Here is a 68,742-nt window from a genome sequence, read left to right as displayed (position 1 = left end):
CATCACCAAGGTCTGCCTGTCCCCAGGAGTGGAACTGCTGGATTGTGTGGTCATTCCATCTTTAATCTTTTGAGGAACCACCATACTGTTTTCCATAGCCCATAGTGGACGCACCAATTTTCATTCCCACCAACAATGCGAAAGGCTCAAGGGGCAAAGAATCCACCTGCACTGCAGGAGACACAGGAGATTTGGGTTCAATCCCTGGATCGGGAAGATCCCCTGGAGAAGGAAATGGCAACCCACACCAGTGTTCTTGCCTGGAAAATCCCACGGACAGAGGAGCCTGGGGGCCACAGTCCACGGGGTCGCAGAGAGTCGGACACGCCCGAGTGACTACATACGCGAGTACACACAGCAGTGTGCCGAGGCTCTCTTTTCTCCACATCCTCGCCAACACTTAGGTCTCACCTTTCTAATAATCTGCGTTCTAACAGGTGTGAGGTCACAGCACTTGTGGTTTAGATTTGCATGGACGTAGCCTTTTCAGACTGACTTCCTTGAGTGACTGATAGCTTTTAAGGCTCCTCCGTGTCTTTCCCCGGCTTGATGGCTCTTGTCTTTGTGTGTGTGTGTTGATCGCTCAGTCGTGTCCGGCTCTTTGAGACCCCATGGACGATAGCCCGCCAGGCTCCTCTGTCTATGGGACTTCTCAGGCAAGAACGCTAGAGTGGGTTGCCATTTCCTTCTCCAGGGGATCTTTCCAACCCAAGGATCGAACCTGGGTCTCTGGCATTGCAGGCAGATTCTTTACCATCTGAGCCACTGTAATTTGGGCTCACGTGTCTTTTTAGCGCTGGACAATGTTCTGTCATCTGAATGCACTAGTTTATTCATGCACTGTATTCCTGAAGGGCATCTCAGTTGCTTCCAAGTTTTGGCAATTAGAAATAAAGTTGCTATAAAAGCCCGTGCAGAGGGCTCTGCATGGACACATTTTCAACTCCTTTGGGTAAAAAGGGTATAATTACTGGATTATATGGCTAAGAGTGCTTTCACAGGGGGCACTTCCCTGGAGGTCCAGCAGCTGAGACTCCGCGCTTCCAGTGCAGGGGGCCTGGGGTTCGTCCCTGGTCAGGGACCTAGACCCTGCAACCAAGCGTTCGCAGGCCACAACTAAAGATGTTGTCTGCCACAGCTAAGTAAAACAACCCATGCAGCCAAATAGATATTCCCTTTTTTTTTAAAGGGTGCATTTTTGTAAGAAACTGCCAAATAATTTTCCAGTTTCCTTTTAAGGTGATGAAAAAGTTCTAAACCTGAATGTGGTGATGGTTGAACAGCTCTGGGAATACCCGGAGACCCCTGAAGTGTGCACCTTGCGTGGGGGAATGGGATAGGACTTGACTTACGTCTCAAGAAAGTTTTTTTGGTTAAATCTTCTCAGCAGCCGATGGAGACCCGGGGCAGCAGTGGATGGAGCCCCTCTCCTCCGCCCGGGGCAAGGGCACCCACAGGGGCGGCCGGGCAGATGGCAGGGCCGCCGGGGGGCATCCTCCCCGTGCCTCTGCCCGCGGGGCCCCGGGGAGCCGGCCGGGCGGTAATCAGTGCCGGTGACAGGCTGAAAGGCCAGATTAAAAGCGCTGAAGGGACCTCGGTGGGTCGAGGTCAATAAATCTTGCCGGCCGCCGCAGCCTGCCTCCTGCTCCGTTCAGCAATCTGTCCGGCCGCCTTTCATGGGCCCAGTTGCTCCCCGCCACCTCGGGGGAAGCGCCACAAATCACTGTGACAGACCAATCAACAGGCCGGGAGATTTTTATACACGTTGCCTCTTGAAGGATGACCCTCCCTCAGCAGCACATCAGAATAAATCTCTTCAGAAACTTTCCCGAGCGCCTCCCCCTGCCCCTGCGTGACTGGTGGCCTCCCCGTCCCCCCACCGGCGGGCCCACCAGCTCCCCACCCCCCCAGCTGGGCCCGCATCCGCCCTGGGGCTCTGGCGGCTGCAGCCAGCCTGGACCCGGGGCGGGGCGGGGGGGGCTGATGGGTGACGGGGACCCCGTGATGGGAAGGCCCATCGTCCCTCCAGCCTGGCCTGCCAGGTCCTTGGACTGGCGGACCCTCAGTCCACACCGAGCTGGGCCAGGGCACCTCATTTCAGCAGGAGAAAGGAAGCTTTATAAAATAATTCATAGGAAACTTAAAACACTCAGACACCGAGAAATTGCAAATGGGGAAATATGATGGATTGTGGGTTGAAAGAAGGCGACTTCTACAGGCAAAATTGATCCCTTGGAAAATGTTTTTGTCTGCTATGAAAAATGGGCACGATCTTGCCAGGGCTCCAGGGCTATAATCCCGAAAATAATTTGCTTTTGATTTCCTCTTAGTCTCCACGGCTCCTCTCCCCACGCGGGAGCCCTGGATGGCCGGGTGTGGGGCAGGCTTGCCCCATCCAGGAGACCCGAGCTCCCTGTCCACTGGGGCTAAGTCTGCACTGTGTCTGGAGGGCTACTTAGCGAGGGTCTCTCCTCAGCGGACAGAGCCCATCTCAGCCGCCCCCCACAACCCGTGTGGGCCTCCAGCCCTCCCACTCAGTATCCCCCGAGCTGGGGACTTTCAAAAACGAAGTGCAAAATTGAATCACTGTCTCCTGGGAGAGCTGGCAGAGACCACAGTACCTTTCCCCTTCTGCCTGCCGCATGCCGATTCCATCAGCAGTTCATCTCAGCAAGGACCACTTCCCCAGAGGTTGGGGAGACTGAGGCCTGAGTGGAGGGTCGTCAGGAAGAGCCAGAAATAGAGCTATACCCGGGGGCTGGGCTTCATGGAAGGTGGGGATACACTCTTGGTCTCCAGCCCCGAGGGGCTGTCCCCGGACAGTCCCCCGCTGGCCTGAGCAAAGCCTCTGGGAGGGACAGAGCTGTGAGTCCGGGAGGACTTGGGTCAGGGCTGCCCCCTCCTGGAGCTTGTAGGACCACAGATCCCTGGTCCACCTGCATCGGGGTCTCTGGGGGCAAGGCGGCCCACGCTCCCCAAAGAAGCCCCTTGCCCAGCACGTCTTGCCAGCACCGTGACATCCCCTCGCTGGATGTCACCTCGGATCTGCGGACGTAGGATTCAGGCCAGAGTCGCGATGAAGGGCTGCAAGGAACAGAGTCCGGGGTGCTGCTGCAGATGCTCGACCCGGGGGGGCAGCCACCAGCTTCTCGGGGTCCCGAGGCTGATGCCCGTGGGAGGGGCCCTGGAGCCCAGGCCCCCAGAAGAGGTGCCAAGAGGTGGGTGATGGGGTCACAGGTGGTCCGACGGCCTCCCCCCTCCTTGAAGTCGCAGGGTCTCTCCAACGCCACCATCCCGAGCCTTTCTTCTAGCGGGGAAGCGTGTGTCAGAGCCGCAGGGAGGACAGTCCTGGAGGAAGGGAGAGCCGGGGGCCGGGGTGCTGGGCGGCGGCGCTGGGACCCTGTAAAGGCCAGGTCTCTTGCCTCACTGGCCCACTGTGCAGAGGGGACACGGGCAAACCCCGCTCCGGGTCAGTGGGCCCCCAGGAAAGGCTGTGTCTACAGACGTGAAACCCAGGGGTGGGGCACTCAATCCATTTCCTGCTTAGCTTTTGCAACCAGGAAGCCAAGCTGTGCCCCTGAGCCAAAGGCATGGAGTTGTCTCTGGAAGGAGGCGACTGGTGATAAACCTTCAGTGGTTCGCCCGCCAAGGTCAAGGGCCCGCAGATTCCTGACGACACGTTCCGGCGAGGCCTGGACCAGGCTTCTTTGATTGAGCGAGTGAACCCACCCGTGATTGACATTCCAAAGGCCACTCCCCCCACGCCCCACGCAGGGGTCCTGGCAGCGGTGGGGGCCTGATCCTGCCACAGGGCCGGACGGGGGATTCTAGCAGCCCCTTCCATTTCCCCGGGAAGGGGCAGCGGTCCCCACCAGGAGCAGCTCCAGGGACTAACCCCCACAAGCTGGCACTCCACGCCCCAAGCCCTGGGGTGTGTGCCCAGCACCTCCTCACACTGGGGGTTGCCTGGGGGGTACGGGCACCTTGCCCACCGTGATCCATTTCCATTGCCTCTAGATGAGGGGATGGGGCTAGTCTGCAGCCAGGTGAGGCCAGCCACATACATAGGCATGTTTTTCAAACCACTGAAGGTTACCGAGGCGATTTCTAGGCTGTCCATCACCTTGTGGATGCCCGCGTGCCTCTGTCCCTCCTCCCGCCTTCAGTGGTCCTCACCTGATGAGTGGAGGCAAGAAGCCTCTCAAAAAGACTAATTCTTGACTTGGCCGCGGTCACTGATCACAGTTGCTTTCAAAAGCCAGCTGTGAAGGTGAGGGGGGCGCTCGGAACGCAGGCTCCTCACTGGGAAGCTGGGAGCTGGGCACATCTCGATTCTCCCCCCAAAAATTGGTGCCTCGACAAGCCCACATCTGCCTACTTCCCGGGCTCTTTGGGGCCCAGGAGCACCGCCCGTGGGTCTCCAGATCCAGGAGGCTGGTGGATTTGCCTGGCCCTCACGTCCACGATGGGTGGACGTCCCATGTTGGGGGGTGGACACAGGGCCGCAGGACACCTGTGCCTGCTCCACCGTCAGATCCACGTCGTGGAGGTACAGCCCCCGCGGGAGCCTGGGTGAGCCCATCGCTCGCCCCTCCCCAGATCAGAGTGCCCCGCCACCCCTGTTAAGTGTGGTCAGTGTTCGGGGCACCTGTGTTTGCTAAAACTTCCTGGTGGTTCTGCCACCTGCGAGCTGGGCTGAGACCCGTCAGCCTCTGGTTACTCAACACGATGCCTCCCAGGGGTCAGGCACCGGCTGAGGGTCAGCCCGCATGGCTCGGGTAGGAGGGCCCCAGACACAAGGTCACAAGCTCCCCCCCCCACCGCCCCACGGTTACCAGGGGGCTACGGCAGTGGGGAGTAACGTGGGAAAAGATTCTGGGTGGAGACCTGTGTTGGCTCCAGGGTGCAGGCTGGCTGGGGGCTGCAGAGGGCTGAGTTGGAGCCCTGATCCCCATGCACCTGTGGCCAGGCCTGGGGCACACGCTCGCCTCTCTGAGGGTCCCTGCAGGAGGGCAGGGGAACGAGATAGCCGGAATCAGCCTTACTCTGTGTCCACAGATGGACCCCTCAGATGCCTTGTGGTGGCTTCCCCTGAATGGGGCATGGTGGCAGCAGGAACGGGGTGGGTGGGCGGGCAGGCGGTGGCTCCCAGGGCCCCTGTCCTCCAGGCCATCACCTGGGAGGAGGAGCTGCGGGCGGGGCAGGAGGCTGGCGGCCCTCGGCTGATTGTATTAGACAGAGCATCATTGATCCGGCTCCGGTTTATCCCTGGCGCCTCATTTCAATAAACAGCAGTTGGAAAGAATTAACAGGGGACGCGGCTCTCTCCCCTCCCCCGTCCTCCTTCGCCCGGGTCTTCCTTTGATTTGTCAGGAATGGACGATTTATGAGGATTCAAGCAGGAGTCTCATTTGTCCCTGGGACGCGGGATCAGGGTGCAGAGGGCAGGGCTGAGCGCCTGCTGTGTACCTGCCCTTACACGGGGCCAGGAGCAGGGCTGCAGGCACCCGGCGGGATGGCTGGGGCGGGATGGGGGCGGCGCGGGGAGATGCCACCAAATGGGGTTGGTCCGACCTCGGGAGTAAAAGCTCAGGGCCGACTCAGGGTTGCTGGCCAGCCCTGGTCAAGCCGTTGTCACATCCCCTGGGCCTTAATTCCTCATCTGCAAAGACAGGGGAGATGTCAGATGTGCGGTGTGTGTGTGTGTGTGTGCGTGCACACACGCACTGCTTGTGCCCTGTTACAATTGTCTCACACGGTCGGCTTTATTTCCTGTTCTTTACCCATTGTAACAGACATCTTCCCAAGTTATTCGACACATTTTTTGAAAAATATTTTTTTAATGGCTGCAAAATTCTCAATGGATTGGTTGTAGCATAAAACCCCTAATAGTTTCCTTGACATTTAGACATTTGGGAGGCTGCTATTTCACTGCTATTATAAATAATGTTCCTAAGATCGGCCACTCAGGCTGCAGGCCTCTTTCCCCGATGCCCGCGGGGCTGCCTCCCCTCCCCCCAGGTCCCTCTTTCCATCCCTCCCATCCCACCCCTGCTTCCAAACGATTCTCTTCACAGCCTTCCCTCTTCATCCTCTGTCTCCTCTAGAAGTCTGGGCTCACAGGGCCCAGACTGGGTGGTGCTTACTCAGCCCCCACCATCAACAACAGTGACTGATACACAGGGTTTTTTCCAATCAGTTCTGGGGACGCCCCTGGTGGGCCAGTGGGTAACACTTCACTCCCAATGCAGGGGGCCCGGGTTCAATCCCTGGTCGGGGAACAAGATCCTGCATGCCCCAACTAAGACCCAGTGCAGCCAAATAGATAAATGAATAAAAACATGTTAAAAAAATTAAATCAACTCTGGCAATCATTGCCTTTTAAACAGGATATAGTACATATACTATATGATTCACCCATTTAAATTGCAGAATTCCATGAGGTTTGTTGTATTACATTACTAATTTTTTAATTGTGGTAAAAATATATATATATACACACACACATCTGTGTATATATATAAAATTCACGGCTTCCCTGGTGGCTAAAGAATCTGCTTGCCAATGCAGGAGACACAGGTTCAATCCCAGAGGCAGGAAGATCCCACATGCCGCACGCGGAACGACCAAGCCCATGCGCCACAGCCATTGAGCCTGTGCTCTAGAGCCCAGGAGCCGCAGCTACCGAAACTCTCCCCCCTAGAGCCCACGCTCCTCAAGAAGAGAAGCCTCCGCAGTGAGAAGCCCGTGCACTGCAAGTAGAGAGTGGCCCCCGCTCACCACAACTAGAGAAACGTCTGTGCGGCAACAAAGACCCAGCACAGCCAAAACGAAGAGAAAAAAGATGCCCCCAAAAACTAAAATTCACCATTTTAGCTATCTTCAAGTGCATTAATTACAGTCAATATGTTGTGCAACCATCACCTCTATTTTGAAAACTTTTTTAATCCCCCCAAGCTAGAAGTCTGTCATTTTTATCCCCCCAACCTGGAAATCTATCCTTACTTTTATCCCCTCAACCTGGAAGCCTGTCCTCATTTTTATCCCCCCAACCTGGAAGCCTGTCCTCATTTTTATCCCCCCAACCTGGAAGTTTTGAACCGTGGTGTTGAAGAAGACTCTTGAGAGTCCCTTGGACAGTAAGGAGATCCAACCAGTCCCTCCTGAAGGAGATCAGTCCTGGGTGTTCGTTGGAAGGACTGATGCTGAAGCTGAAACTCCAATCCTTTGGCCACAAGATGTGAAGAACTGAGTCAATGGAAAAGACCCTGATGCTGGGAAAGATTGAAGGTGGGAGGAGAAGGGGACAACAGAGGATGAGATGGTTGGATGGCATCACCGACTCAATGGACATGAGTTTGAGTAAACTCCAGGAGTTGGTGATGGACAGGGAGGCCTGGTGTGCTGCACTTCATGAGGTCGCAAAGAATTGGACACGACTGAGCGAATGAACTGAACTGAACCTGGAAGTCTATCCTTATTTTAATCACCCCAATCTGGAAGTCTGTCCTCATTAAACACTCACTACCCATTCCCTGCCCCCAATCCCTCATAACTGTTTTCTACTTTCCATTGGTATAAAACTGACTATTCTTGGTATATCAGATAAATGGAATCCTACAATATAAGGCCTTTTATATCTGGCTTATTTCACTTAGTATGGTGTTTTCAAGGTTCACCAACTTTAACCCGTGTTAGAATGTTATGCCCTTTTGTGACCCAATAGCACAATCGTTGTCTATGAGTCGGGTGTTTAGACTATTTACATTTAATGTGATAATTGCTATCACTGCTATTTATTTTATCTTCCTCCACGTGGCTCTTTGTTCCCCTTTTCTTCTTTACCTGTCATTCTTTGGATGAACTGAGAATTTTTACTATTCCATTTTACCCCCTTTGTTGGCTTATTAGTTGTCACTCTTTATTTTGTGTTTTGGTGCTTCCTTTAAGAATTACACATCTTTAACTTATCACAGTCTACCTTCAGATGATGCTAAGCCCCTTCAAGTACATATAGGACCCTCACAACAGTAGACTTCCATTTCCCCTCCTGACCTGGGTGCCGTTGTTTCATGCTGTCACGTTACGTCATAAACCCCCATAATACATTGCCACAATATTTTTTTTTTTGCCTTAAGCAATCAGTTCCTTTCCAATTTTTTTTTAACTAGAAAGCATTTTATATTTGGACACGCAGTTGCCATTTCCAGAGCTCTTCATTCCTTTGCGTAGACCTCTCTTTCCGTCGGGAATAAGGTTTTCTGTCTGAAGGGTTTCCTTTCACATTTCTTGTAGAGTGGGTTTGCTGGTGATGAATTCTTTTAGCTTTCGTCTGCCTGAAAACTTCTCGTGTTCACTTTTGAGAGAGCCGCCAGCAGTCATAGAAACTCAACGCTGATGGACCTCCTTTTCCTTCCAGAGCCTGAAGGAGTCTGCTCAACTGTCTGCCACCTGCCTTGCTTCTGGAGGGTTGCTGTCTGTCCATCTTTCTTCCTGTGTCCATTATGTGCTTTCCCCATTCACTGCCCTTAAAGTGAAATCTTCATCATTGTGCTAAGTCACTTCAGTCACGTCTGACTCTTTGCGACCCCGTGGACTGTAGCCCGTCAGGTTCCTCTGTCCGTGGGAGTCTCCAGGCAAGAATACTGGAGTGGGTTGCCATGCCCTCCCCCAGGGGATCTTCCTGACCTTCCCACAGATAGAACCTGCGTCTTTTACGTCTCTTGCATTGGCAGGTGGGTTCTTTACCTCTAGCGCCACTTGGGAAGCTGGTCCTTCATCATTGGCTTTAAGAAATATAATGTACTTCAGTGTTGTTTTCTTCATATTTCTTGTGTTTGAGGTTTGCTGAGCTTCTTGGACTCCGTGGGTTTATGGGCTTCGTCAATTTTGGAAAAGTTTAGCCATTATTTCTTCATGTATTTTTCTGTCCCCACTTTTCCACGCTGCTCTCTCACAGGGCCCCATGACAGGCGCATCAGTCCCACTTCTCCTGGTTGTTTTCCTCTGTTCCATTTCGGGAAGTTTCTCTTACTATGTTGTCAAGTTAACTTGCCATCTTTCCTTCTTTGGTGCCTACTCTGCTATTAATCGCATCCAGGGTTTTTCATGTCTAGAAATTTGATGACGGGCTTTTCTTATATCATCCACGTTTGTCCATGAGGGGCCCAGTCTCCCCTCTCCCTTCTGCAGGGAGGGAGCAGGATAACGCCTGCTTTAATGGTTGTGTCTAGTGACTCATCTGTTCCATTTCTGAGTCCTTGCACTGAGTGCGTTTCCTCTTCCCCGTGGGTCACATTTCCCTTGCGTGTCTAGTAATTTTTGCGTGCATGCCAGACATCTTGTGTTGGATATTTCTGTGCCCCTGTAGATCCTCTTGAGCTTTACCCAGGGTGTGCTTACTAATGTAAACACGTTACATTACCTTATGGGAAGAGCTTGCTCCTTCGGAGGCTGGCCTTTGAGCTCGTTAGTCTGTTCGACCAGAACACTGCTAGTTTGGGGATAATTTTGTGGCGATCCTGAGGATCGCCCTTCCGAGTGCCGCGCTGGATGTCACGTGTGTTACGGGACCTCCTCCCTGTAGGTGGTGGAAGCGTAAACCGCTCCCAGGCTGAGTTCTGAGAATTGCTCTCCGTGGTCCTTTCCCGTGGCTCTTTCCCAGGGTTGAGTGCTTTCCTCATGCTCATGTGCCGGTCAGCTCCCCGGCGGCCCGAGGAGCCGCTCCGCAGCTCTCTGGAGCTCCCCGACTGCACACAGCCCTCACCTCGGTGGGACTTGGTCCTCGTGCCGTCACCTTGCTGGCTCCCCCTCTCTCGGGGATCACTATCCTCCAGTGCCTATATTCCTGTGTTGGACAACCATTGTTTTATACATTTTACATGTTTTGCTCTTGGTTTTTTTTTCCCCCCAGCATGAAGGACTTCTCAGTCCCTATTACTCCTTCATAGTTAGAAGCAAAAGTCCTCCAGTGGTTTAATGAATATTTCTAGGTGATTAAATGAATAAGTGAATGAGTAATGCTCTGAGCTTGCCTTTGAGCAGAGAACCTTCGTCCTACTTAGGCTGATTACTCTTGCCTCAGCTCCAGGAGGGCTGGGATGTCTGACCCAGGTAGGCAGGGATACTGACTATGAACTGACCCCCAGAAGTGCAACTGGAAGGTCAACCGGTATGGACAGTTGTAAAACCCTTGGCCCGTGTGGCTGACTGCCTTCCAAGTCCTCACGGAACAATCCCTATGTGCAACCTGGACTTCTGTGCTCTGGGGAGGAGGGGAGGTGAGGAGGGCTCTGGGTGCCGATGAGCCTTTGCTGGTTTCTGCCTTAAACCCAGGAAGCAGGGCTGGGTGCGCTCCCCAACATGCGCTCCTCTGCCCGGTGGGGACGGCCGGGGCATCCCGGTTCATGGGCTCGGCCTCCACTCGAGCGAGGCACCACGGATTCGGAGGCCAGGGTGCCCAGCCCCCACGGGTTGACGGCACGCACAGGGTCTCAGTCTGCTCTTCAGGCCCTGAAGTGACTGCTGGGCGCGTCCAGAAATCTGGGCTCAGCTCCTGAGAGAGAAGGCTGGGGACAGGCTGTTTGCAGGTGGAGTGAAGGTGCTTTATTTCCTGTTGACATAAAATGATGGCCTGAGTGCTACATTATAAAGGAATTATGGCTCAGGCTTTTCCAGGCCTACAGACTTCCGGGCTGAGCGCGGGGAGCCACGGGGAAATCCAGGAGTTCTGGCGTCATGAGAAGCACCCCAGCCTGCTGTCCGGGGACTCGGCCCTAGGCGGGCACCCCCTGGACTCTGCCCCTACAGGGGGGCCTGGAGCTCGGCTCAGTACATTGAAGGCAAGTCCTAGCCCACTGCCGCAGGGAGGGCAATAGTCAGGGGGGCAAGGCCAGGGTGCCCAGTGCAGGGAGGCCAGCTAGAAACAGGAGGCTGAGGCTGGGGGGAGGCGGTCTCCTCTGCATATTTCCCCTGGTCCCTGACGTGACCTCAGGGCCATGGCCCCTCATGAGGGGGAGACCCCAGTGTCCCCAGGTGCTGGGAGAAGGAGATGGCAGGGCTGTGGGGGCCAGCAGGGAGAGACAGGGGCGTCTTCCTGGAGCGGTGATGCTGGGGACGGAGGGGCCGGGTCCCCAGGGAAGGCTGGGTAGAGGGGGCGGGGCAAGGCTTGGGGTGCTGACGGGGCGAGGAGCCTCCGGGTTTGGGGCAGAGGGCCCTGTGCCCATTTCGGCCACCCCCCGGGCGGGCCCTGAGCCCCAGGTGGGGGGCAGGGCCATCCTGGATGATGGATCGCTGAGGCTGCCCTGCGGCAGCGGGCGTGGGGCTGCACTTGGCCTCAATCGCTCCCCGGGGGCCCCGATCGATGGCGGCCCATGAGCGGCCCGAGCAGCCTGTGATGAATGACTCAGGATTGATTTTCACTTAATTGACAATTTGGTGAACCTGTTTGCAAAACCCCAGGTTGGGCCCTGGTTGCAGCCTCCAGGTGATACACGGTGGGGTCGCGTGGCCCCGCCAAGGCGGCAGCCAGGGGGCAGCAGAGGCCAGCCACTGGGGGGCGGGGCTGGGGGGGGTGGACTCACAGCTAGGCCAGGGCTCAGACCCCCCCATGTGCCTTCCCCTTACCCGGGGAACCCTCTGCCTCGGGAATCCTGTGTCTGAAGCTGCGATGGGGTCTCCCGCTTGGGTCATGGGCCCCCGGAAGGGTGGGCTCAGGCCAGAGTGGTCATGAAAGCAGGTTGAAATCCCAGGATCAAGATCAGATTCCAGCCCTGCCCCTGTCAGCTGGACCCCCAGGGCACTGCCTCTGAGCTGCTCTGACCCTTGATTTCCTCTTCCACGAAGTACAGCCCACTCAAGCCTGCCCATCCCCCGCAGAGCCTCATCTCATCGCCTCCTCTCTGACCTGCCCACCCCCCCGCAGAGCCTCATCTCACCGCCTCCTCTCTGACCTGCCCTCCCGGCTCTCACCTCCCTCCGTCCTCTGTCCTCCACGTGGGCGGCCTCCTTCCTGTCCCGGGGACGCTCATCCCACCTGTGTTTTTTTTTACAGCATTTGTCACCACTTGACACATCTTCCGGCATGCGGCCTGTCCGCCCCACGAACGCAGGGACGTCCGTGGCCTGCGGGCCGACCGCCCTCCCTGCCCTGGGAGCAGTGGTGGCCTGTTGTTACCAGGACGACGTGGAAACAGGCCACAAGCTCGCCCCTGCCGCCCGCTCCAGAACTCATTAGTGGCTGAGACTGGGGCCTTGTAACAGGACCCCTGGGTAATCCCCTCTAGGGGCCACCCAGACAAAAGCCAAATTAAGTGGACAGAATTGCAGTTGGGGTGCTGGGAGGCCAGAATTTACCCCCAAGAGCAGACAAAGAAGGTCCCTTCTCAGGTGTGGGCTGCCTGGAGTCTGATTTCCATCCTGTGCAATTTAATGCCACCCTGGGAACCGGGGACAGTCCCCCTGCTCGGGGTTGGCACTGACAGTTCTTGGCAGAGCCACCCCTGACGGGACTTGGCATCTGCACATACCCCCGCCCAGCACCCCCACCCACCCCCTGCCAAGCATTCCTACCTGCCCCTGTCCAGCCCTTCCCCCCGCCCCCCGCTCATCACCCCCGCTTCCACTACCCAGCAGCCCCACCTGCTCCCATCTAGCACCCCTACCTCCCCCCGCTCAGCATCCCATGTCCCCAGCCGCCCCTCGGCGGGTGGCCAGACGTGAGGAGGGGTCCCTGGGGGGGGCACGACCCTGGGGGGTGCGCTCTGGGCTGTGGAAGGCCCCTGTGGAATCGCTCCCCAGGCGATGCCCTGGAGCCTGTCCGCCCCCCTCCCCCACCGCACAGGCTTGGCTGGTGGGGGCCTCTAGGCAGGCGCTGGCCACCCTGGGGCTCCCACGGGGCTGCGGGGCATGGAAGACGAGCAAGGGGTGGCACGTCTTTGACATCAGCTGGTCATGGCCTTGGACTTGGCCAACCCCCCGGAACCCCAGCCCCAGAAGCTGCTTGGAAACTTGAGTGACCTCCCCTCTGGGAGACTCAGTTTACTCAGCCGTCACCGGGGAGATGGCCCCCTGCGCTATCAGGAGGCTTGGCCGAGATGTCCGCACGCTCGGTGCTGGCCGCCTCTGGCCGCCTCTGGCCGCCTGGCCGCCTGGCCGGAAGCCGTGTCTGGTGGCGGTGGTCGTAGTGACGGGGTTGAGAAAACCCCAGGTGTGGGGGGGTTTCGGGAGCGGGAAGGGGACCCCCACACTGGCACCGCTGGTGGGGCTGCAGGGAGTCCGCCCACACCGACAAGGAGGCCTCGTCCTGGCCTTGCTCCAGTGCTGACCACGCGGCCCCTCGGGGCTTCAGCCTCTAGACTGGCTGAGGGGGTGGTGGGCCAGGCGGGGTCGGAAGTTCCGGGCCGGGCATGTGATGCCCCTCCCACGGTGGTGGGCGAGGGCAGGGCCTAAGCACAGCTTCGGACCCCCATCCAGATCCCACACCTGAGAGCCGGGTATGCAGCCAGGGGAAGGCCCTCTGGCTCCTGCAGATGGAGTCTGCCTGAGCCCCTCTGACGAGCCAGGAGACGGGGAGCACACCCCCTGGGTGTGCTCATCACTGTTGATGAGATCGTCCATGCCCCTCCCCGCAGATGCCTCAACCGCTCAAGCACAGCTGGATATTCACTGTGATCAAGAACTCTCCTGCCAGCTGGACCCAGGGGCATCCAGGGGGCGTTTGGAAACACTTATGACACTAAAGATATCCTTGACACTGAAATCTTTCCCTTGAGAGTGAAAGTGAAAATCGTTCAGTCGTGTCTGACTCTTTGCAACCCCATGGGCTAGACAGTCCATGGAATTCTCCAGGCCAGAATACGGGAGTGGGAAGGCTTTCCCTTCTCCAGGGCATCTTCCTTACCCAGGGATCGAACCCAGGTCTCCCGCACTGTGGGCGGATTCTTTACCAGCTGAGCCACCAGGGAAGCCCGGAATCCTTCCCTTGGGAGAGCAGAAATCACCAGCTCAGCCCTGAGAGAGCTGGTGCACGGGGAGCTGACCCAGGGCGCTGCTCTGGGTCCCGAGTCCACGTAGGTGGGCAGGCGGCCTTGTAGAGACCCCTGAGTTTGGCGTCCCCGCTCTCAGGGAGGACAGCCACATCACCTTCCAGAAGGCACACGGAGGCCAGGAGTCAGCCAGTGAGCGGCAGATCCAGGGTCTTCGCAGATGTGATCAGTCCAGGAGCTTGAGGTGGTCCTGGGTCCGGGTGGCCCCACATCCAGTGACTGCTGTCCTCATAGGAGAAAATCAGAGTGAGATTCGAGACAGACACAGAGAAGCCGTGTGAAGCGGGAGCAGACACCGCTGTGATGCGGCCACGAGCCAGGGACGCCTGGAGCCGCCAGCAGCAGGTAGAGGCAGGAGGGACCCTCCCCGGGAGCCTCCGAAGCGAGCACAGCCGTGCCCACACCTTCATTTAGGACTTCTGGCCCCTAGAACTGGGAGAGAGTCAATTCCTACTGTTTTCCGCCATCCAGGTTGTGACATTTGTTACAAGGGATCAGGGACACTGAGTCACAGCAGCTCCCCCGACCCGGGGCAGGGACATCAGGCTAAGAGTCTGTGCCCCACTTCCTCCAGCCCCCCACCCCACCCCACCCCCATTGCTGCAGGAATCAGGGAGGAAGCTTAGGACCCCAGGCCGGACCTGAAAAGTGAACTGACAAGGACGGCTGAACAGAGTAAAACCAACAACCTAGTTCGTGTAAGTCTCCCTGCTAAAGAAGTGAACACCCGGAGGGGCAGTGAGCCCCGGGGTGTGACCAGGTGCAAGGGGGGCAGGCAGTCCTGGAGGAACCAGGAGGGTCAGGAGTGTCAGGCAAGCAGAGTAAGCGGGGAGCTTAGCAAGGCCTGCCAGTTAGGATTTTGCCCAGTGGCCCGGTCTTTGGAGATGAGGAGGGAAGAGGTCAGAGCGACCTTCCTGCTTCCACATTTTTCTCCAGCTCCTTCAGCTTTAGCATTCATCAAGCCCAGGTGCTGTATTTTGGGGAAGTGTATCCCGAACCCCATCACAAGCTCTTGCTCCGTCCCTCATCCACTCACAGGCCTCGGACACTCCCACTGTGGTCCAAGGGGACCCAGCTCTCCAGCACAGGCCTGGACCACCCTCCAGTGGTTCCAAGTGGGGTCAGCCACGTGGAAGGGGACTCGGGAGCTGGTGGAGGGTGTGCCAGGCGGAAGACACGGCAGGTGCAAAGGTCCTGAGGCTGAAGACTCAGGAAGGAGCCGGGTCCCAGGGGTGGAATGGGGCGGAGTGGGGATGCAGGAGGTGGGCCGCTGTCCCCAGCACTGGCAGAGGACCGGAAGGAAGGCAGCCCCGGGACCAGCCCGTCTTTTCTCATCTCTGGGCTGCAGGGACCTAGTGGCTACCAGTGAGAGCTCCCTGAGGGCAGGGCGGGCCTGGGGGTCCCTGGGAGCCAGGGAACAGGCGTGAACAGACCCTTGTGGAAGCCAGGGGAGAGGCCCTTCCAGGGCACCACTCTGGGCAGCCCCTGGGCAGCCGGAAGACCCAGTCAAGAGGCCCCAGAGGCTATCTGGGCAGCTGGTCCAGACTTCCTGCCCACGTGAGTTCGCCCAGACTGTCTAGTGAGGCAGACGTGCCAGGGGCAGACTCACGGGGCCTGGGTTCCAGGGCCCTGAGGACGGGCCACCTTCCCAAGGGGAGCTCTGTGGGGCAGGGGGCTGAGGGCCCACGCAGGAGGCTTTGGACGCCAGGGCCTCCTGACCCTTGACCCTTGCCCGGGCCACTTCCTGCCTCCTTTTCCTCCCTGGGTTCAACAGAGACACTATTGTTCAGGCCGGTGGAGACCTGCCGGCCTCCCCCCGTCCCCACTCTCAGTGACCCGGGGATGGCACCCCACCCCCTCCCAACCCAAAACTAAATAAAATAAATAGATGGGACTTCCGAGGGGGTGCTGGAGGCGCGGGCTGTCCAAATGCAATCAGCCAAAAAGGCCTGAGCGCCTGGGAAACATCCATTCATCAGCATAATGGCTCTGCAGCGGAGACTGGAGGCCGGGTTAGGGCTTTGTCTCAGGTGCCAGCGCCTAAGCCCCTGCCCGGCAGGAATGTCGGCCTGGGCCCGGAGCACCTGAAGCGAACCCGACACCTCCGCCGGGTGACTCGGTGACTCCCATCCTCTCAGCTTTGCGGGATTCTGTTCTGGGGCCCAGCACTTTCTCTAGCACTTTCCCCGGGATCAGCTCTTCACTGAGGCCATAAATCTTTTTATTCCAAAATGCAGACCTCATTATTTTTGGTTTCTGACACAGATTTGCAGCATATTAGACCAGGGATCCCGGGGCTGGGGTCTAAATTCTGAGATGAGTTTGTGAATTGCATTCGTGGCAAGATTGCCGACCCCCCTCGGTGGCACCGCAGCCAACAAGGACCCTCCCTGGGTCAGAGGCCCAGTTCCACCCTCCTGGTCTGAGAGGACACGGGCCTCCCTCTGCCCAGGGCCATCGTCCTAGGTGCCACCTCCAATCTTGACCAGAGTAGCTGGCAGGGGTATCACTTTCCTCGATGGTTCTGGAAGCTGCCGTGCAGGGAGGTTGGCATTCACGATCCAGCCCTGTCTGTTCTGAAATAGTCGCAAGTCCTCACGTAATAGCAGGTCAGCTGGCTGAACGCTCCCTGCCTTCAGGGAGCCATGGGGGCCACGCCATTTCTCTCTAGTGGCCGTATCTTCATCCCTTAGATGAGAGATGAGGCTCAGAGAGCAGGCGGGAGGGGGGCCATGGGAGCCCCCAGTTTGATCCCAAGGTCTCTGTCCGTCCCACTGCCCCCAGTGGCCCCAATAGCAACAGGGGACACCCCGAGGGCCACATCTGGCACAGTCTTACGGCTGCCCGACAGCGAGGGGCCGGGAAGCGCTCCGAGGGACTTTACCAGCGCGGCCCCTGTCCACCTGCAGCCCTGCCTCTGAGAAGGGCAAGAAGGACAAGCCCGTTATTACTACAGAGGTTTCTAGAAATTTTCGACCAAAAGCCAACATGTCCATTGGGAGTGGAGGACCAGAAGGAATCGGCCATGAGCTGGGAGAAAGTCCTTGCGGGGTGGCGGGGGTGGGGTACCCAGCTCGGCCACAATCTGGGTGTCCTCCCCGCCTGGCGCCCCAGGCTCCCGCACCGTCTCCTGGCCCCGCTCCCGGCGCCCCTCCTCAGCCACTAACTCTGGACAAACACCGTGACCTAAACCACAGCCGGGAGCACCAACCTTTTCATCAAGAAAGATTTAATTTATTGGGAGTGCGGAGCCACAAATCACAGGCCTGGAGATTTATCGCCTCCAGGAGTGGAATTGACCATGGAGAGAAGGCAACATCCCCAAGCTACACTCGCTCCTCTAATAAAGTTGAAAATGTAAAATACACCCGTCCCACCCTGGGCGCCGGGCGCTGTGGGCAGCGGCCCATGAGTTTATGGCGGGAAGTAACATATGCCTTTCGTCACCCCATCCTTCCGGGGAGACTCAGAGAGGCAGTGGGGACCTCCCAGGCCACGGCGGGTGTCCACGATTTAGGTGACATCTACCCGGAGCTGAAACGGGCCGGGAAGGTGCAGGCCTGGGTGGGGGATGGGGCGGGGGCTCCCCGACCCCCTCTTCTGCTTGCTCCACCCTGCCCCTGGAAACACCTCCCCGGTGGAGAGCCCCTGACAGCCTTAGGAGAAAAGCTAATCCCTGCCCCTCCGGCCTTAATCCGCCCTCAGGAAATGCCCGTTTCCCAGGCCAGGCCTCCCGGAGATCTGAGATTCCGGTGCTCCCTGGCAGAAGACAAGGACTCTCAGACTGCCTGACTCCCACCTCTCCAGTTACAGCTGGGAAACTGAGGCCCAGAGGGGGTGGGGTTCCCTCTGCCACGGGCAGCCCCCCGCAGACCACTGCAGGTGCTTCCCTGGCCGGGATGGGACGAGTGTCCTCCAGAGACCCTCTGAGGCCCTGGCCCTGGCCCCCTGGCCCCCTGCAGACACGAGGGGCGGGCCCTGCCTGCTGGCCAGGCCGCTCGCGTGCTCTGGCCGTGGTCTCAGCCCTGGGGGTGAAGCTCTGCCCTTGATCGGAACCCACTTCTACCAAAGAGTGCGCGCCCCCAGTCACCGGCAGGGCTCATCCGCATGACAGTGCAGAGTGTCCCTCTGCCCCCCCCCAGCCCGGAACCCCGGTGACTTTGAGCTCCAGCATGGAACTGGAGGAGCGGCTCTGATGCAGGGGGCGGTGGGGAGGCTGGGGGGCAGGAACCAGGTGTGCGTGGGCCTGGGTGCTCACGTGCGCGGACCGGGGGGGTGCGCCATGGGCGTGTGTGTTCACGCACACGTCCTCAGGCACGTGGGTGGCCGCGACGTGGCCGTGTACACGTGTGTCAGCATGGGCACACAGCCGCACACGTAAGCGCATGTGTACACTCCTGGGGCGAGTGCGGACGCCTGCAGGGGCTCAGCAGGCACCCCCAGGCCTCAGATCCCGGAGTCCTGAGACCCCCGGGGTGGGGGGAGACTCGGTCCTCTCAGCGGGCCCCCCACCCGCTGCTCCTCCCCAGAGGGCCGCACCCTGGGCCGCCCTCCCGACAGCTCCGGGACCACCCACTTGTCCAGCCCCTGCCTCCCCAACGCCCAGCACTCTACTTGATGTCTTTCTCATAAGGAGTTTTAAATTATAAGCCTAAATGAGGTCCATAAATTTGACTTCATAAAATTCCACGCACATCATTTTCCAGCAGAAAAGGCTAAGAAATATTTTCCTGGAGACCCCCTGCGTCCCCCTCCCTGCGCAGTATAACATTTATTCTAATATTAAAATGGCAGGTGTTCTATAAATCGTGAGTCATTAGCACGCTTCATTGATTTTTTCCCCGCAGCTCCCAGCCCGGGGAGAAGCCACGTGTAGATCCCAGTCTATTCGATTGAAATTCATACCCTATTTGGGGGTCAAAGAGCGGGACCCCACGAGCTTGAACTTCTATCAGCCTAAAGCTGATCAATACTTGGAGATATATTGGGGGCCGATGGCTCACACAGATTAAGTGGCCATAAATGCGAGATGTGGGGGCGGCCAGCGGAGAGGAGGCGGAAGACCGGGCCTGCTGCCTGTCCAGTCAGGGAGGGGCTTTCCGGGGCCCTGGGGGCAGGGGTTCACCAGAGGTGCTGGAACTGAGTGGAGCAAATGTGGGGCTCAGCTGGGTGAGGGGCCCCTGGCCCACCCCGATCCCTCAGAGGCGGGAAAGGCAGAGGACACTCGAGGGGAACAGGGGGCACCCTTTTTTAAAATTAATTTATTCTTTATTGAAGGATAATTGCTTCACAGAATTTTTCTCTTTTCTGCCAAACCTCAACTTGAATCAGCCATAGGTACACATACATCCCCTCCCTTCCGAACCTCCCTCCTGTCTCCCTTCCCACCCCACACCTCTGGGTTGATACAGAGCCCCAGTTTGAGTTTCCTGAGCCAGATGGCAAATCCCCGTTAGCTCTCCATTTTCCGCACGGTGATGGAAGTTTCCCTGTTACTCTCTCCACACATCTCACCCTCTCCTCCCCTCTCCCCACGTCCATGAGTCAGTTCTCTATGTTTGTTTCTCCACTGCTGCCCTGTACATAAATTCTTCAGTACCATTTTTCTAGGTTCCGTATATATGTGTTAGAATACGGTATTTCTCTTTCTTACTCACTTCACTCTGTCTAATAGGTTCTAGGTGGCACCCTTGTCTTTAGCTGTAACAAGGGATTCAAGATCCAGCTGCAGATCCTTGTCCTGCTGTTTTGGGGTCTCCGAGGCTGTCCGACCGTCTGTGCAGCCACTTCCTCCCCGCACTCAAGCTCACACAGGCAGCTTCCCTGCCTGTTGCACCCATGGATGCCAACCATTTGGGCCTCTCTGGTCCTGCCTGGGGTTCCAGTTCATTCTGCCTGGATCCCTGGCCCCTCAAGGCAGGCCCAGGCCGTCCCTCCTCTCTGCGCCCCTTCAAGGCCCCTGGGTGACATCGAACACCCAACACCTCAAAGAACCCACTGTGTCCCACTCTGGGGAAAGCCATGCAAGGTCTGCAAAAGCCAGCCCTCACCCCGGTCCCACCCTCCACGAAGGGCACATGGGGTCAGCGCTTACGTGCAGGGCCCCGGAAGGGTCGGGCTGACCCCACCTCTCCTCCCCCCAGAAGTGGGTCCCCCGGCTCTGGCGATGCTGAAGAGGCACGTCCTTGCTGTGCCCTTGCGGTGGGGTCACCGCTGCGTAAGGATGGCGCGCCCTCCCCTTCCCACCCCCTCATATATCATGCCCACCCAACCCCGCGTGCAGCTCTGGCCTCCACCGCAGAAGGCACGCGATCTGCTTGGTTATTAGGGAGATAAATAATTTGAACTCTGGCCTTTTACCTTTTCCCCCAGCAGGCAGGCCGCCCCCACGCCCCTTGGGCGCCCAGCCTGGAGGAGCAATTTCATTAGGAGCCCTGGCAGCTGGCAGAGACCACCCTGCGAGGCCAGCAAGGAGAATTTCTTTATGGAGATGAGACGTAGGAATATGAAAATTTAAGCCGGAGCGGATGTAATTTAACTTTGCATTATTTATCAGGGACACAAATCCTTTCTAATATTGGCGGATTTGGGAGGGCTGGGCAGGGCTGCTGGGGCCTTTGGGGACAGAGGGGGCGGCCGGGGGCCTGCTTCCCACCCCCTCTGCCTGTAACAAGGGGACGGAGGAGTCGAGAGTAGCGGTGGCAGGAGGTGAGTTTGCAGATGTCCACCCAGGCCAGGCGGCCAAAGCAGGGGCAGGGAGGCGGGCACCTGGCGGGGGAAGGTCAGAGGCCCCGGAGGTTCCCCGGGGCCCAACCCCGCCCCCAGCTGACTCACTTCGCCCTGCCCCCGGGGAGAGCAAGGCGCTGAGGATGCACACACACACACACACACACACACAGAGAGACACACACACACAGACAGATACAGACACACACACAGACACACACACACACAGAGACACACACACACACAGACACACACACAGAGACACACAGACACAGACACACACAGACACAGACACACAGACAGATACAGACACACACACAGACACACAGAGACACACACACACACACAGACACACACAGACAGATACAGACACACACACAGACACAGACACACAGACACACACACAGACAGATACAGACACACACACACACAGACACACACACACACAGAGACACACACACACAGACAAAGACACAGACACACACACAGACACACACACACAGAGACACACACACACACAGAGACACACACAGACACACACAGACACACACACACAGATACACACACACAGACACAGACACACACACACACACACACACGTGCCCCTCCCAGCCCTGGCGGCCACAGGCCTGACGTGCCCGGGGCCTCGGGGCGGGATGCTCCGCTCCAGGCCTCTCCTAAGCTTCTGGTGGGGCTCCCAATCCCCTGCCCCCCATGGATCGTAGACGCCAGGACCATCTTCCCACTGGTGTCCCTATGTCCCTGGGTCCGAGGTTTCCTCATCTCCAAACGACACTAGTCAGGGCCCACCACGCCTGCTTCCTGTCAACACAGTTGCACCTACAAAGTCCCCGTTTCTAAATACGGTTCCCTTCCTAGGTGCTGAGGGTAAGAGGGGGCCCTCTGTTTTGGGGGCACATGACTCAGCCCACAGCCATTGTGGGGGGGGACGTCTGCCACCTCACACCCAGAGGATGCTCACAGGATGGAATAGCCGAGTGTGAAGCTGGGCAACAAAAATTTGATTTATTCTGTGCTCTTGAATTTTTTTTTTTTTTTTCATAGAAAAGATGATCTGGTGTAATTTGGTTTTTAAAATATTCAGTTAACCAAAACTCCAGCTGTTTGCTAAGTTGTAAATTCAGTTTACAAATATGATTCTATTACGGAGCTTAGCAAATTCTGAGAACAATGTTAAGGAACTTTTACAACTCTACGAAATTCCCTTAAACATTTAAATTCCACTTACAGTCTTAATATTTTATCTCCTTAAAAAAATTTTTTTTTATCTCCTTGTTCATAACTTTGGTTTTGGGACATAACAGAGAAAAATTCCCCAAAGCATAAACAATCGCATATCTAAAAACACACAGCAGGGACTTCCCAGGTGGTCCTGTGGTTTAAGACTTTGCTCCCAACGCAGGGGGCAAGGGTTCAATCCCTGTTCGGGGAACTAAGATCCCACATGCTGGGCATCATGTGGCCCAAAAAAATGAATAAATAAAAGGAAAAAAAATAAAAAACATGGTAAACTTAGAAACAGGGCGATTCATGTCTTTTTAGGTTTCCAACGCTGTTTACAAAGTCAGTAAGAGACTGATCTAAAAGTCTGAATCCGTCATTTAATTAACCATATCAGCTGGAATCACAAGCTGGTTGATGACTGATGGGCCAAGATTAAAACCAGAAAACAGCAAGTAGCAGATTCCTTGAAGCCCAATCGGGGAAGCAGTCCACATGGAATTCCGCCTTTTCCTGGCTTGGAGCTGCTCCCTTCCTGAAGACACAGGAGGTGAGGCCGTGGGCTCTGCGGTGGCCCTCCTCTCTCGGCCACTGCCCTGGGTCTCCGTCCCCCTGTTCCGGATGGCCCCGGGATGGTGAAGCTGGACCCAGGACAGCAGGGGTCCGGGTCCCTGGGGGCCCGGGTGCAGGAGCGAGGAGGCAGCCTTGTCCGGCCCCTTAGGCTGCCTGGGCTCCCGCACCCCCACGCTGCCCCCTGACCCCGACCTCGTGAGCATTAACCCCTCTCATCTCATCGCCAGCGACTGGGGGAAGCCAGGAGACAGTTCCATTGAAAAAAATCCCTCAGAGGGTTTGTTAAAGGACATGACAGGAGGTGGGCCGGCCGGGCCTCTTGGGGAGGGGCTCCCACTGGCCTAAACCCTCGTGGGGCACCTGCCCACCCACTGGCCGCCTCCAGCCTACGCACAAAGCGCCAGATGGACAAGACGCACGGCCAGATGTAGGGGTGGACGGCGCAGGCCGGCGGGATGGGTGAGGGGTTGCATGGGCTTCTTCTCAGGGCCAGCCCCCTGGAGTCAGCCCCCAGACACACAGGGGCCCCCAGCTCATCGGCCAGCAGGCAGGCCGTATGCCCACGTGTCTGGGCAGGAGGAGGGGCCGGGAGCCAGCAGGGGAGACCTCCAAAGGGTCAGGATGGCCCGGAGGTGGGGAAAGGTGGAAAGGTGGGGGCCACCTCTGAGTGATGGCGTCGCATGAACGGGTGACCCGAGGAGGAGCAGCAGCGGCTCGGTCCTCGCGATTCTCCTGCACCCCCACCCCTCCTGGTTTGGACCCACCTCCTGCCCGCTCCTAGCTGGTCCCCAGGGCACCCCTTCCATCTCTGTGTCCCCCGGAGACCGTGGCCGAAAGCTGCCCAAACCCAACGCCTAACCCCAGATGCGAACCTCCTCTGACCGGGGCGAGTCCTCCCAGTTGCTCCCAGAGAGAGAAGCTTTGCTTCCTCTCAGCGCCCACCCCCCCACCCCCACTAACCGAGATCCTCCCCAAGCTGACAGCCACGTTCACCCACCTCCAGGCCCGAGCCCCCACGCTGGCTCAACTCACAGTGTTCCATGCTCCTGCCGAGCCCCTGAGAACAGCAGTCCCAGGACGGAAGTTGGAGAAACTCTGCAGGACCAAGCCAGGGACCCCGGCGGGGGAGAGAGCTGGGAGCGGGTGGGAGCTCCCAGACGGCGCTCAGAGACAAGAAGATTGGATTAAAGCTGGGGATGGGAGTAGGCTTGGTATGGGAAGCTTCTAGAAAAGGACAGGGAGTCTGCCCAGGTTTGGTCCCTCAGTCAGGGAGGTGCCCCTACTTTCCCGGTGGGTCCTGGACTTGGAGACATACAGGGAGGGGCAGCTGCCAGCCTGGCGAGCAGCCCCCTCCTGCCCAGACGGGACCCTGTCGATTCTGCCGGGAGCTAACCCCCCCCCCCCCCGCCCGGAGACCAGTACAAACAACGGGAGGGGCTTTATTGGGCAGTCAGACCTCAGATAAGGCCACCAGCAGACACATCTCAGAAGGGACACTTTGTGAAGTAATTGGCCTCCAACTAATAAAATAAAATTAAAAAAAAAAAAAAAAAAGAAGGGACACTTCGTGGCCCAGGAAACGGCCAGACTGTGACACCACAGAGAAGCAGGTCGCGACACCCCCGACACGCGAGCCACAGCGAGCCAAGTCCCGACGGAGCTTGGCCAACACGGCATCTTCGTTAGAGGAATTCAGGGCACCGGGGAGGGGATGGCGAGGTTTGTTTTTCTACGTTTGTCAAATTTTGCAGGATGAGCACACATCACTTTCCTAAGCAGAGCATGAGCCATCAGCATTAGTTTGTAAGCCTGGGCAGCAGCCTCTGCCCTCTTGACCTAGGAGATGGGCCAGGAGGCCAGGGACCCCCAGGGAGGGCCCCAGCAGCTCTCACCACCCAGCCGTCTTTCAGATCCCTGGAGGGCCCCGGGCTCCGTGGTCCCCACGGGTGACATCATCTCTCCAGGCAGTCAGGTACCCCACGCCCCCATATTTCACCTCCCTGCCAGCCAGCCAGCCCTCCCCTGCCCCCCAACACCCCCCACCCCCCCACACTCCATTCTGAAGCCTGGTGTCACCTGAAGGTTGAGGGGAGAACTCCGCCCACCTCAGTTACGACCCGGCTCAGGGCTCAGGCCATGGCCCATAAAACTCCTGCTTTCTGGTCCCCCTCGGCCCTGCCAGCAGTGTGTCCAGAGCCCACCCCCACCAGGCTTCCTTTTAACTAATAGGGCACTTAGTTTAATGAGGAGAGTTTGCATAAGAGGGACTTGCTAATTAAACTTTAAACCTTGTCATTCTAAAGATTAGCCAAGCTCTGAACAGACAGCATTTGTCATGGAGAGAGGGAGCCCCCCTCCCTGCAAGAAAAGGCCAGCTGAGGGTCTTGCCTCAGCAGCTTCTGGCTGACCAGCCAAGACAGAATCTTCCGGAAGGTATAGCAAATTCCTGTCCCAGGTCAGGAACGTCCGAGGTGGCACTAGCATTAAGAACTCCCCTACCAGTGTGGGAGGCCTAAGAGATGCAGGTTTGATCCCTGGGTTGGGAAGATGACCCAGAGAAGGAAATGGCAACCCACTCCAGTACTCTTGCCTGGAGAATCCCACGGACAGAGGAGCCTGAATGGGCTACAGTCCACGGGGTTACAAGAGTCAGACATGGCTGAGGCAACTGAGCATGCACGGCCCCAGGACGAGCCTGGCTTCCAAGGCCCCCATGGAGGGAACGCATTCCCCCCACCCCACCCGGATGCCAGGCTTAACACTCCGCCCACAGGTTTTCGGGAGGAGTAAGTGTCACGTGAGGTGCCCGGGCAGCGTGGAGGCTTGGCGACCCCTTCCTTCCCGTCATCCCTCCCTTCACCCGCCTGCCATCACCTGGGGACCCGTCCCCGAAGCTCAGAGCTGGCCGTGGCTGGCTGGCCGGCCTCCCCTGCCCTCCAGGGTACAGAAGCCCCAGTGGCCACGGCCAGCGCTGACCACGCACCCAGCCTACAGCCAGCTTTGATCCCCCAGCAAAGAAAGAAACTGGGGGGGGGGGGCAGCATGTGAAGGGAATGTGGATCACCATGTCACTGTATCACCCGGGAACATCACAGGTCTTAACCTCTGACCTTTCTGGAGGTCAAACCAGGCTGGCGGTCAGGGCAGGCTGCCTTGGGGACAATGGCCAGGGGACACAACTGAGCCACTCTCCGAATGACCGCCAGGCCGGGAGGGCCTCCCCCCAGCAGTGGGGTCTTCCATCTCCCGCTCTTGTCCTGACAAGCCCTTTCGGGGAGGGGAAGCGGGTCATTAGCATCCATTCACTTGCTGGAAGCTGGTGACGGCAGGTCGCTGTCCTCAGCTGGGGAGCGTGCCCCTGCGGCCAGGCCCCTGTCTTGCAGGTGGGGTCCGGGGATGTCCCCCTGTCCCCGCGGCAGAGCTGAGGACCCTCTGTGTGTGCCAGCCTGGAGGGGAGGGGGCAGGGGGAGGGGCTCTGGGAGGGCCTTTGAGGGACCCCTCTGGGGGGAGGGAGCTCTTGAAGGGTGGGAGCCTGATGCTCATCCCAGGAGTCAGCTGGATGGGGCGGGGTGGGGTGGGGTGGGGGGAGGGGGCTCTAACGCGGCCCCACTTGCTCTCCTAATCACGCTCGCTGATCGGCTGTGAGGCAGCCCTGCCTGGGAGCGGTGAGTGGGGCACCCTTGATATAAGTGAGGTGAAACCCACACGACATAAAATGAGCCATTTTACAGCCTACAAGGTGCGGCCACCACCTGAGTCAAAGCACCTCCCTCCTGCCCTAAGGGAAACCCGGATAAGTCACTCCTTATCCTGCCCACCCCACAACCTCTGATCCACTTTCTGTCCCTACGGACTCACCTGCTCTGGACACTTGGTAGAGACTGAATTATACAGTGTGTGGCCTTTTGTGTCTGGCTGGGTCAGGAAGATCCCCTGGAGAAGGGATAGGCTACCCCCTCCAGTATTCTGGGGCTTCCCTAGTGGCTCAGCTGGGAAAGAATCCGACGGAAATGCAGGAGACCTGGGTTCGGTCCTGGGTTGGGAACACCCCTGGGAGGCAGGAAAGGCCACCCACTCCAGTGTTCTGGCCTGGAGAGTTCCATGGACTGCAGTCCCCAGGGCCGCAAAGAGTCAGACACGGCTGAGCGACTTTCACTTCACTCCTTCACCCAGCAGCTTTCTAACTTCCCGATTTGTAGCAAGTCTGTGCCCCCCTCCACGGTGGAGGTGGACCGCTGTCAGCACTCACGCACGGATGGGTGGGTGTCTGGGCCACTTCCGCCATGTGGCTGCAGCCAGCACACTTGCACAGGTGTTTGTCTGAGTCCGTTTTTGGGTCCTTTGGGTTTGACCTACGAGTGAAACGGCGGCATCCCGTGGTGATTCAAGGTTTCCATCTCTGGGCCCATCAAGCGGTCCTCCTCAGCCGCTCCGTGGACATTCCCACCAGCAGTGCCGGGGGCTCCGATCTCTCCCCTCCCATCATCCTGACCGTGTGGAGCAGCATCTCCAGGACTCTGATCCCTGTTTCCCTGAGGCCGTGGCTGTGAGCGCCTGTTCCTGGGTGCAATGACCAGGATCACCCTTTTGATGGATGAGGACACAGAGCTTGCTGTGGTGCTGAGCAGGGACCACCAAAGTGGGGCTGGACCATGGCATCCCTCCCGGCCCTCAGGTTCTAGTGTGAGAAGTGTGAAAGCAAAAGTGTTAGTCACTCAGCTGTGTCTGGCTCTTTGAAGCCCCATGGACTGTAGCCCACCAGACTGTTTGGTCCATGGAATTTTCCTGGCAAGAATACTAGAGTGGATAGCCATTCCCTTCTCCAGGAGATCTTCCCAGCCCAGTGATCCGACCCAGGCCCCCCTCGTTGCAGGCAGATGCCAGGGAAGCTGCTAGGTTCTTGGGTGGGGTCCAAGCGGACAAAGCCCTCCTCCAGCCATTCCTCATCCTGCCTGCCCACCGGCGGGCAGACACTGACGAGGCAGAGCGGATGGGCATGAGCCACCCCGACTCCATCTGGGTTCCCCGCCCCTTCATTCTCAAGCACAGGGGGACTTCCCTGGCAGTCCGGTCCAGTGCTTTAAGACTTCACCTTCCAATGTAGGGGGTGAGAGTTCCATCCTTAGTCAGGAAGCTAAGCCACATGCCTCCCGGCCCCAAATAACAAAGCATAAAACCTGCTTCGGTTTTAAATCCCACTGACCTGGAGGCGGTGGTACCCACTGGACCTGAGGAAGCTGCACATATTCGGGACTCAGAACACAGAGCTTCGGGGGCTAAGAAGTTCAATGAAGACTTTAAAAATGGTCCACATCAAAAAAAAAAAAAAAAAAAAAAAGCAGCAGCCCAGCGCACAGTAGGGCTTCTAGAACCTGAGGGGGAAGTGGTGCTCCCCTCACAGCAGTAGGGGCACGGTCCTGGGGCCACCCTGTCCATGCCCCTGCCTCAGCGCAAGTCTGATCCAAGCCTGACCGAGGGGGGCATTTGACTTCTGGAACAACAGACTGGGACCCCGCCCCCCCTTCCCCATCCGATCTGGCTCACGTGCCTTTGCCCTCAGACAGCGTGGGTGCGCAGGGGGCTGAGTGTGAGCTGTGTGGAGCGGGGGTGAAGGTGCGTGCCCAGGGGTGTCGCTGGCGTGTGCATCCGTGCCCCACAGAGTTCTGTGTCCCGAGTCCCGGGTGTGTGCGGCTCCCTGGGGTCCGGCGACTCCCACCGCCTCCCTGTCAGTGGGATTTGCCCGCAGAACCGAGCGCAGAGCGCTTCGGGGTGCCTGCTTCCAGCTTTGCCTTGGGAAGTGTCCTAGCAACCCCGGAGAGGAGGTTATTCTTGCTACTCCTCAGGCTCAGAGAAGTTGAGCAGCTCACCCGTGGTCACAGAGCTGCAGTGAGCAAGTAGGATGGAGGGAAGGGTCCCAGGTCCCTTAACTGGAGCCTGCGTGCTCCACCAGGTCCTTAACCACGGGCGCTGGGCTCAGGGGAGCCCTGGACCCTCATTCTGTGTCCCTCGTGCTCCCCGGGACCTAGCTCCAGCCCCAGCTCTGCAGATGTGACCCCGGTGGGCACGTCCCACGGTTTGGACGGGCTCTTGGGAACATGTGGAACTGAGGACTGTGTGAGCATCCTCGGGGCTGGCCTCCACACCTGCTGTGACACGCTCTCTCTCTCTCTCTCTCTCTCACACACACGCACACACGCTCCCGCACACCCACACGTGTGCCTCCCTGACTGGGGTCTGCAGTTTCCATACTTCTCTCCCAGGTCTGACTGCATTCCTGTGATGCCCCCTGAGACAGCTGCTTCTTAGGCTCCTATCTCTTTTTGAATGCCGAGGGGGGCTCTGCTGGTCAGGAGGGAATATTTTTATGGTAAAAAATGAGCTGCGCTGCATCAGTGCCGGGGGTGGGAGCCGTCACCACAGGTCACCCAGGCAGACTGATGAAAATTCTGCTTATGAAGTCGCTGCTCCCCCATTAATTAGGGGGGAGGGGGCCCGCGTGCCACTGCGTACCTCGCCCACGGCCAAAAGCTTGTCAACACTTCCCACGAAGAATGAAAATGTAAATACCTTTCAGATTATTCAATGTCACCAAGGTATGGAAAAAGGTCGGAATGCTGGGTGTCATTTATCTCGTTGTGGATTTGAAGAGCTTTTTTCTATTAAATTTCTTAAAATTAATGTTTTATGTTGCTCAGAGTAATTTGAACAATTATGGGCTTAAAGAATTGATCATTACAGCCCCTGGGATTCAGAGCTCCCGACTGAGTCCTTTGAAAACCCACTGATTTATCGTTTTGCTACTCAACCAGGCAAGTTCCAGGGATTTGGGTCCCCAACCCCCTCCTGCTCCAGGCGGGGGCCAGTCCCCAAGACACACCCGCCCTGATCTGCGGGCGGAAGAGAAGTGAGAAGCGAGTGGGTCCCCAGGTCTCCAGGAGAGGGGTGGGGAGGGAGGGGTGTCTCTGATTCCGGAGCTTTCATCCGCGCTGAGCAGATTTTATACTTAAAAGGAAAGAAGTCCTTTTACATACTGGTCGAAATTGTTTTTATCATTCAGGTATTTACCTTTGATAATGTATGCAATCGGGTTCAAAAATGAAAAGAATGTGATAACACGGTCAAGATGAGTATTCCGCTTATGTTAAAATTTAAAGTTCTAAGTATTACTATACAGAGGTTACTGTTTTTCAAAAGTGAAAAAGCCCTAGCCCCTCAGGAAAAAGTACTCAGGTGTGTCCAGCCTCCCCGCCAGGGTGCCTCCCACCCCGAGCCCGCCTCCCGCAGTGGCTGGCCGCTGGCCGCAATTCGGAGGGGGTCGGGGGAGGGCGCGGGGCCGCCTCCTGCTCCAGCCTCCGGAAGGCATCCCTACCCAGCCCCCGGCCCCGCCCCCAGACCCTGCGCCCACCCGCTTCCAGGGCCCTGGCTGCGGGAAAACCCCTCGGGGGCGGGCGCGCCCTGGACTCTGAACTGGGCGCCCACCGCCTGCGTCCGCCGGGAGACGGGGCCCCGGAACCCGCATCCTGCGCTAACACCCACAGGCCTCTAGATGCCCCGCCCGGTTAACAGGGTCCAACGTGGGAAATAAGCCGTCGTGGTCTCCAGGTGACCCTCGCAGGGGCCCGTGAGATGGGCGTCCATCTTCCTCTGCGGACCCGCCCGAGGTCCTCCCGGCCTGAGATTGGCCCCGCCCGCCTCCTCACTGGGCCTCGGGTTCGGGCTTCGGCCCCCCCAGTCCAGGGTCACGTCCCCAGACTGGGCTGGGCCCGGACCTGGGAGCCCGCGGGAAGGGGGTCCCTCGGGGTCAAGCGCTCCGCCCGAATGGGGAGACAGACCCGTGAGGTCTGCACACAGGCACTGTCCAGTGCCCGGCTGACCGCGCGCCCCACTCAGCTGAGCGCTCGCCCGACAGGCCGGGCCAGGACGTGGGGCGCGGCCCGACGGGGTCCACTCTCCCCTCACCCCCCCAGGACTGGGGTCTGGGGCTCCGCTGCCACCCGGACGCTCCGCCAGCTGGGAGCCCGCAAACAGGCGGAGGCTCCCTCGGGCTCACTTGGCACTTTATTAACCTGTCAGTGCCTGAAAGGCCCCAGGCGGCCTGGGGGAGGCCTCCAGGCTGGGGGTTGGGGGGCCGCGGCGACTGGAGGATTTATACTCCCGTCGGGCTGCCGGGGGCGGCAGCGTCGGTCCGCCTCCGCTAGGCTCCCTCCCCAAACCCTGAATCCCACCCAGACAGGCTGCCTGCCTTCCCCTCGAGGGCGCCCCTTGCAGGACAGAGTCCAAAGTGGTTCCTTCCAGGACCGCGCCCCACATGCGGCTCAACCACACCCATGGGAGGCCGAGATCACGGACCACCAACCCCCAGGCCAGCCTGGGACACCTTTCACCCAGCCACTACGCCTCTGCTCACCGGTTCCCTCCCCCCAAACCTAAATCGCCACCCACCCCCAATTCTGCTCAGCCAAGCTCTTCCCTGGGCGCTTTCCCAGACTGAAGGGTGATGGGGTGGGTGATGGGGCCACTTCTCCCATCGATTCCCTGAATTTCCTCCCATCGATTCCCCGAATTTCCTCCCGAGGGCCTCCCCCATTCCTTGCCCTTCCTCCTGAAAGCTGCCAGCAAGATTCTTGGGGGGAGGGGCGGGCATGCTCTGGGTCCCAGGCAACCGCGGGTGCTGGTGAGGGAGCTGACCCTGCTGGGGTGGGCGGGACTGGGGGGCCAGTGGCTGGACCGAAGCCCCTTGGGCTGCCTGGTGGTCGGGGAGGGAGGGGGGCCATCTGGGGAGCTCTCCCCATCCTCGCCAGGTCACTTGCTCAGCATCTCACAGCGAGTTAGCAGGTGGCTGGGACTGGAATCCTAGCTGCAGAGCCCCCATGACCGCGTTCCCGAATCTCCGGACTACTTGCCTCCTGCGGTCTCCCTCCCCCTGCTGAAGCCTGCTCCAAGTGGCGAGCAGTTCCGCTTGGTCCTGTCACCTGGCCACCCCAGCGCCTGCCTCTCCCAGGGACAGGGTGGGAAGGCCCAGCCCCTCCACCCACGGTTGGACCGTCTGCTCTCCTAAGTCTCCATCCAGTGCTCGGAAGCCTGGTGGAGAGAACGGGACAAAGGGGCCCCGATCCACACACCAGGTGTCGTCCCTGGCAAGAAGCCAACAGCTACTCCAACGGGGCTTCCAGCTTTCAGAGATCCACCCCCAACCCCCAGCCTCACTGAACATACAGGCCTTCCAGCGACTGTAACTGACGAATTTATTGAAGTCTGGGAGAGAGCCAATGGTCAGAGAATAAATAAAAGACAGGGGAACGTCACAGAAACAACAGGTAGCTGGGATGCAGGCTCAAGGAATCACTCGGTGTCCGTGGTGGCCAGTGGCAGCAGCATCTGGCGGGGAGGCAGCTCAGAGGAGCCCCCGCCCCGGCCTTCCTTTGCCTGTGGGGTGTCCAATCCGTGGGCAGTCGGAGCCCACGGGGAGAACGGGAGCTGGGGGCTGTTTGGCAATGGAAATTGGTGGGCTGGGCTTGGCCTGAGCTCTCAGGGCAGCTGTGACGGGGGCGGCGGGTGTGGGCAGGGATGAAAACCTAGTCTGGATAGGAGGAAGCTCCTTAAGGGTTTCAAGAGTCCGCCTCTCTCCCCCAGGGTAGTGGGGTCCAGAAGGATCGAAAGATCTAGAGCAGATGGCTCCAGGGGAGGGGGGCGGGAGGGGAAGACAGGAATTGGTGGCTGGGGCGGCGAGGAAGTTCGCAGGCGTGGCCTTCCCACAGCCACCTCCTGCCTGGACGGACAGCCTGATCTCTGACCTAAAGAGGGGGTTCGGGGGGCGGGGAGCAGGGGGCTAGAGAACTCAAGATATATGGAACCTGGGAAACGAAAGCACAATCAGTATTGTTTTTAATTTTAGAAATTCAAGCATCTTGCAGCCTGAGGGCTGTGCTGGTCTGGGCAGAGGCCCCAGAGGGGAGTGAAGGCCTGGCCTCCCTGGGGTGACATTTCCTGTCTGGAAACGGCTGCAAGCACTCCGTTAATTGGTTGATAAAGGGGAAATCTGCTTACAAAACAAGGCTTGCGAGCGACCCCCAGTTCCAGCGGCAGCCTCTCGGGGAGAGTCCCTCTGCCTGGGTGGGAGGGGGCACTCCCAGAAGCGAGCACTCCCGAGTCTGCATCCTGTTCCCCACCGCACTGCGTCCTGCAGAAGTCCGTGCTTCAGGCAGGAGAGCTGCTGCCCAGACTCCTCACGTCCGGGGCTTGAGGGCGCGGGGACTCAGGTCAGAACTGAGCGTGGTCCACCTCGTCCAGCCAGGAGGCGGGGCTGGCAGGGAAGTCGGGGTAGCCCCCGCTGCTTCCGGTGGAAAGGTCGGAGCTGGGTCCGTTCCCTGCCAGCACTCTCATGGGTGGGGGCCCGCCTGGGGCTCCCGTGGTCACCAGCCCTAAGCCGGCATCGGGGTACACCAGACTGGAGAGGAGGGGCTGGGGGCCTGGCAGGCTCTGCAGGGCGGCAGGCGAGGGGGGGACGCCGTAGGGGCTGCCGGGGCGCAGCTCTCTGTACTGCTCCGGGCCGGCCAGGCCTCCGTGCTCCAGCGGGAAGCTGCCCGGGGCCCCCGAGGGCCGGCCCAAGGCCGGGGCAGGCTCTCCCAGGCTGCCGTAGAGGCCATTGGCGGGGCCCATGTCGGCCATGGCTGGCTCGTCTGCAGTGGAAGCACAGTGCTCAGTGCCCACCTGCGGCCCCCTCTGGCCCCCCTCAGTGCCCCCTGCAGGGGCGACGTGCCCCACCTCCCAGGACAGGTCAGCCCACGTCTCTCACCCTTTCACCCCTGAGTTTGTTCAGCTCCATCCCACCCAATTCTTATGGAACTGTGGACTTCCGTGCTGGGGTCAGGGCCAAGGACTGTCCAGTCGGCGCCCAGGGATCCAGTATGATCCCAAGGCTGCCCAGTTTTGCAGACAAGTTAATTGAGGCTCAGAGAGGCTGGCTAGGTGAGTAGCCTGAGGTCACAATACAGCCAAAGAATCTCCTTCACAAACTCTCTACGGATGGTCATTAAGAGCTGGCTGGTGGCGGAGGGGGGGTTCCCTGCTTTGGAAAAAGGAGGTAACAGGTTCCAGAGATGAGGGTGGACCCTCCTCCAACTCTAAGCAGCTAGGACCTTTCATCACCCCAAAACTGTGCAGCTGCCTTCCTAAAAAATCACTGTAAGTGCCAAGTGCCCTGAGTGGGGGCAGCAGGGGAGCACGATCAGACCCTCCCTCCAGGACAGAGCCTGCCAAGGGACACGCCTGTGGGCCACAGGGTTCCTGTCCCCCTCCAGAAGAAGGGCAGTGGTCCTGAGAGGCCAAACCGCAGGGCTTGGGGATGGGCGCCAGGGTCTATTGAGACAGGGACGTTGATTCCCAGGCTCCGGCAGTCAACCAACCCAACGCTCTTGCCGACTCCGCCCTACCGGTGAAGGAGACCTCCGCGTCGCTGTCCTGCCCCTCCTCCTGGACGCTGTCCTTGTCCGACTTAGAGCTGCCTCGGGCGCGCTTCATGTTTCGGAAATACTGGCCCCAACGCTGCCGGCCCGCGTCCTTCTTGAGCCTCTTTTCCTTGGCCCGGCGATTCTGGAACCACACCTGGAGGGGGGGAGGCGATGAGTGGCCGCTGCTCTGGGACCCGGGGTGGCCGTTGTTTGCCAGCGGCTCGCAGGGCTCGCGGGGGCGCCGGGGCGCTGACCTGCACGACGCGCATGTCCAGCCCGGTCTCGGAGGAGAGCTGCTCCCGCACGTGGCGCGCGGGCTTCGGCGACGTGTTGTAGGCGCTCTTCAGTGTCTCTAGCTGCTTGGCTGTGATAGTCGTGCGCGGCCTCTTGGCCGTGGCCTCGGCCTCTGCACCGCGGGGGAGGCATGAGGCTGGGCCTGCTCCTCCGGCCGCTCGGCGCTCCCACCTCCCTCGGGGCGAGCGCACGTCGGGGCCAGAGGTGCCGCCGCCGCCGCTGTGACCGCCTGACTCGCCGCCGCGGCGGGGAGGCCGGAGGGTTTTGCGGGACGTGGGAGCCGGGAGCGATGGAGGAAACGCGCTGCCAGGGGCGGCCTTCATAGGGACCCTGCCGCCCTGGATCCGGGCGCAGGCGCCTCCAGCCTCGGCCCCCCACTGACAAGCGCTGCCCCCACCAACCCCCATCTCGCTCCTCTTTGTTCTAAGGGTGCGGGTAGGGTCGGATCTTCACGGTCAAGGATTTAGGACGATAATTCAGACCCGCAGAGCTAATCCAAGTAATTCAGGCCAATCTCCCTGCGCCCGGGAGGGAGGCGGCTGCTAAGACCCCAGACCCGGCTTCCCCAGAGCGGGTCTGCTAACTGTACCTGCCACCCCGGGCTCCGGGCCTGGAGGTGGGGGCGCCCGCAACGCCCCCGCCCAGAGAGAAGACGCTTAAGTTCTCGCAGCTTAGCGCTTCGTGGGGGACGCTGGAGGGAAGGATCCCTCCACACCCGACCCGGACGGGCCTTAGCCCCGCTTTGCACGGGAGGAAAGGGGAAGGTGGGCCGTGCCCAGGCCGAGCCCCGTGACCGCCGCCCCCTCCCACTGACCTCGCTGCTTGGCTGTCTCGTAGTCTGCCTTGCACACGAGCCGGCTGTCCTCCATGAGATAGAACTCGTCGCCCGTGGCCAGCTGCCGCTTGCACACGACGCAGGCGAAGCAGTGCAGGTGGTACACGAAGTCCTGGGCGCGGCGCACCACCTGCGTGGGCGGGATGCCCAGCTGGCACGCAGCGCACTTCGTCCCGAAACGCCTGCGGGACGCACAGGGCGCGGCTCAGAGCGCGGCCGCTCCTTCGCCCGGAGCGGGTGGGAGAACCGCTAACGCAGCGCGGGCAGGGCGGTTCCTGGCGGAAGGCTTCCTGGCTCTGCCCCTGGTCGCAGAGACTACCCGCAGGGACTACCGAGAAGGGGATCCGGATGCCCTGGGGCACACAGCTGTCCTCTGTGCCCGCATCGGGGAGGTGAATTCGGAAGGGCAGAGCCCTGGCCACTGGGACCGACCTGCAAACCCATGACCTGCAAACTCTGCCCGGTGGGAGCCCCATCCCTACTGTTAATCACTAATACAAGACCAAAACGAGGAGGGAGCACGTCCAATAGAGGTTTACAAACTTAGGGTTATCTTTTTAACGACTGCTTCAGTGATCCACAAAATTAATTACTTTAAAAGATTGTTCGTGGGCCAGCCCAGCCACCAACAGACAGGCCCCAGGGGTGTCCTGTTTGGGGAACAGGAGGGGTGTGGAGATAGGGGTTTTCAGGGCTCCAGACTTGGTTACGGTGAGGGCCCCGGGGGTCCCCTTGGGTGCACCACCCCTCCCTCCCAGGCGGCTGGCGGGCTCACTTGAAGAAGTCGTCTTTGCAGTACACGCTCTCCCCGCGGCTGAAGCAGCGCTCAGCCAGCGGCGCGTGGCAGTCGCTACACTTGAGGCATTTGCTGTGCCAGTGGCGGTCCAGAGCCTTGAGGATGAAGCGGTCCAGGATGTGCTGGTCGCAGCCGGCACACAGCGGGATCTCTGCAGGCAGGGAGGAGCCACCGCGGTCAGGGCCACAGCACAGAGCCGGAGGCCTCCCCATCCCACCCAGCTCCCAGGACCGGGCTGCCAGGAGGCCCCTTTCCCGGCACACCCTCGTCCCCGGTCGGCTTGAGTGGCCGCCCAGCTCCCCGAGTTCAGGAAGAGTGTGGCTCAGAAGTCCGCGCCTGGCCCACAGCAGAAATCCAAGACAACTGAAACTAGGCTTAGAAATGTGCCGGGGCAGGAGGGCACCCAGGCCACCCCTTCAGATACCCTCAACTGCAAAAACATTACCAGTGCATGAAGGACGCACGTTGAGCTCAAATGAAACCCTCACCCCTGGGGCTGTCTCAGAGGCTGGGCTGGAGACCGGCCCTCACCATCACCAGAGGCCCGGCACACATGGGCCATGGGGCACCCACCACCCCGTGGCCCTTATTCCTCTCACAATCAGGCGCCATGGCATCCAGAGACTTGTGGCGGTGCGGCTGCCCGGCGCCGTGGCCTGTCCCCAGGCCACCAAAATAAACACTGATGCCCTGCCTGTCTTTGGGCGGCCCTGGGGGTACTTGTGCATAGACTGGACATACGGACCCTCTGTCCTCCTGCTCAAACATGGATGCCTGAGCACACACAGTAGGCAGTTTGCCTTCCCCACAGAGACACTTGTGTTCTGTTCCCCTGGGACTGCAGGCTTCCGGGGGAACCAGGCTGGGAAAATGCAGGGCCTGCCTTTGAGAGCCACAGGTCCATGGGGCTGCTTTGCAGGGTGTTCAGGGTGTGAGGACTACCTGTTAATTTAGAAAAGGCCTCCTCCCGAGGGCAGAGAGCCACGAGAATGTATCACCTACTCAATATATTGGAATCTACTCAAATATATCACCACCTCAGCACACTCACCTCGCTGACAGTGGACCCCGTCCAGCCCCAGTTCGGCCTGGCAGCCGGTAAAAGGGCCAGCGAGGGACCTCCCTTTGCCCCATGCTGAGAGAGAAACGGAATCAGCCTGCTTCCTACAGCCCCAGGCGCCACAAAGGACGGGGTCCCGCGTCGGGCAAAACCGCGGCCCTGGGTGCGGAGCCTGGGGATCTGCTGCCTGCCTGGCCCCCCAACCCCGGGGGGTGATGGCAGGGCGGCGGGCGCGGACACCCTTCTTAGAGCTGGTGGCTGGACAGGCCCTCGCGGCGCGGATTCAGCACCGCGGCCCGGACAGCTCCCAGAGCGCGCTACCCGCGGAGCCCCGCGTCGAGCAAAAGCCTCTCCCGCCGCGCCCCTCGCGCTCTCGCGAAGCCCTGGCGACCCAGGCCTTACGCTGCATGGCGACTCCAGCCTTGGCGGGGTCTCCTACCCTCGGCGCTGGCGGGCCCAGCACAGCCTTGCGCTTGCCTGCCGGCCGGATCCCCTTCGGCTCTCTTGAGACGTTTCACTCAGAGCTCGCGCCCCTCCCTTCCTTTCTCTCCGCCCTCCCACCCCTTCCTCCCAGCCCCCTGGCCACCCCTCCCCGGAACCGTCGGAAAATAAATAAAGAAGTAGAGACGGAGGAGACCCCCACAGCCTGGATGTAACCCCTTTCCCACCTGCTCCCAACCCACCACTGCCCACCCTTCCAGGGCCACCTCTGTCCCATCCCGCGGGTCCCGCCTGCTTGGAAGCTCGTGGAGAACCGTCCCAGTTCACGGGGAAGCCAAGGCGCTGGGGGTTTTCCTGCAAGAGGACCAGCCCTTCCAATGGAGCAGGTGCGTGTGAGTGCAGACACCAAGACTCCAGCTAAGGGAGTTCAGCCGCCGGCTCCAGCTCCATGCTGGCCCTTGTGTCTGACTCTTCGCCGGGAAAGTGTGGAGGGTCTGGGTGCAGGCAGCCTTCATGGAGATTCTCCTACCCCATCGACACTGGGACACACGTTTGCTCTCTGCACACTCTCCCCAAAGGAAGAGTATTTCCCAAACCAGTCCTGGGACCCAGAGGGCCCCTAGCCTGGGCAGCACCAGCGCCGCGACGAAACGCCCGACGACACAGCTCCAGGGGCCCAGAGGCGAGCCCGCTGCCGGGATGCTCAGGTAGGGACGCGCTGTGCTGGGCTCCTCGCACCCACTCCCGCCCGCGCTCCCCGGCTCCCGCCGCCTCCGTGGCCAGGCTGGGAAGGCAGCGAGGACCACTGAGTCTCCACGGGGTCCGCCCTCCCGGGTGCAGCCGATCGGCCGGGGCACCCACCTCGGCGCAGGTCTTCCCTCCGCGCCAGCAGCGCCAGCAGCAGGTCGCCGCCCGCCGACTCCCGGCCCGGGGCCAGCTCCCCGCGCGCCTCCATGGGTCCCGCCGCCCGCCGCCGAGGCTCTCCGGTCCTGAACTTTCCGGGGGCTCCGCGAGACCGCGGCCTCAATGGCCCCGGGCCGGCGTCTGCGCGACTCCCGGCGCTGCTGGGCGCTGCGCCCGCGGGCCGCCCAGGGGCCCGAAGCCTCGGGCCGCGCGGAGGCGGAGCGGCGGGGGGGCGGGGCCGCGGCGCGGGGCGGGGCCGGGGTCGCGGAGACGCGCCGCTGGCGTCCGCGGACTCTGCGCGCCTTTGCCCCGAGAACTGCGGCGGCGAGAAACCGCCCCGAGTGCCCAGCCCAGGGATGGGGACCGGCAGAGGAGGAGCCGTGTCAGCGCGGCCCGAGGGCGCTTGACCAGGCTCCGAAGCTTCCTGCCCAGGCGCTGACTCGGGGCTGAGGCCTGGGCTCCGGCGCGAAAGCCCGCGGGTAGCCTGCCGGTCAGGGAGGGAGCTGGATCCTACCGCCGCTGAGGCTTGGGCCGGAGAGGTTCCGAGCTGGGAGGCTTGATCACAGTGCCTGGAGGCACGTGCGAGACCCAAGACCCAGAGAGGGTGAGTGCGGCGCCCACGGGCTCACAGGGGAGCCTGCAGGAGCGGCCCGACCTCAGACCTTCCTGCTCCGAGCAGCTTCTGGGCCCCACCCTGGGCACTGCAGCCCAGAAGCGGGGGCGGGGAATCAGGGCGAGTCTCCGGAGGGAACCCAGTGTCCTCGGCTCGGACTCCATGATGCAGCCAAGACTCCAGGTCAGGAGGAACGGAGCTGGGAACGCTGGGATCCACTCTCTTCCCTCCACAGCCGCTAGCACGCGAGGAAGCCCTGGCGCCCCATTTTCCCATATTCTGCCCCCCTCCCCCAGTCTAAACAGGTGAGCTCACAGGAACCCACCGCCCTTGCACGTAGAGACACACCTACCCCAAAGGGTGCCCACCACAGGCCAGGCCAAACCCCTGCGTCAGCCACAGTCAGCACACAGCAGTGTGGGTCCCGGCAGCACAGAGCGTGACGGGAGCGGGGGCCCCCAGAAAGTGTTGGGGGACTAGGGGTTGGTACCATCCTCCAGGAGGTTCCACCTGGGAGCCCCTCAGTGATGCCCCATAGTCGCCCGGCCTCTGCCTGGCCTCCAGTCGCCTGGTCTGTACACCTAACTTGGAGGCCGGTGTGGAAGGACCTGGGCAGGAGAAACACAGCCCCCTCTGAGCTCCAAGCAGACCCCACGTCTCAGTTTGAGCAAAGGTCCCGTGCGGGCAAAGTTAAGGTGCCCCTTCACTTTGTGCTACGTTTGTTCCCCAGGACAGGACAAGGGCACTCAGGCCGGGGAGCTGAGCGGGTGTTGGGTGCACAGGGGTGTTGGCTGTTGAGTGTCAGCTGCTGTGGAGGCCTGCCTGAGAGGGGCCATGTGTGGTCTGACTGGGGAAGGGGCGGGCGGGCCTATGCGCTCAGCATCTGGCCGACTGGCCAACAATGCCTCCATTATTTCCCAACATCCTTGTGACCGAATGGCCCTTGGGGAGTGCAGTTCGGGCAGGAGACCCGACCCAGGGCTTTCGGCGCTGTGGAGCTGGGCCGGCTAGCGGGGCAGGACTGGGCTGTGGGGAGCTGAGAGGCGTGGGGTCCCCGGATTTTCTTGGCAGCCCTTTCTCTGCCCCATCCCCTCCCCACTAGACATGCCTGCGAGGTCCCTTCTGTCCTCCAGGCGCTCTGTGAAAAGCTGCAGACCTTTCAGCGTGGGTCCAGGCTTCTCAGGCCATCACAGCGGGGCTCCAGGCCTTCCACTCACTCAGGGTCTGCCAGCTTCGCCCAGGTCCCCATCTCAGGCCCCACCAGAGGCTTCTCCAGACTCTTTCCGCCCTGACCTTAGTGTGCTGCACGCCTTCCTTCCCTCGTCCCTCGGCTCGCCCCTGCCCACCCGTGCGCTTTCCCCTCTGCGTATTCCTGCCCAGTCTGGAGACCGCAGGAGGACATGCGGGGCTCTTACCCCTGGTCCCTCCGAAGGTGCAGAGGCCGGCGGTTGCGGGGGCCCGGGGCCGATCTCGGTCGCCCTCGAGATCCGTCTCCAGGAGCATCGCGGCCTCGGGGCCAGGCCGGACCCAAGCGGCCCGGGGAGCGCTCTTTCCTCCTCCTCTGCGACCCCCGGGATGGCTGGGCCCTCCCCGCGTCCCGGTGCGCGGAGCGTGGTGAGACGCGCGAGCCTCTGGGCCGGGCGCTGTCCGCGGTGCTGAAGGAGGCGCGGCCGCCCACCTCCCCCGACCGCGCCTGCCGCCCTCAGCTCCTCCTGCCCGCCCTCCCCCCACGACCCGCCGCCCGCCGCCCGCCGCCCCACCTCCCCAGGTCCCCGGGCCGGCCGCCCGCCCCACCCCGCCTGTCCCTGGGAGGCAGCCTTGGGCAGCTCCCCTGCGCTCCAGTCCCGCCTTAAGGCCGGGGATTCGCCCCAAGCGGGTGCTCCACCTTGCAGCTCCTGCTCTTTCCCGCTTGCGGACTCCGGGAAGCATCGTCCAGGCCGCCGGCCCCCAGGCCCCCATCGGCCTCCAGTTCAGGCTGCTGCTGAGGCTCTGGCCCCAGGTACTGCCTTGTTCAACTGTTGCTTTGGGCCTGAGGAACTTTCTGCACCATTGACCTCCCCAGCAGGCAATGCCCCTAGCCCTCAGGCGGCAGCCACCTCTCACTCCCCGGGGCAGCCTGAGGAAGGGCGCCCCCAACAGAAACTACTCAGAAGGACCCAAGGGCAGAGAGCGCCAAGCCCCCCAGTGACAGGGGTGACCAGATGGTGCGCTTACAATGGCACCAGCACCACACGGACCCGGGCTGGGGGCAGAGGGCCCGCCGGCCACTCAGTGCCCTGTCTGATTGGCACACCAGAGGACTGCCCATGCCCTCCAGGCGCTGTCCGCGGTGCTGAAGGAGGCGCGGCCGCCCACCTCCCCCCACTCAGCCTGTTGCCCCATCTGGAAAGGTGAGTTCACAGAAACTCTAGCCAGGACTCCCCCAAGCTACACTGACCACTGGAGACCTCTCCACAATACAAGGTGTGAGGCGGCGGTAGGAAGAATCAAAATAGTTCAGCACCGGGGGCAGTAAGCAGGTGCAGGGCAAGGCTGAGGGGAGGGGCATCCGCGCTGCTGGGCACTCTGGGCTGGGGGCCCTCCAGTACCTGTGAGCAGGATTCCCAGGCTTCTCAGTCGCCATGCCCTCCCTCATCCCCTTCGCGGGAGGGGGGCTGTGGTCCCACGCTCCCTCCGTCCAGCTCGGCCCTGAGAAGACCAACTATCGGGGACTTCCCACCTTTCACCTTCCGCCTGTGCCCGGGCTGTCTTCCAAAGAGTCTCTGGATTCAATACTGGACATTGTGGAATTTCAGAGGTTCAGTCCATACACCCCTGCCAGACACCCCATCACTGGTAGAACTAGTTTTACTTCAAAACAATTACAATTTTTTCAAATATCAGATGTCTTTATTTTTTAAAATGTGCACATTATAGTTTACTTAAATACAAAATGTTTATTTTTCTTGCAGGTAAGAAATTTCACTGACATTTCCATGTCAATTAGCTTCTTTTTAATCAAAATCCTTCCATTAAAAATAAATATACATTTAAATTACCGAACTATCATATTTATTAGTCTCAATACTTACAACTTTAGAAAACGGAACTTAACCCTTGCCTTAAGGGAGCGTCCAGCTCTGAGCAGCGACGGACACAGTGCCGCGGCCACCCTGCCCTGCCGCCCCCAACCTGCAATGTTACCAGGAGCCCTGGAGGCCGACGCTGCCCCTCACAGGCTTCTGTCAAGTACACAAGACCATCCACTCACAGCACCATCTCAGTTCCTGCTGTTGAAAAGACGTTCTTTAGGGGAGAAAACGACATTTGGCGCAAACCAAAGGCAGTTTAATTTATGGTTCTGAGTATACCCCTTTGGGCTGTGTGTAAATTGGCCCAGTTTTCAATTTGAAAACAAACAACAGGTGTCTTCAGTAACCCAGGCACACAGCTCAGCCATGAAGACAAGCCCATGGCTTTTAAAACACAAAGGCTTCCCGGGGTGAAAAAGTCTCAAACAGAAGAAGGCTCTCGGCAGAGAAGTGGCACGTTCCCTGTCCAGAGGCCGCCAGGTCACACCTCCCACCGGAGGGGACCACGAAGCTAAAGGCAGCTCGGGGAGTCGGCCACCCCCTTCCCCAACCATCAGGCGGTCAGGGAGCTCACTGAACACAGTGACTGGAGCGCAGAACAGGCGCGGTGGGGACACCGTGACAACCATCAAAGCCACACACACGCACTCACACCCAAAGGAAGTGTTCCCTGCCACAGTTGTTTCTGTTTACATTTCAGAGGCAAAATTACTTCTGAGCTTTTTGGGTTTTACAAATAATGTGTTAAAACCATTCAATATTTGACAATTAAACCATCAAAGCCTGGGGACCGGTGGTGAAACAGCTCCAGGAAAATGAAGCTTGGCTGAGACCACAGTCTGCCCTGCTGGGGGCCACCATCTCCCTCCCACTGAGCGCGCGGCTCTCGCAGGGACTTGTACGTGCTGGGGGATGAGCGCACAGGAGGGTGCCTTCGGAGACCCCGCAGAGCACCCCCCGCCACGGTGGGGCTCAGCGCTCCGGGTCCGCGCGGTGGACAGACTAGGATCCCCTTACAGCCTCGTGTCACCAGACTGACGAACAAAGACAGCGCCCCCAAAGGGCCCGCCTCCCCTCCACACCCCCGACGCTCGGGGGCTTCGCTCTCCTGGTCCTGAGACCACCAGCAGTTGAGAGGCACAAACGCAGGCAATCGCCGAGAACCGCCGGCTTCATGGACCCGTGGAAGGGGGTGGCGGGCGGCAGGCCCCAGCAGCGGGGAAAGGGTGTGGGTTTTTCTCTCCAACTCCCAGAGCGAGGTCCTGCAGTCAGGGAACTTGAGGTGAAAGTGGGTGGAAAGTCCTGTTCCTGGGGTTTGGCCACCCACTTCAGTTTTCAGACCCGGAAGAGTGAAAACACAGTCTTTTTGCTCTAGGGTCGTAGGGGACACATCTGGGCCACGCAGGCGGGGAGCAGAAGGCCCGCTCGAGGGGCCGCCAGGGCCGGAGTGTGGACGGTGTCCCTGATCTGAAGAGCAAAGCGGCGGCTCCACAGTCTCGCCACATCCTACACGGACGGGTGGTGGTGCTTGACCTTCCAGCGCTTGGAGCGCACGCGGAAGAAGAAGTACATGACCATGAGGAAGAGGGATGAGGCCACGTACAGCACCACGCAGAGGCTCATGTCCAGGCTGGAGAAGCCCATCCCCAGGAAGGCCGCGGCCGCCTCAGCACCCCGGCGGCCCTCGCCCCCCGCCCGGCTCCCGAGCGGCAGGTCCAGGCCCGGCTGCGACCTCTCGGACAGGCGAGGCCGGGGGGGCAGCAGGCTGGGCAGACGCAGGCTCTCGGCACCGTGGTCTGCGGGGGGCTGCTCGGGGGGAGCCCGGCTGCCCTCCTGCTTCTCGCCCGGGGCCGGGGCGCCTTCGCCGGGGCCCCCCAGGTCTGCGGAGTGCGTGTCCACGAGGTTGTCCCTGCTGTAATGCTGCTTCAGGAAGAGCAGCACCTGGCCTTCGTTCCAGGTCCCCAGGCCCTTGATCTCCTCGTGGCAGGCTGGGCAGAGGTCTGGGCTGGGCCATGGCACCTTTGGGAACTTGGGGTCCTCGCTCGGATGGCCTGGAGGAGGAGGGCCGCGGTGAAGAGACCTTCCGGCCGCCTGTTCCCACCCCAGCAGCCTTCCCCGTCTCCCCCGCCCGGGCCCACTCTCCCCGCCCTCCCCGCCCTGCACGGCCGGCCGCCCGCTTCCCTGAAGCACCCGCAGCACAGAAAGTGTCCTCGCGTGGCCGCCGCCACTCCCCTGGCCAGACGCTGCCCAAACACCCAGAAGGCGCCGGGCGAGCCCGCGGCTCAGCACCCTTGACCTTGGCCCGTGCCCGAGGTGCGGGCCTCCCTTCCCTAAGGTGCTCCATCGGCACAAAGACCTCTGAGGGGACCCTCTCCTACACCTTCCCTCCGGCCCACTCGCTCCCTCGTTCAGCTCACGCGAGGGCAGAGCAGGGCCTGGGCCGTCAGCCGTCGTGTGGGGGCGAGACGTGGAGGCAGAGCCGAGCAGCCCCCGCAGCACAGCGGCACGTCACTGGCAACGCAGGGAGGCCCTGGGGCTCCCACAGGCCCGGGGACAGCACGTGTGGCTCCGCGGGCTCCCGGGGCTCCCTGGCCTGACCGGGCACGCCTTGCCATGCACAAGTGCTTCGAGAAGCACACGTCAAGGAGCCACTTCGTTAGTGGGGTGCTCGCCTCTAGACAGGCTGCGCTGGGCGGGAGCCACAGGGCCACGTGGCCCTCACGGCCCTGGTGCTCCCCTTGGGGATCAGGACACACACACCCCGAGACGGACAGGAGCTGCTAGAGCGTGTCCCACACAACCGCACAGACCTCAATCCAGAGGCGGGACGGAGGGGCTGGGGACACGCGGAGTCACAGGAGCGATCCCATCTCAGGCCTGCTTCACGCATGGCACACAGCACGTGGTGCCTGCTCAGGGCAGCCTGGCTGGGGTCCCGCCAGCTGCTCCAGGGCTGAGCGCTGCCACGACGGGGTCACCACGAGGCCCCTGTGACGGCGGCGGGGCGGTGGCTGGGGCGGGAGGGCCCTGACGCCCTGGACGTGGAGCCGTTGGAACTAGAGCTGCGGCGGATGGGTTTCCACCTGCAACCGCAGGCGAGGCATGACTCCCACGTGACTGGACCCGCAGCCCTCAGCCCCACGTGCAGAAAAACCAATTTTCTTTAGTGCTTTAGTTGTAATATGTTTTTACAATACAGTGGATTAAATAAAAACCAACAGTTTAGTGGCGTTTTCTATTCATCTCTATTAAGACTTATTTCTCGGCGGATTATGTTTAAGCCTAATTTTAATCTGCCAGTGATTTAGGAGCAGTTTGAGTTACTTAACTCTGAGAAAATATGTGTGCCCCAGTTTTTCTTCAAACAAAACCATTCTGAGGGGTTTGGTCTAAGATCTGAGGACAGATTTTAATGACACTAAAATTCCTGATAGAAAATGCATTGCATCCCAAGTCTCCCAGTGCTGGGTTCACTCGGGGGCCTGGTGGGCTCCCCGGGGAAGGGCACGTCCTGGTCCACGTGGCTGGGAGCCCTGCAATGCGAGAGTGTCTGGAGCTGGGACGGGAGCTGGAACGCCTGGGGCCTGCCAGCCACCGGCCAAGGTCACTAGGAAACCGACACCTGATCAGACGGACGACCCGGCCACGGGCTGAGGCTCAGGCACGGCCCCGCCGCCCACACTCGGCCCCGCGCAGGCGCGGGCCACCGAGTGACTTCTGCTCACCTGCCAAGCGGCTGTTGACCAGGTTATGCTTCTTCCAAAGCCAGAGAATTGCTTGGTCCGGGGTTTTCACGGAATCTATTGATTCTTTAGCCATCTCCTCAAAATGCTCGCCACACTCCTTACACCCGAAGAAGACCTGGACATACCTCCTGATGGTCTGCAGCACAGCCTGCGGGTCGTCTTCCAGACCTGTGGAGGGACCAAGGTGCCCGACGGTGTCCGCCAGCACCGCGGAGCCGCTGGGGGAGCTGGGGACGAGTGAGTGCCTGACGCGGGCCACGGGCCAGCCCCCAGGAGAAACCGGCTCCTTCCCAGGTGCCCACGGCCCCCAGAAACTGGCTGCGTAGTCCCCTGACACTGCGCCAAATGTGCGCACCCCACGGGCAGGAGGTCTGTGTCTGGCTGCTGGACCTGCTCCAGGGCCCGTGCTGATACCCGGGGAACGAGACAGAGGCCCGGAGCGGCCAGGCCCACCAGGACCCCCACCCCCGAGACCGGCCCAGAGGCCAGCTCTACGTCCCGTGCCCATCTACGTCCCGTCCCCATCGCTCCTGCCCTACAAGCAACCCCAAAGGCCGGGGCTCATTCGAAGTCTCGTTTGTTGCTTTGAAATCCTTGCTAGGTGTGACCCCGAGTGTGGATATGGCCTCAGGAAGTGCCTCCAGGCGTGACGCCAGCCCGGTCTCTGTGGCCGGTCTTTCCTGGGTCAGCGGCCGGGCTCCAGGCAGTGGTCTGTCTAGGTTATGCTTCTTCCAAAGCCAGAGAATCGCTTGGTCCTCTCTCAAACAGGCTGAGCCCCTAGGTGTGAGGAAACCCTCTTATCTACCGGCCACACAGATGCTGTTCACCCCCACGTGTCAGCCCAACGGGACACGGTGCCTGTGCAAAGCCCCTGGGGCGGGGGGCACCCCATCTGAAGGAAGCAGCCCCCCCACAGCAGGGCGCCGCACGCACTGTGCTGAGCGGACGAGCCCTGAGGGGCCCCCGGGGGTGGCCGCAGGGCGGGACCAGATCCTGTCCAGACAACTAATGCGGGGGATTGAGTGTGCACACAAGAGACCCGTGAGATTAAAACAGATTAGATGTCAGCATTACAAGAAAGGCAGCAAAATAACGGGGGGGAAAAAAGACGTGGTTATGGAGACTGAATCCGTCTTAACATCAGGCCCTCAAGAGCCCTCTCTCCCCACGGCCGGCAGAGGCCGGGGAGCCAGCCTGATGGGAGAGGCCCTGGGGGCATCGGCCTGGTGGGCCCCGCGTGCGTCCCTCAGAGAAGGCCCCAAGCAGCATGCGGCCACTGCCTGGCGCCCCGTGTTCCCGCGGGTAGTGGGGGCCACCGCGCAGGCTGAGGACTCGCCGTGGCCAGGCCGTGCTCTCAGCCACAGGCCCTGGGCCGACATCTGCCGCGCCTGGCGGGTAATCCTGCCCCCCTCGTCCCTGCCAAACCTCTGCACACTCGGGCCGCCCTAATCTTTAAAGTGGACAAGAACCATAAACCCTACCTGGGGCGGATTAGAGGCGCGGCAGGCTTTTTAGTCGATGGGGTTTAAGCGTGCAATAAGGAGAGGAAAAACCTTCCAAGACATAATCCGGGTCTCAGTCTGACCCAATTCTTTCAGCGTGAGACAGACTCCTCGGATATTGCTTCCATCTACGCCGACCAAAGGGACGGACGCCCAAGGCCTCTCGGACTGTGCGCCTGTCCCCCGGCAGCCCTCGGGCCGTGGGCATCGGCCCTGTGGCGCTCTTACAGACTGTCCTAGTTGCTGGCCTCCCGCTCCGGCCACCACCTCCATGTCAGCACGGGGTCTAGGCAGCGGAGGCTCCAGGGCCCGCGGCCGCCGCAGCGCTAAGCCTCTGAGCTCACCTGCTGTTTGGAGCCCCAGGTTTCTCCTGAATGTACCCGACACATTCTTCTGCGTGATTCTCCAGAGCTGTGGTTTAAAGCACCTCCCCACCACCAGCCCTGGGGAGCAGACATCCAACGCCCCCTGGAAGTGGGGAGGGGCAGGGACGCCTTAAGAGGCCACGGGCCCCCTTGCTGAGTCCCTGACAGGTGGGCTGTGGCAGGGGGAGACGTGTCTGAGCCACAGGCTGTGGCAGAAGTGACACCCAGGCCCCAAAGCTCCTCCTGGGCCCCCGGGAGAGCTGCATTGCCTGGGGCCCCAGCTTCCGAGTCTAGAGCACTCAGCTCCCACCTGCTCAGCGAGCCCACAGGTGAGCCCGTCCCAGGAGCCGAGCCCCAGAACCTGGAGCAAACACCTGGTGGTGGTTTAGAGCCATAGCATTTGGGGTCTGTTTGTTACACAACAAAAGGTAACTCTAAAATAATTTTACTGGAAAAAATACTGAACCGTGTGGGTCCAAAGACTCCACTCTGACTCACTACAGATGTCAGTGAACCTGACGATTAAAGGACGAAACTGCAGGATAAGCAGATACCCCCAGGGCTGCCAGGGCCTGGCGTCACGGGGGCACACACACCACACGGTCCAGGGAGGATCCAGAGACCCAGCACGGTTTTAGTGATCTGAAGGGTACAGCGTGGCCCCACTTCCTGCCGCCCCCTCTGTAGCACCCCTGCCCCTCGGGGGCCTGGGAGCTTCCTTTAAAGAATCATCATGGCAGAGGTGACGGACAGACCAACAAGGGCTCCGGGACAGCCGCTGCCCGTGGGCAGGTCGCGTGGTGAGGGACAGCCGCCACCCACGCGGGGCGCAGGCGTGGGGAGGGCATCTCGTCCCCCGCCAGCCCTGGCTGGTACTCTGCCCTAAGGCTCTGGGGGACCTGAGGCTGAAGACCCTGGGCGGGGCACACCTGAGCACCTGCCCAGAGATGCTATGGCGTGTGGAGTGTGCACTGCTCCAGGCAACTTGTTATAAACAAGACACCACAAACCTCCCCAAATGGGTCTCACATTCCTTAAAGCAAAAAAGAAAAAATAAAGAGGCGCCGACATCAAGAGGCATTCCTGGCCCGCGCCCTCCCAGCCCTGAGATGTACGGCCTGTGGGTCAGCCAGGCCCCGGCCCCCAGGGCAGAAGGCTGGGCCGCATGTGGGTGCCTCCCACGCCAGGGCAGGGGCTGCGCAGGGTTCCTGAAAAGACGCACGCCTCCACCCTCCTCGGCACAGACCCGGGCACCCCGAGGGCCCACTACCCTCTGCAGGCAGCACGGCGCCCGCGCAGGCGGCCCCGGGCGGGGGGCTACTCACCTGTGCCATCCAAGGCCTTCGGGTGGGTCCCGGCTCCAACAGTCAGAGTGTGGAACAGTTTCCAGAGAGAACACGAGTAGCCCCTCAGCTCCGGTCGGCTTCCTTGACATCCAACCCACTTTACGTGATTCGTGAGAAATATCCCAGAAATCTGGGCGGAGAGGGGTATGGAGAGAAGGAGAGAAGAAGAGATACTGAATTGTTAAAATTAACAAAAGCTGGTGACCGTCCTGTCTCCGCTGCGTGGTGGTTACACAGGGAGCGTCTGTCTGAGACCTTTACCAACTACGAGTGCGGTTAAACCAGGAACAAACGGGAGAAAAAAAGTCTCTATTTTACTAATGGAGTTCTCAGAACATGGAGCCGTGGCCCGTTCTTTCGTCCTTGGGAGAAGAAAAGCGTCCACCTGGGCCGCGATGAACCAGCACGAGGAAGCATGCAGGACGCCCACCATTGTTTCAGGTTAGAATTAGTTAAAGAGATTTATGGAAGACTAATAATAATAAAGGAATTCAATTGTCAGACAATTCTCAGCCAGAACAAACAAGATCTTCACTTAACGAGCAGCAGCGAGCTGATGGGCCTGAGCCTATAACAGGCCAGGAGTGTGGGCTGCAAGCGGCCCCTCAGGCCCTACAGGCGACCCGCAGGCCTGGCCCCGGGGCCATGGTCCTGCTCTCATCCACCTTCCGGTCACTCGGCCTGGGGCCGTGAGGAGAGGCCAGGCCAGACACTGGCACCTGTCAGGCAACCAGACCCAGACCCAGCAAGCAGCCTGGCCTGCTTGACAACTCAACCAGGGTGTCCACGCTGGACACGTTGTCTTTATTTACTCTTTCAGGTGTGAAATCTAGATGATTTTTTACTAAAAATTAAAAAAGAAACCCTAGTGCTATCTCCCTGCAGAAACCCCCATCATTTCAGTCAGCTGACCCAGATCCCTGCCTAGGGAGCAACGGGAGGTCGTCGTGGACACCGGGGACAGCAGACCAGTGATGGGGGGCGGCAAGGGGCCCCCGGGCAGACCTCCCTCTGCGAAGGGGCCGCCTCACCCGCATCTTGTTGTTGACCAGGTCAAGCACAGCATCGTAGGGGATCCTGTCCAGCGGAAGGCTGGCCAGCCACTCCTGCAGCATCTCCAGCAGCTTCCTGACCGGCGGTCGTCCGGGGAACAGCTGGGCAGGAAGGACCACACTCAGGGACTGTTCAGGGAGCACCCCCACGGCAGGCATGGCCTCCCAGGGCCCAGGACCGGGCCTGCCCCGACCCGATCCACCGGCTGGAGGGGGAAGTGACTGCGATCCATCCGGCTGTCCTGGAGACCCCGGCGGGGGTCTCTCCAGAACACAGACGAGGTGGCCTGGGTGGCTGCACCTTCCCCTTCCTCCAGCCCCACCGCTGCCCTCACGCCCAACGACAGGCCCACAGCCACCCACGGACCCCTCATTCATCACGCTGCCAAGGGCTCCGGAGGCCTCTCCAAAGTCATTGCTAACTCGCTCAGTCCACGTGCCTCAGCGTAACTTACACCCATCTGCTGCTCTCCTCACTCCCCGCCACCACCACCTGCCCCTCTGATCCCCACCAGCTCTGCCCGCGGGACTGGAGAGGTGTGCACACTCGAGGCTTCCATGCAAACAAGTGCCACCCGCTGCTCCGCTGCACATGGACACGCAGGCCAAGCTGGTGGCACCTCGGTGCCCGGGAAGCCTCGAGCGAGGAGCCCATGGCTATCCTGTGAGGAGCTTCGCTGAGATGCTGCCAATTACACGTCAAGTAAGGGCTGACGCCACCCTAACCACAGTGCTGGGACCAAAAGACCGAGCAGAAACGGCATGTTTTCAACTCCGCAAAGTCTGGGTTTTTCCTCCATCAGTTACAGAGCATCAGTATCAAGTGATCAGCATTTGAAGTTTAAGTAAACTTCAGAAAAGTTAAGAATAAGCTATGCTGATCTTACAGGCCGTGCGTGCCCTCCAGCCTGACACCAGAAAAGACAAGGACAAAGAACTCGTGTGCAGAGCGAGACCCCTGTCTTGACGTGCTAACAGCTGGGCAGCCAAGGGAGCACGTTCTCAAAGGAACGAGAAGAGCGCAAGAGCTCTGACCTCCGAGGTCATCGTGGGGGGATAGCCATCTCCACAGTCTCCATTTATTCATTTGCAACACACCATGCAGCTTTCTATTCCCTTAAACGTAAGTTCTAGCTCTTTAATTTTTGAAATGATCTTACTAAGTAAACTCTGGCCAGCTGAAGTATTGGTTATGAGTCACTGTGTCAGCGGGGCTTCCCAGGTGGCGCGACTGATAAAGAATCCCCCTGCCAATCCAGGAGACGTTAGAGACACGCGTTTGGTCCCTGGGTTGGGAAGACCCCCTGGAGGAGGAAATGGCAACCCCTCCAGTATCTTGCCTGGAGAATCCCATGGACACAGGAGCCTGGCAGGCTACGGCTCATGGGGTCACACAGCTGGACATGACCGAGCGCATGTGTCAGGGCTGTACACTTGGCAAGAGGAATCATTTCAAAGTAAGCCTCCTTATCTCTCAGGTAACAGTCACCAGTAACTCATATCTCGTCAGATCACGTCAGAGGCTACAGAAGGTGGCCTCTGGAAGCAGACTCCTCTTGAGGCAGTGCAGGATCAAAGGTGACCAACAGGTGGGGGCAGTCCAAGGGCCTGGGCTCGCTCTGAGGTTGGACAGCAGAGGGCCACAGCAAGGCTGCCGGGCCAGCGGAACAGGGTGCAGATCCGTCCCAGGGGGCAGGGACGCCTGACTGCCTGAACCTCTGCCCATAGACCGCGGGCCCGGACTCTTAGCTCAGGAGCTCAGAGTTCTCAGCAGGAAATGGATGCTGCCGACAGCTCCTCACCTCTAGATCTGAGCAAACACAAAGCCACCCCCTGTCCCACCTACTACTAACGGCATGCATGCCAACCTGGCCCACCCCCAGGGCCCCCCAACGCACCAGCCACAGGCGTCTCCTATGAGCCCACCACCCTCCGTCTCCACCGACCCCAGACACAAAGGCCTCCCGCCCACTCCCTGCTCCCCATGTGCTCCCCTCTCATCCTGCTGTCTGCCCCCCACTCACCACCAGCCTGGCTTGTGTCCCTTTAGGCCACCCCACCCAGCGCTCGTCTCCAGCACCCTACACAGGGACCCTGACTGGGCAGGGATTTTTGCCCCTGCCACGTACGTCCCCAGGCACGCCTGGCTCCCCGCGGCCAGGGGCCCCGGCCCAGCTCAGACGCCCACGCACCTTGGCCAGGACAGTGACGAAGTCCTTGAGGGTCTTCAGCTCGGCGCCAGCCAGGGACCTGTGTGCGGCGAGCTCCACCCTCAGCAGGTGGTGCAGCCCCGACTCCAGGTCGGCCATGTACAGCTTGGACCTGGGGGCAAGCACTGCCAGGTCAGGGAACCCACCATCTACAGAAACCCCCTCTGTTCCTGAGCCCGACCCCAGAGGGGTGCCCCTAGGACGCCCCACCAGTAGACAACGGGGAGACTCCCCAAGAGGCCGGCAGGTGGGCGGTGGGCTTCTCAACGAGCTGCCCGGAGGAGCCCTGGGCCCAGACCCCCACCCACGGCGGCTCCTGCAGCTTCCTGGGGAAGAACACTTGCCTGTCAAAGTCCCTCCAGACCACGGCCTCCGAGCTCTCCTCTCTGCTGGGTCTCCCAGGCAGGGAACTGGGTTTCTTCCTCACTCCCGGCAGTGACCTCAGGTAAGAGGAGAAAAACGACCGGAGCGGCTTCCCACTGCGAGAGGGGGGCAGGCGCGGGCTTAGGCGGCTCCTGGGCCTGGCCCGTGGGAGGTGTCTCAGGGCGAGAGGGTCAGAGCAGCGCCCCCCTCCCCACCAAAGGCAATGTGGTCCACCCAGACCAGTCATTCTCTGAGCATTTACTGCAGGTGTTTGAGGCAGGGGGCAGGCAGAACGGTGACAAAGCCTGGGCCTCGGGGAGCTGGCCCCCACCTGAGAACATAAGACAAATTCAGGAATAGTACTGACCTACAGGTGTAAAAAGTACTAGGATTCATTTGTTTGGTGGGGAGGTTAAGATGGCCCTGATAGCTGGTGTGAGCACCTGCCAGGGTCAGTTTTGTCCAAACTCGTGGTTCTGATCTCAGACTCTCTGCCCGCAGGCTGCGAGCCCCACTTGGAGCGTCCGAGGTCTGGCAGCGAGGGGTTCCCAAGCACTGCGGTGCAGCCTCTCCGCGGTGGGCGGGGGCAGGACTGGGGTCACTGGAGGGCTCCACCCTCCCGAGGTGGCTCAGGGGTCACCCGAAGGGTCCAGAGCCTATTTCCATTCCCAAAGAGAAGGTGCAGCAGCTATCGCTAAAAACACCGCCTTTTCATGCTGAGGTTACAGAGACACTTTAGATGTAAAACGAGCGTTTTTCCCTAAATCGAGATGGCAGTGTACTCAGGGGTGTACTCAGGGGAGGTCTGCTGAGATGGGTGCCCGGCTCTGCAAGCCCGGGGGCTCAAGCACGACCCCAGAGACATTGCTTGCCCTGAATTCCACTGCTTTTCCAGAAAATACCAGACAGGCAAGGAACCATGTGTGCCTGAGGCTCCTGGGGATGGCACCCTCGGTGCCCCGGGAAACCTCGGGGTGTGTGGGGAGGGCCACCCACACGTGGCCTGTGGATGTAGGCGGGGCTGACCCTGCGGCGGCAGGGCCCCGCAGGCAGCTCAGGTTCCAGGAGGCACCCCATCCCACCCGTGAGGCCCTCCCAGCCTAGACCCAACTCACTCCCTTTCTAGCCGAGCTTGTCTCCCGGTGCACGAGCCCCACTGCAGAGGCCAGCGGCACCCTGCTGCTTCTGTGGGTCTCACGAGGCGAGCACCACGTGTGGGGCCAGAGCCGGTCCCCTGCTTTTTATTCTGGAGACCAGGTGGCGAGTCCCCCCAGACCAGTGAGTGCCCACGCAGTGCGGGAGGGCGGCATTCGCTACTTACACGGTGACTGGCCCATGCGACCCGTTCGGGTAGATCAGGTAGCACGAGGGGAGGGATGGCACGCCGAGCTTCTGCAGGAAGGTGGTGTCGGAGCCCAGCGCCCGCTTCACCTCGACGTTCTCGTACGGAATCAGGTCCAAGATCACCTGGGCGACGAGACGGCAGGTCACCTTCTCGGTGGACGGCGGGGTCCACAGGAAGTGCCACGCTGACGAGCGTGCCTTCTTACAGAAACTAGAAACAGCCCTCAGCCGATCTCCTTCCTGAGGCCGGCCGCCACTGACACCCCTGCTGTGCTGCGCTTTCAGGCCCCCGGGGCTGCAGAGGCAGGAACACCAGCAGCTGTGCGGACCCTCAGAGCAGTCGGAGCTGTGCTCCCCACACCCCCTCCAAAGCCCACCCCGTCAGAGGGGGCCGGTCACCCCCAGGCGAGTGGGGGCCACGCCCCAGCCTCCCTCCACCAACAGGGCTTGCTTTGGGAGGCTGACAGCACCCCCTTCCTGACCAGCCAGCTGAAGGGCACTGGATTTGGCAAAAAGTTGGGAGTCCAGAATACAGCAGAGAGAAAGTCTGGACCATAACAGCTATGAGACAGAGAACACCCTCAGGGACAACGCGTATCCTGGGGACCACGTCTGCCGTGAGCCCACCTGGCCCCCAGGGGAGGCGGCACGCGGGAGCTGCTTCTGTTTCCCCTGGGAGGCAGCCCCCCACCCCATCCCAACCATCTTCTCTGTAAACCAGTCTTCTCTAGTGAGTTTGCTCAATAATGCACACGACAACTCTGAGAATTAATGAGCGCAGAACACACGCTCCAAGACGTGAGGCGGAAGTCGTCCTGTCACGGAGTCTGACCGCAGCGCCGACACGGGCGGGGCGCAGACAGTACCTCGCGTCCCACGTAGGAGCTGTCGTCTTCCAACAGCACAGCCACATACCGGCCGCCTCGCCTCTCGATGAGCGAAAGGACGTCACTGGGCCTTTTAAGAGGAACAGAGCCTTTTAGTGCCTTCAAGGCCACCGCACGCCAGGCCCACATCCCTTAATGCAAGTCTCTACTTTACAAAATTAAATCCAACTTGAAACGTGCCACCTTTTCCACAGAAGCACGCACCTAATGGGGTCCAAGGACGGGCAGGCGGGGGGCCGATTTCCGTCCGTGTGGTTCTGCAGGAAGTTGATCATGGTCCGCCTCACTGTCTGCAGTTCTCGGTCGGGCCCTGCAGGGAGGCCCCTCCGTCACGGGCGAGTCGGCCAAGCCGAGCACCCGCCCCACCCCAGGACCCCCAGGGCGCGAGGCACACACAGGGGAGTCACGCACAGACCACCTCAGGGTGACCAGCGCGGGAACTGGTGAGCTCCAGAGCCCCCCGGTGTGGAGACAGGCCACAGGCATGTGTCCATCCACAGCAAGCGCAGAGGCAGGCCGAACGACCTCACCTGCGGGCTCCGGGGCGGGGGACGGGGGGGTCATTCACAAAAATTCACCGGGGAACCCATGGGATGCGTGGACCTTTCCAAACTTTTGTTTTCTAAAAAAGTTTACTTAAAAAAAATTTAGCCGCCATATTTGCCAAAAAGCAAACATTCTTGCTGAAACTGTGGCTGTTGAACCCTTCTGGGGAAGAAAGGACCAACAGCGTCAAGGCGAACCTGCCGAAGCAGGGAGGGCAGGCCCGCCCAGGCCCTGGTCTCGCTGTGACGGACGCAGCCGTCTAGGGGAGTAAGAGACGACATGTGTGTCCTTACCTTTAAAATTTTCTCCAGTTGTAAAGTCCTTTGTAAACGCTTTAAAATACTAAGGAGAAAAAAACCAACAACAAGAAGTAAGAAACAGCCTTGCCCAGAGTCTGTGTAAACGTCTGATCTTCAAGCCACAAAACGGCCATCACGTCTGAGAGCTTTGGTGTAACCGCCCCAGGAACTCTGACGATGAAACCACCACTCTATGGGCCTCTGTGCAAGGCAGTGTTTCCTCCAGACTCACGAGGGCTGCTGAGTACCAACTGGACCCAGGGGCACAAGGGTGCTGCCCCGACGGAGCTGGGACCCCGCGGCCGGCACTGCCCCCCACAGGCTCTCAATGCGCCAGTGCAGACTCCTGGGAAGAAGGCAGGCTCTGCGGCAGGTCTTCCAGCAGAGGAGAAGCATTTCACGTGAACGTTAAAAACCTTCTTCATTAAAAGACTCAGTGAAGACAATGGAGAAGGTGATGGCTGGGGTGACGATACTCCCCCCTCACAACTGGACAAAGGGGCGTGATGAAGACACACGGGGCTTGTACACCAGCCGGAGAACACAGGTGGAACAGCGGGAGACGGGCGAAGGGCTGGACAGAGGTCACCCCCGGCCCCCGTCAGCACCGCACTCCAGGGCTGGGCCCCCGCGGTCACCGAGCTGCCGGGACGCGGGACCCCAGCCACACCCAGCGTGGGGGGTCCCAGCAGCGTCCCGCTAGGTCAGAGGGGTCCCCACACACGCAGCACAGCGCCCTGTGGGTAAAGCTGAGACACAAGAGGCAAACCCAACAGGCAGGCGCTGAGGGGCCCAAGCCTGGACCCGCGCTCCAGGGCCCGGCCAGGGACGGACACACGAGGTCACCAGGTCAGCACGGCTGGGGAGCAGCTGGCGCCGTGCTCACGGAGCGCGGGTTCAGGGCTGAGAGGGAGGGGCCCCGAGCATCCCAGAGGCCACCTCCGCAGGCGCGGCTTCTCTCCTCAGATGCGCACCAAGGAGGCGAGTGAGCGCACACACAGGCACGTGCACGCATACGCACGCAGGCACAGGCGCACACACTTGTGCGCACGCACACACACACGCACACCCACACACAGCCGGGTGCCCTGCTCAGGCTCCACTCGCCCCCTAGCGGGAGAGATGGGGACAGACTTGCCTGCTGGGCGGCCACAGCTACCAGCAGAGCCGGCACCCAGAACCCCCACCCCCCAGGCAGGGCGCCTGCGGGCCCCGCCTCACTCAGGCACACTCTCAGGGCAGCGTCCGGCCGCTCCCACACCTGCAGGCCTCGCTTCCCTCCCCTTGCAGGGCGTGAGCAGTCCCAGTGTGACCCGGCAATCCAACCAACGGGGTGCAACGAGAGGTGACCCCCTGCACACAGAAGCCCCTGAGCTGGAAGACGCCTGCCCCATGCCCCCAGGCTGTGAGTGTCAACTCGGAGCAGCTGGCGCGGAGGGGCAGCTCACCCGGAAGGTGGGGTAGAAGTGGATGTCGTAGGTGCGGCACACCTCCTGGTTCTTCTCCTCCGCACAGTCCAGGGCGGCGACGCGGATGGCGGCTGCCCAGTCTGCAAAGCAGGAGCGAGGCTGTCAGCAGGGCCCCGTCCTGGCAAGGACTGGGGGAGCCGCGCCCTGGAGACCCCAAGGCGCAGCTCACACAGGCGAGGGCAAGGGTGGGGCTCACGCCTTCAGTCGCCAGTTTCAGAGGCAGGGTCTCCCCAACATCCCCAGGTGAGGGTCTCTCTTTGGAAGACCTGCTCCCTGCTCCGCGACAGTAAGACTCCCAAACCTTCCCTGGCTCCTCGGCCGGCTCAGGGACAGCCTGCAGGCGAAGCAGGAGGGCTGGCAGCGTGGCACACACAGGGCAGCAGAGGAGAGCCGGGCAGGACCGGCCCGAAGGGACGGGCCAGGATGAGCCCTGCTCACCGCCTCCTGCACTCACGTGACATCTGAAGGGGAACCTGCGGCTGTCCGTCCCTGAGCTGTGGTGAGTTCTGAGAGACACCACCAGTCTAAAACAGTCACCTGGCTGTAAGTCATGGCAAATGAGTTTTCTCTGAGTGCTGCTAAAGCCAAAGACTTCAGAGATTATAGTAAGGACAGGCCTGGAAGGAGAGAGAACAGCCTCACTAAGTACTACGCAGACACGAAGGCTTGTATACATCGGCAACTCGGTAACCGCTTTTGTTCCACCTAATATTACACTTATCCTTAAAAATACATGCCTTCCTCCTCTGCAATTGTAAAAAGTATTTACTTATATTAACATAAGCAAAAGATCAAGTGGAAAAAAAACAACACAAAACACACAGCTCCATCTTTCGCAAAATCAATGACAGAACAGCGCTCCACATAGGTGGCCGTAGTGAAGCCAGCTCATCCTGAGGCATTTGATAGGATGGAAAAAATCAGAGCTCTCCTGAATCACAGGTCACGTCTTTCTGGAATCTCAACGGAACTAAGGAAGAAAGTTAACACACTTGTCCCATCAGTGAGGCCGGAGCGCAGACGGGCAGGACGCGCGGCCGGGGTCACTGTGCCCGCCGGCGCCGCGGCCCACCCAGTGGCCGACTGCGAGCGGGGAGCCCTGTGCTCTCCGCTCAGCGGCCTGTCCATCCCACTAGAGCGCCTCACTTCTGCAACCTCCTCCCGGCTCACAGACAGGGATTCAAGGCTTACTGAGAATTTCCATGACAAGCTTCTGCTCCATCTTAAAAAAAAAAGTGCTCCAGGACCAGAGAGAGAGGAGAAGGAACGCGGCTCCAGGCGCTAACACAACACACACGTGGAGCCAGCTGACAGAGACAGGAAGACACTCAGAGCCGCTCACGAGGGCGCCGTTTTCACGCGGGACTCGGCCCTACGCTTTTCCAGGTTTTTCTTAATAAGCATGCGCTACTTATAAAATGTGGACCCTCGGGGTACTTGTGGGGACCGTGTGTCCACATCTGTGTACCATGGGACCCGTGTCCTGCTCTCAGCTTGTACCTCCCCAGACTCCAGGGGCAGAAGGCCACGGACAGCAGCCAGCGGGGCTGCCAGGCGTGCTGGCTGCAGGGAGATGGGCCCCAGGCCTGGGCGTGTTCATCCTGACTCGAGGGGCGCTGGCTTCACTCGGGCCTGATTCAACAGCCCCGTGACCACAAACGAGCACGGCAGGCTCCACGGCTCGCCCTGCCATCCCAGGCTCGGCCTGCAGGCCTGCACGGGGGTGATCAGGACCTCCCAACTGCCCCCGGGGCCCAGCCCCCACCCCAGCCTCCGGGCCAGAAATTCCCCATGGTCAGCGGGTGACACCGTCCCCACCACGACGCGCCCTGCTCTCAGCACCGGACAGACCCCTCGCGTGGACACTCCACTGGCCTGTGCTCGGCTGCCTTCCTCTTCAAGGTCACACATCAGCCCCACAGGGAGGCCACCGCAGCCAGGCGCCCCTTCTGAAACGCAACCGATCCCCATGCCTAGCCCTCCTCCCAGAGCGAGGAGGAGAGGGACAGCCCGGCTCTGGGAACCACCCTGTCCTGGACACAGATGCCCTGGCCAGAGCAGCAGAGACGGGGCGACATTTGGTACCAGCTTTGCTTCTCCAGCCTCCCAAGCTCCTTCAAGTATCCCAGGCACCCAGTAGGTGGGCCCTGCCCTTCAAAATAGGGTACACCTGCCAGTAACTTCCAAAAGAAAGACCTTGGTTTTCCCCAGGTTTTTAACCACCTGCTTATTCCCAGGGTAACAGTGAAAAGTTGAGGTGTTACCTGAAATAGCAGCAGTGCCCCAGCATCAGTCTGACTGCGCTGAAATGCTCTGTGTTTAAGAAAAACTTACGCTGGACTAATCTTTCCTGGGACAACTCTAGTAAATGAAACACTTCATAAATTTACAAGTGTGAGGGCTCCCTGCACTGAGTCCTTCCTAAGTCAGCATCAGGGTGTAATTTTCAAAAAGCCAAGAGCATGACTCATCACCACAGAAGGGGAGTCACACACGCCTCCGACCTGCTTACTGACGGACCCGGCGGGGGTGAGAGAGGACCAGCCCCCCAGGACAGAGCTGGCCGCTGTCGGGGGGCACGAAGCCGTCAGGGTCCCTTTCCCGCTGGACAGAAGCGATTTGCATCGCTCCCCAGTGAGGTCTGTGAGTTCACTGCAGTCTGGGTCTGGGCCCTTGACTAATGGTCATGAAGCGAAAGTCAAACACAGGCACAGCCCTGGGGACTCGGGCTCGGGGAGCCTGGGGAGCAGGCCTGTGTGATACTGAGGACACAGGTCCCACCTTGGCTCAAGTCTCAAATGTGTCCTAACAGGAGGACGCAGAAAAAAGCAAGCCCCCCCGGGCACTGCCCTGCAAACCCGTGCGGCTGTGAGGCTCGGGGTCAGCCTGACCCTGGCCATGGGCCCCAGGGCGCAAGGCAGCTGGAGGGCCGTCCCTCCTGCTCACAAGCTGACACCAGCTTCTGAACGGCCAGGGCCGCCACACCCCTCAGAGCCCGTCCACCCCCCTCCAGGAACCCCCCTGGCCAGCGAGTCTCTGGGCCTCAGCCCTGCAGGGAGCAGCCGGGGACTCTCCATGGAGAGACCAGGCCGAGGGGCCTCTGCTGGAAGCCGCTCCTCCGGCAGCTCTCGTGGCCGTCGGGGCTGGGCCCTCTGGACGCGGCACCTGCTGGCCCTGTGTGGCAGGCCCCTCGCGCAGCGGCCCTGCCTGGTGCCAACCCCAGCGTCCCGCTCACCCTCCGAGGACCCACCCCGCCGTGTCCACCTGTTCACGCTGCTGGCGCGCCTGCGCCTTGTCCGTCCTCCCCTCTGAAGGACGGGGTCCACGCGGACAGGGAGCGCACGCAGAGCGTGTTCCGAGACGCACGCCGGTCGCTGCACGCCGGCGGGGACAGGACGGCCCCTGACGGGCTGAGGACTCGGGTCCGCACGTGCGCCCCATCGAGGCAGCGGCCCATGGGAGGGCCTGGGGCCTGGCCTGCCGACGCCTCACGTGGCCCTTGCCCACCTTTGAAAGAGGCTGCCGTGCGGGGCGGGAAGGAGGCAGATGAGGAAGATTCCGGTGACGCAGGCACCAACAGCCACTGCAGGCATCCCGGCAGATGGGCGGCTTTCACGGCAGCACAAAAGGGAGCCAGTCTGTTTTATCAAGGAGAACGCAAACCGTTTCAAAGGGTGAGCTTCAGGGTCTGCGCTCATTCAGCTGGTTCCCTCCCCTCCTCCTGCCTCTCCCACCTGTCGGGACTTCACACACAAAGGAGACAAACGCTCGCTCTCAACTGAATGCAAATCGCCCGCTTTCAGGAGGAGGCGTCAGCCACCCCCAGCTGCCAGCCGGGGGCTTAGGGCCTCCACAGGGAGCCGCGTGCGCCCCGCGGCTCCTCACTTCCGCTCACAAGCCCGCCTATTTTTAGGATCACAGGCTAAAAAAAATACCAGAAATAACTAAGCATGTCTACACAGCGGACTACAATTTATCTCAAGTTTCCTTGTCAAGTAACTATATTATTTATCTTCACAGGATTAAACTTCCCACCATTACTTGGCAAGTTCTAATAGAACGTCTACAAGTCACACTTACGGTAAAGCATCCATCACTTGAAGAAAACGGTTACAGTTCAGATTAATTAACCCCCTGGGTCTCAGAGAACCCCGCCCCTCACTTCCTCGCCGCCTCCCGGTCCTCTCCCCGCAGGAGGAAGGGCGGTCAGGGTGACGCGGCCGCTTGGCTCCCACGCTGGCGCCGCTGGAGGGCGCTCTGGCCCCCGCGAGGCCCCTCCGGGCCGAGCAAAGGGCCTCAGGCAAGCTCCCAGTTCGGGACGCACAGGCCTGGGCAGAGAGGAAGCCACGTGCTAGGGAGCGCGCCTTCACCAGTCCCCAGAGCAGCGTGGGGTCGCGCTCCGGCTCAGCCTCCAGGGAGCAGAGGGCCGCGACAGGGTCTCAGGGCCGTTTCATCCCTGCGCTTGCACGCGGGTGTGCTTAAGCTGGCACCGTCTGTGGTCCCGCAGGCGTCGCGGCACACTCACTGGGAACAGCGCCCGCGGGAAGGCTGGCCTGCTCTGCGGGCTGGGGCGGGGGCGCGCAGCACAGGCCGCGGGCGGGAACCGCTCTGAGATCAGGGCCCCCCGGCCGCCCGTGAAGCCAGCGACGTTCGCCACCAGGGCTCCTCCGCTCAGGGTCCCGAGGGGCACGTGGCGGCGGTGTCCCTCTGGGTCCGGCTGCAGTGAAGCCTGGGTCTCACAGACGAGTGTCGGTGCGGGGCAGCCCCGTGTGGGGGACGTGCCCCGCCCACCTGCCTCTCCAGGGTTCAGGTGGGGTCCTGCTCCATCAGCACCCTGCCCCCCTAACCGCACCCCCCCCACCCCGCTTCTCCCAGGGAAAGGGGAGTGGCCGTGGGGACCACCAGCTGGTCTACTACACGTGCATGAGGCCTGCAGCCACGCGGACGGGGAGACCAGCTGGTGACCGAGACGGGTGGGAGACGAGGCGGGCGGCCACGGCGGACGGGGGCGTGGCCAGCCCCGGGAACGCCAGGCGCGCCCCGTGCGGCTCCGGCACCCGCGGCCGCCACTCGACGGCGTGGCCCCGCTGCAGTGCGGCCTGCCGGTCCCGCTTTCCTGAGTCTCTCACCAAGGATTCTGGGCGTGGGCTTCCCTGGTGGCTCAGTGTAAAGAGTGTCCCCGCCTGGAGACATGGGTTTGACCCCTGATCCAGGAAGATCTCACAGGCCGTGGAGCAACTCAGCCTGGGCGCAACTACCGAGCCTGTGCTCAGGAGCCAGTGCTCCGCAAGGAGAGAAGCCGCTGCAGCAGAAGCCTGAGCATTGCAGCCAGAGAAAACCTGCACAGCAACAAAGATGCAGTGCAGCCAAAATGAACAAACAAGCAAAATTACAGTTAAAAAAAGAATGATCTTGTTTAAAAAAACAACATTCTAGGGTCAATGACAGAACACCTTCCCCTGTCCCTCCCCGAGACGGAGCGGAGGAGACACGGGCTGGAACAGACACCCAGGACCCGGCAGCCCCGACAGGGGCACTTTGTGCCAAGAAAGTCTCCGTGGCAGGCAGCGGCCCACCCCCAGCAGGTGTCCCAGCTCACCTCAAAAGGAGGTGGCGCAGAGACTGAGCTAACATCACAGCTCCAGGCAAGAGGGTTTTCAGAGCACAGTAGGGTTTTGTTTAGTGGAGGACGTAGAAGTGACAGGCCTAAGCCAGATCTACATAAACACTGGAAGGACATTTGGCTGCACCCACAGTACCTCTTTTGTTTGTTAAGCCACCTTCATAGAAGGAAAAACAATTATTTTCAAAATCTTAAAAATGTCAGCAAAGAGCTCAAGTTCAATACAAATCTTTTAGGAAAACAAAGGTGCCCTGATGCTGTGTACAGAGAGGCCCTGCCAAGGGGAGGAGCCCCCGCCCCCTGCAGACCCCCGTCCACTCTGAGCAAGTGGAGGAGGCCACTCAGGAGGCTGGGGGGGGGGGGGGGCGGCAGGCGCTCCTCCAGCTCAGTGACCAGCCCCAACCTCAAGTCAGGGAGCGGGGACTGTACTGTAACCAGCTGCCTTCTATAAGCCACGCTGCTGTCGAGGCTGGGGGTGGAGGGCCGACTAGCCCTGCAGGCTGGACGTGGTGTTTGAAGAAGGGTGGGAAGAGGCAACTGACGGGCCCAGGTCAAGGTCTGCGTGTCCCAGGGGGCTCACTGAACCCCCCCATTCACAGGAGACTGACTGGGCCTGAAGCAGTGAGAGTGGGAGCAATGATTGCACTCAGACTGGAACTTGTGGGCGCTGGGCACCCCTGCCCCTGCGGGACAGCCCCTGGCAGAAGCAAGGCGCTGGGCGGAGGGGCTGCACCAGCCTCCTCAGCAAGGGTGCGGGCAGTTCTTCTCAACGCGCTCCTCAGGGACTTCACAGAGATGACGCGTGGGAAGGACCCTGGGTCAGTCAGGTGGGAGCTCAGGACCGAGTGGCAGGCTCCTCTAGCGGAGCGTTCTCGTGTGCAGACAGCCAAGGGGGGGGGGGAGGTCCCTGCACCCCCGCGAGCCTCAGGCCCTCTCCTGCAAGTGCCTGGCGGGTCAGTGGCCCCAGGTCAGGGATCCTCCACCTCTGGGGCTTACGCTGACAGGAGGCCAGACCTCACGCCCAGAGCTTCTGCCTCCAGTCAGAGCTGGTGCTCGGGGAGCCCCGGCAGTCCGGCTCTCAGGACCCCCTTCCTCCCCCCCTGTCTTTGGAGCCACAGCTCTTTTTCACTCTCAGCCACAGCTCCTTCTGCCTCAGGCCTGCCCTTCCTGCCTTCACTTGCAGAATGCCCAACTCGGCGTGCGTGCTGAGTTGTTTCGCTCGTGTCTGACTCTGCGACCCTAGGGACCACAGACCTCCAAGTTCCTCTGTCCATGGGATTCTCCAGGCAAGACTACTGAAGCGGGTTGCCATGCCCTCCTCCAGGGGATCTTCCCCACCCAGGGACTGAACCCGCGTCTCTTACACCTCCTGCACTGGCAGGCAAGTTCTTCACCATGAGCGCCACCTGGGAAGCCCCCAACTCTCTTAAGATAATCTTATTTAGCCAATAGTTAGGCTAATCACACCACTAGGTAATGGATTTTACTACCAGACTGGACAAAAAGTGCATTTGGGAACATACAGAGAAACCTGAATGAACTTTTTCGGCAACCAATAGTTTCAGTCTCAAAAATAACTTTCCTTCTGAGTTCAGGGACAACTTCCAAGGCTCCTTACATGCTGGTTCAACCATGATATGGTTTGCAATATTCAAATCCAATTTACAACTTTTGTATTTCATACACTAAGCTGAAAAAAATCAAAATATGCACAAAACAGGTGATGACGTCTTGCCAAAACAATGAGCATTAAAATTCATATATCTGTGTTTTTGCCTCCCATTAACAAAAGAAAACTGAAAAGTCCTTTTATTATTAAAAGTACTTGTTTGATGACAAAGCAAAGGCTTATAGGACACCTATTATGGAGCAGATCGTCCATTTCATGAAGTCTCTAGCTTCAGTTCTGACCAGAGGCGAAAGTTCAAGAAAACACTAGATCAAAGAACAGATACTAGAATCAAGAAGTCCCAATACCTTGAGGCAAGAGAAGCACTAAAGATAATCACACAATCATGTAGGAAAGCCTGATTTAAAAAAAAAAAAAAAAAAAGCCCGATTTAGACTTTTTTTTCAAGTTTCAGGAGGAATCTGTCTAGATTTGAGAAAATCCCAACAGGGCTGGCTGTTAAACTGCAGTTCAGGAAAAGAGCCCAGCGATTTGTTACTCTCTTGCCCTCGGAAATATATAATTAGAGGCCAGCTCAGCCTCAGCAAAGTCCTGGCAAACCCTGCTCTTGTCGGGGACAGGCCCCCACTTCAGAGCAATTCGCTTTCTCTTCTGAAGCTCAGCCAGCTTGTAGGAAGGCTGCTGCAACACCCTTAAACGGCTACAACTGTGCAATTTAGAAAACGCCAAGAACTTAGTGGCTGATCAGCAATTCACATCCTGATGAGAAAGTGCCAAGCGTCAATTAAGTGTGGGAACGTGACCACAAGTTTGGTAGCTGACAGTGGTCCAAGGCTGCGTGTCCATGCACAAGGAACCAACCAATGAAATGCGGGAAGGTCTTTTGCTGCTTTCACAGATAAGTCTCCAGCACAGCTGGACCTCTTTGAGTAGCCAACATATATGCTCAGCTCTCTAAACCAAAGGAGAATGAAGAACGACCTACAGGGAAGGCAGCCCGGGAAAGGAACGGGGAACCTCAAAGAACCGGGATTCCAGGCAGCGGGGTGGAGTTACTGAGGACGAGATGAACGTCAGGACACAGCTAGGATAAAGACCTGGGCGGAGGTGGTTACTGAAGCTCTCAGAGACTCAACAAGAGGGTCTGGAGGGCTGGGACAAATGGGGAAGGCCTCTGTGTCCCCAGCTGAGTGAGGGCGGCGGCGGCAGAGGAGTTCCTGTCATCCTAACTTGACAGCCGACTTCCCAGATCTCCATGGGGTGGGGGAGTCATACGAGGGATGAACCCGGGGTGCAGGCCAGCGGGCCCCGAAGCGGAGTGCCAGGGGAGAGGGACCTGAGGAGAGAATCCGGGGGTCGCAGGCGTCAGGCCAGCGGCCGGGGTCTGGCCCCCGCGCCAGGCGCGCCTCACCTCTCACGTCCGCGGCCAGGGCCCGCCAGGTGGGCGCGTAGCCGATGCAGTGGCCGCACCACGAGGAGTAGAACTGCACGAGCCACGCGGCCGAGCTGTTGGCGGTGGCCCTGCGCACGCTGCCGCTGTCCAGCACCCACACGGCGTCCTCGCCCGCGCGATACAGTCGCGCCGCGCCGCCCGCGCCCGGCCCCGCCGCCGCCGCCGCCGCCAGCAGCACGAGCACCGGGGGCAGCCGCGCGGGCCGCGCCGGGGGCGGGCGCCGGGTTCGGGCCGCCGCCGCCGCCGCCGCCGCCGCCGGGGCTCCCGGGCTGCGCGCTGCAGACGCCACCGTCCCGGCCGCCGCCATGTTGGGAGTGCCGCGCCGCGCCTGACCTTTCACCCTGGCAACCGCCGTCACGAGCGCCGCGCGCGCCGGGCCCCGCCTCCAGCGCCCCGCCCCCACCGCCGGCGGCCGGGTCCCGCCCCCACGCGTCTCGGCCCCGCCTCCCAGGCGCCCCTCGGCCTCGGACCCCGAGCTCCAGGCACGGCCCCGCCTCGCCCCGCCTCCTGGCCCCGCCCTCGGCCCCACCCACCGAGACACAGGCCCCGCCCCTCACGTCCCGCCTCCGAGTCACAGGCTCCGCCCCTTCTCGCCCCGCCCCCATCCTCAAGGGCTCAGCAGGGGGCGCTGAGCCCCCAAACCGCCCCCTGCCTCACCCCGTTCCGTATTAGGGTCGCCAGATTTAGCAAAGCTCCGTTAAATGTGAATTTCAGATAAGCAGCGAGGTGTTTTTACTAAATATGTATCATACCTGAAATGCAAATTTAATGGGACACATTTAGATTAAAAACGCTTCGCTGTTCAACTGAAATTCACATTTTACTGGGCTTCCTGTGTTATATCTGGCAACCCTACCTGGGGCTTCGGAGGGTCTGCAACCCTGACTTTGTTTTTTTTTAATCTGAGATTTTTGACTCTTGGAAAACTTGCAAAACTTACCGCACAAACCCCGCGGATGTGTTACAGAGCTAAACTTGAGAACCTTCAGGACTGATTGCCCTTCAAACCTAGGAAAGAAAGCTTCCTACGATTTGTTTACTTAATTTAACGGGAGACCTGTTTTTTCTATTGCTATTCCTAATTGTTTTGTGCATATCAGATTTTCTCTGAACCATGTGACCGAAAACAGAAAAGAAAGGAAGTGGACCACAGAACGGACGTGAGTCAGCATCCATCCTCCGTGGGCCTGGAAGTTCAGATTCCCATGTTCCAGGCCACCTTGCTATCATAGGGGATCAGCAGTTAAATATGTACATGCTACGATTTGAACACAAACTACTTTATAGCCATGCAGTCATCCCCCTGCTCTTTGCATTGTGGGATGCTTCGTAAGATTTTGTCTGAAAAGGGTTTTGTTGTTTATGTTTCGAAGGTTAGAAAACCCTGGTTAAGGGGATCCAAACTAGAGCCCCCTGGTGCAGGCATGTGTGCCCCCTACCCGCTCATTCTTCACTAACACTTGCTGGGCTTCTGCTACACGCCAATCCCTGGACGCAAAGCCACGCCCAAGTCACTGGGCCTGGAGAGAGACCCAAAACAAACAAGCCTGTGAGGTGGAGATAAGTGCTGTAAAAAGCAGTAGAGTAGGGCGGGGCTACCGTACACAGGGGCTCAGGAAGTCCTCTCAGAGAGGGAGACTGTGGGTGAAAGAGGTAAGAAGAGAGGCAAGCAGCCCAGGCAGAGGACTGCACGTGCAAAGGCCCTGAGGCAGAGGGGGCGAGTGTGCTGGAAGGGCAGCGAGTGGAGGGGGGCGTGGAGCTGGAGAAGCAGCTGAGAGCAGGACCCCACAGGGCCTCCCCAGAGGAGGGCCCTGGCCCCAAATGCGAAGGTGGTCAAGTGAGGATTTTGAGCAGGGTTGTATGGTTCTGCCCTTCTGACTGTCGGCTAGAAGGGGTGGGAGGGGAAGCCCCCCGAGAGGCTGTTGCGGCCCTCCAAGAGATGGTGGGGCTCCACCAAGAGGCAGGCGGCAGTGCTGGTTGTAAGGGTGGGACTTTGCACAGCTGTGAGGGTGGGACAGATGGTGGATTCAATCCAGGGTGTGCGACAGAGAGGTCACACCTGCTGCAGGGCTTTGGCCAGAGCAGCTGGAAGAATGCAGCCACCCTTGGCTGAGATGAAAGACTGCAGGGGAGGCGCTGGGAGAGCAATGCAGGGCTGAGAGTGGAGGTCAAAGTGCGCCTGGACCTGCTGAGTTCCGCAGACCTTGGCACCATCTGCGGTTGGCACCACTGGTTGGCTGTGTGAGAATGGGGCTCAGACGGTAAGTGGGGGCTGGTGAGGTCCCCACGGGAGGCAGTGAGGACTGGAGAAGTCTGGCCACACGCTGAGCCCCGGGCCTCCAGATGCAGGGCTGAGGTGAGGAGGGGGCAGGAAGGAGCAGCAGTGAGGCGGGAGGGCAGTGGGAGAAGGTGGAAGGACACGCAGAGATCAAGACCGAGAATCCAGGATGGGAAGGACGCGGCGAGTGGACCTGGTCTGGGTAGGGCGTGGTTGACTCCCTGGCAGCCCCGGCTTCTTTCTCCCTGTCCTCCCTCCCAAACCACTGACCACAGGCATGACCACAAGTCACATGGGGATTATTGGGCAGGTAGACCAGGATCTGGTCACACAGTTGGCAAAGGCGGCCAAGGCTGGGCTGTCGGGAGGGAGTCTAGGGTCACCTCCTCACCTGCTTCTCTCTGCAGGAGGGATTTGGCTTCTGAACACTGTGTCCATCTGCTCAGGCTGCCATAAGAGAACACCGCAGGCCAGGTGGCTTAAACCACAGACGGGCGTCTGTTAATGTCTCTCACAGGCTGGACGTCCAAGATCAGGGGCGGGCATGGTCAGTTTCTGGTGAGGACTCAATTCCTGGCTT

The 68,742-nt window shown here is 60.1% G+C and overlaps 2 protein-coding genes across 4 annotated transcripts; both read right to left on the bottom strand.

Moving 5' to 3' along the window:
* Positions 1-32,846: 32,846 nt before the first annotated feature.
* On the bottom strand, positions 32,847-40,481 carry LHX3 (LIM homeobox 3). 2 transcript variants are annotated; one of them, XM_065927095.1, is made up of 6 exons: positions 40,394-40,481; positions 35,941-36,112; positions 35,145-35,347; positions 34,291-34,442; positions 34,019-34,190; positions 32,847-33,265 (listed from the first exon to the last, which is right to left on the bottom strand). In XM_065927095.1, exons 1-6 carry the CDS (start codon positions 40,479-40,481, stop codon positions 32,847-32,849), a joined length of 1,206 nt encoding a protein of 401 aa, XP_065783167.1. The 2 variants fall into 2 exon arrangements, with proteins under 2 accessions (XP_065783167.1, XP_065783166.1); XM_065927094.1 differs by lacking the exon at positions 40,394-40,481 and adding an exon at positions 38,324-38,417.
* A 1,364-nt stretch (positions 40,482-41,845) lies between these two features.
* Positions 41,846-66,198, bottom strand: QSOX2 (quiescin sulfhydryl oxidase 2). Of its 2 annotated transcripts, none has more exons than XM_065928144.1 (12): positions 65,843-66,198; positions 57,158-57,258; positions 55,704-55,752; positions 55,069-55,174; positions 54,844-54,934; positions 53,955-54,100; positions 52,615-52,749; positions 52,253-52,382; positions 50,040-50,162; positions 48,988-49,138; positions 45,775-45,963; positions 41,846-44,100 (listed from the first exon to the last, which is right to left on the bottom strand). In XM_065928144.1, exons 1-12 carry the CDS (start codon positions 66,189-66,191, stop codon positions 43,556-43,558), a joined length of 2,115 nt encoding a protein of 704 aa, XP_065784216.1. In that variant the 5' UTR covers positions 66,192-66,198; the 3' UTR covers positions 41,846-43,555. The 2 variants fall into 2 exon arrangements, with proteins under 2 accessions (XP_065784216.1, XP_065784217.1); XM_065928145.1 differs by lacking the exon at positions 41,846-44,100 and adding an exon at positions 44,828-45,656.
* Between the last annotated feature and the right edge of the window lie 2,544 nt (positions 66,199-68,742).

The sequence above is a fragment of the Muntiacus reevesi genome, chromosome 3 (assembly GCF_963930625.1).
Source record: "Muntiacus reevesi chromosome 3, mMunRee1.1, whole genome shotgun sequence".
In the NCBI taxonomy this organism is placed as follows: Eukaryota; Metazoa; Chordata; class Mammalia; order Artiodactyla; family Cervidae; genus Muntiacus; species Muntiacus reevesi.
Note: the sequence above shows the minus strand (reverse complement) of the source record. Positions and strands in the feature narration are given on the sequence as shown.

What these genes read in the sequence shown, in the direction of transcription:
- LHX3 (XM_065927094.1), bottom strand. Translation starts at nt 38,417, where the DNA reads ATGGAGGCGCGCGGGGAGCTGGCCCCGGGCCGGGAGTCGGCGGGCGGC. An exon ending in TGCAAAGACGACTTCTTCAA is followed by an intron (nt 35,348 to 35,940) that starts GTGAGCCCGCCA and finishes TGCGTCCCGCAG; the next exon opens with GCGTTTCGGGACGAAGTGCG. An exon ending in TGGACATGCGCGTCGTGCAG is followed by an intron (nt 34,191 to 34,290) that starts GTCAGCGCCCCG and finishes CCCCCCCTCCAG; the next exon opens with GTGTGGTTCCAGAATCGCCG.
- QSOX2 (XM_065928144.1), bottom strand. Translation starts at nt 66,191, where the DNA reads ATGGCGGCGGCCGGGACGGTGGCGTCTGCAGCGCGCAGCCCGGGAGCC. An exon ending in CCGTCCTTGGACCCCATTAG is followed by an intron (nt 54,935 to 55,068) that starts GTGCGTGCTTCT and finishes TCCTCTTAAAAG; the next exon opens with GCCCAGTGACGTCCTTTCGC. An exon ending in GGTCAACAGCCGCTTGGCAG is followed by an intron (nt 44,101 to 45,774) that starts GTGAGCAGAAGT and finishes CTCCTCCTCCAG; the next exon opens with GCCATCCGAGCGAGGACCCC.